This window comes from Vitis riparia, chromosome 18 (assembly GCF_004353265.1).
Source record: "Vitis riparia cultivar Riparia Gloire de Montpellier isolate 1030 chromosome 18, EGFV_Vit.rip_1.0, whole genome shotgun sequence".
Taxonomy (NCBI): Eukaryota; Viridiplantae; Streptophyta; class Magnoliopsida; order Vitales; family Vitaceae; genus Vitis; species Vitis riparia.
In genome coordinates this window covers 31,922,668-31,994,756 of record NC_048448.1, presented here as the reverse complement: position 1 = coordinate 31,994,756, position 72,089 = coordinate 31,922,668, and the positions used below count along the sequence as shown (strand labels likewise).

Sequence of the window (72,089 nt, the reverse complement as noted above, 5' to 3'; positions counted from 1 at the left end):
CACCATGATTTGCATGAAACCAAGAGTTGCTTTGAGCTTGCTTTGCATCTTTTTAGTCTAATATTCCCCATAACTACATAAAAAAAAAATGAAATAGAAGAATTAATGTATTTCTAATTAGATATTGTTGTTTGCAGGAAATTCTCATCCTAATTTTGTTCTTAACTGTGTTTTCTAGGTGGACAAAACTTCAGTACTTCAGCCAAAGAACATTTCAGAGAATTCAAAGAACACCTTCAACTCAAATTTTAATATAAATTGCACTTATTTCATAAATGACCAAAACCTTTGCACATTTGTGGTTGGGCACTGAGCAGGAAATAAATGTTGCATTTCAAGAACTTAGATTCTTATTCTTAAAAATAGAAAGAACTAAGGAAAAGATATCAGATTTAGGACCTGTTGGGGAGTGATGCTAGTAAAAGCGCTTCAATAGCTTGTAGCAATTTTTGCCAATAGTAGTGTTTCTATCACAAATACTTTTATGGAAAGTCAGTCCATGTTTTGTTATAAACCAGAAAAGTTATTTTGATGGTAATGTTTTTTATTATGTATTACATGAAAAAAAAAAATGCTTCGAAGCATTAGGAAGTGCTTCTAACCCTTTCAAAATCATTCATAAATGGGCTCTTAATTATTAGTTATATATGACATAGACTTATTACACATGACTAGAAGCCTTGGACAACGAATTTATGTACTTTTTCAGCTGTCAAAGCATCATAAGTTTACTTTAAAATTTTCTACCAGAGGCTTTTTCTTTTTTTAATTGGATAAATTTCCCATACAATCCCTGTGTTTAAATGTACCACGACTCCCTTTCGAATGTCTTTTAGACCTCATATAACAAACACTAATAACAGAAAAATGGACAAGTATAAAATGCCTCTTTGAATTATCACTTTCACCTCCAAAAAAGACATCCTTTCCCCTCATTCTTCTCATTCCTCAGCAGACAGGGAAGCAGTCATCGCTTGTTCCTTCCCCTTCCATTTTCTCAATTCTTCCCATTTCTCAATAAAAAAAAAATAAGAAATAAAAAATCACAGCCTCTTCCCCTTCCCCATCCCTAAAAAATAAATAAATAAATTACAAAAACTGCAGTTGAACAATTATGGTTGTGGCAGATGTCATGTCTATCCACATTTTCTCTTTCAATTGTGTTTTTCTTGAATATTGTCATGGTAGGGAAATTTTGTGAGGTATTTGATTTATTTTTCATTTTTTTTACTTTTGAGAAAGGGGAAAGAGAAAGGGAAAAGGAAAGCCTATTTTTGGTCATTGAAAAGCTCTTTTGATAGCATCATCAACCTTCACTAATTGTGCTAATGGTCATTTGACAGAGGATATCCAATCGTAATGTGCAAGGGGTGTGAATTCTTAAGGATGTTATTGCTAAAGGGAAGCCATTCTTAAGGATATCCAATTGTACCTTTTTTTAAGGGTGTAAATTCTTTAGGATGTTAAAGGGAAGCAACACAAATATTGGTCGATAACATTGTTATTGCTAGATTTTTAAAATCATGTTAGCTGCCTTGCCCAAGAACATAGCACTATGTCTCTACATTTGGACTTGATAAAACTAACGAAAATTTGGGGGCATATAAATTTTCTTTAGATCTATTCTCAAAGTTGAAATTTTAAAAAGACAGAGAAATTAATAAAATAGATAAAAACAAAAAAAAATTAAAAAAATAAAAACTTAAAACTTCTTTTTATAGTTAGACAACTGAATATAGGATGTCTCATAGTTTAACAGTGTTTTAAAGGGCTATTGAGGCTTCCCCCAAAGCGAGGCTATGCAAATTAGCCTTGAGGTTGTGGCTTTAACAAAGGATAATTGAAGCTTACAACCATGAGGCTATAGCCTTGAGGCAATTGAGGCTTAGGCCTCAAATGTGAAGGGTTTTAACAGGTCTAAGATCTTCACATGCTTTTATATATATTTTATAAAAGGTTTAAGTCCTAATATTCAATAGTCTTATTAATGAATTGTGCTTTTTACAGGTTTTGGTATAGATTTATAAGTTTTGTCTTAGCTTCAAATCTAGGATTAAATCTTTTTACATAGTAGCGGCTTAGACAACTACCAATTAACCCTTTGAATGGAGAGGGGAAAAAAGAGATTGAGAAGAATAAATAAAGTAGTTTTCAGCCACCTTAGTGGATGAGCTTATATGTAGTTAATTTTATATTATTGATAGATAAATGAAAAAAAAACCACTACAATTGATGGATGAAGAAGATTTTTTTTTTTTTTTTGATAAGTAATGGATGAAGAAGAATGGATGAACATTAACACTAATAGGAAGGATAATAGAGTAATTGGATATGATTATGATTTTAAAAAATCCTACTAATAATAGTGATAATAGTGTTGAGGATTATTTGATGAAGCCATAAGAAAGAGTTGGATTTTAGAGGGGAGAAAGAGGAATTAAATTAGAAACCGTAGACAATGGAAAATAATTAATTTGACACTAATAAATTGTATGGTTTTCTTATTATTTAACTGTCACGTGAATATATTAGAATTTATTAGATTTTTTGAGGTTGTTCTTTTTTCATTAATTATTTAGTTTTTTATTAAGTTGAGAATAAAGCTTTGTTCTTGACGCAATGCCTTGTCTCATTTGAGCACAAGGCCATAAGACCACCTTTAGCCTTTTAAATCGCTCAACTCCAAATCCAAATTGACCTTATACCATGCATTTTGATGATTTATTTAAAGCCATTTAAAACTCCATAGTTAAATATGGTTACATATCAAAATCATGTAATATGAAGCCAACTCGTATGTGTATAACAACCCACCAATTATATTTCTATGACTTTCTTTCTAATGCTTAGCTAAAATAAAACCTATATCCGTCTACTAATACCCTTAGCAAATTTCGTGCCCCCTAATATTAATCAGAGGCTACCACTATTACTCAAACTATTCATCTTTGACCAAAAGAGACCTAAAATGATGATTATTCATAGGAATAAAAAAAATGATTTTTCCATTCTTTCCTTTACTTCATCACTCGGGGAGAAAATTTTTTTAGTGAATTTCAGCAACAGACAACAGAAGTCATCTAGATGTTATTTCAGGACCTTATGTTGTGAAAAGTGAAAGGTTCAAAAGTCAATGCCAGTGGAAATCCTATAAAAAATATATATCAAAGATAATGTTCATAGAACAATAAGAAGGTGAGACATGGCCCAATTGTTTGTTATTTCACTATGAAATGTGGCAATTACTAAGAAAGGCTTAGCGAAGAAAAAGATGGTGCATGGTATGAAAATAAACCTATTGCACAGTTCAAAATATAGAATTAAGATGAGGCTCGGTCAACACCATAATAGATGTTTGAAAGATGCTCCCCTCTATCCAAAGTGCTTCGAGGAATTTAACTCCTTAAGAGCATTCATGATGATTTCTATGTAGAGTGCCCAACAGAGTTTCCCAACAAAGAGAGCTTTAAGATGAAAATCAAATCCCTACAATAATACTATATTTTCATGTCACTTCAACTGGATGCATGTTTGCTGGAAATATTTGGTCCTCAGCCAAATGATTTTGGAACCCCATGTTCCTTCTATCCCTCCAAGATTTGGAAAGACACACAATCACCAATGAGCAAATTGGATTCAATGTGCTCACCTTGCCTCACTTTATGCAACCTAACGCTCAACACCTACTCGTAGCCAAGGAGGGATATATATAAACTAAAACTCTAATAAAAGGCATCCAATAAAAAGGGGGTGCACCTTATGTACATAGGGTTATACAAGATGCACTAAAAATCGGAAAACCAAATCTCCTGACCAGACAAATGCAGTGCTATAACTAGCTATGTACGGTTTATCAAAAAATCCAACAAGGTACATTTTCCATCTCCAATGAGACAGTGAACCATTTCAAAAGGGATTTAATGAAAATATCATTTAGGATTTGATGTAAATAGTCTTCCATTTAAAAAATTTGGTCATCACACTCTCTCTAGACATACCAAAACAAACAAAAGGTAGTCAATCACTAAACCTTCCTTCACCATTTATCTCAACCTCAAAACTTCCAGATCAAAGGTCTTTGACTGAGACTGGAAAAGCCTGCTGAAGTCAATAAATGGCTGCAGCAAATCCCACAACTCTCTCATCCTACTACAGTGAATTAGGACTGAATGATTCTTTAGTAGCCTGGTCCTCAGAGGGCACCTCTTTGCCTTAGTCTTCTGAGGGGAGTCAAGAAGGAAATCAGAATATGATTGATTTGTCACCATCCACCATGATATATTTTGACATTCATTGACCAATGAGAAATTTTTAGGGGAATATCTTCTCATAAATGGGTGAGCATCAATTTTTATAGGATGGACAACCCACTCTATAAGTAAGCCCACTCCATAAAAGAGAGAAGCTTTGTAAACATTTGCCAGAAATCTGGAAAATTTAATGGAGGGATAGAACTCTAGAGCTTTTGTGGAGAAAACCCTGAGGAGATCCTAGGCCAAAAACAAAGACTGCTAGATACATCAAAGATCATCCCAATAGCTCTTAGTGACCCTATTTTGCCACGTTGTGATTGGCTATCCCAGCCTCATTTATGTGTCATCTTAAACACAAATAAATGACTATCCCACTCAAACTTGACACAACCTAGTCAATTGACTGAAAAATATTGTAAATTTATCTTGGAAGCAAATATTCTACAGTTTTGGCTTGTTATCCACAAACAGTTTTCTAGAACACAGTTTTGACACAACTTAGCTTTCTTGCATGATATCAGGGTAACAATTCCATATAAATAATCTAAATATCTACTTCGGAAGATGAGAGTACAGGTAGAACATGTGATAATACAGCTTCAAAGAAATATCAGAGGCAATACTGAGAAAGGAGAGAAAATCTGCAGGATAACTCAGATATGATATTAGAAATCACTTTGAACTCTCAGATTAAGCTCAAGGTATATCATTCAACAATAGTAACAGCCTCAAATATAATTCAGCATAAAGAAACACAAACAGAAACACACAAAGATCATCCTATAATGCAGAAGAGAAGTCTGAGAAAGAATATCCACTCAGGCTTGGGCAAGGAAGTTTATCTTCTCCTTTTTCCTTTTTTTTTTTTTTTTTTTGGTTGGGGTGGGGGGGCTAACCAGGGAACATCACTGTGATGGGGTCCTTCAAGCCCATCCATGGATACCAAACCTAGGATGCTGATCACACCCACCACTGGCAGCATCAGGTAATCCAGGTATGAACAGGGAAGTTTATCTTCGGACTCTAAAGAAATAATTAAACAGAAACATCCATAAGCATACTTCTGACCCAAGATCAAGAACTTATTTTACTTATTTTTCAGGATTAAATATTAGAAAAAATTACTCCTATAGATGTGCCATCAACTCCTGCAGATTCCAGAAAGGGAAAACAGAATAATCAACAGGTCATCTTCCAAAAACAGACCGAAATAATATTTCTTCCAAAAACAGACCGAAATAATATTTCCATATACTTTGGTTACCAATAGAACTGGAAGCAAAGGAAAAATATAAGAAAAATCCAAATATTATATCATACTGGTCAGACAAAGAAAATGTGATTAAAATGTATGATCCGATCAGCACTTTTCAATCTTAAGCCTCAGTAGCTTATTTCCATGTCTTTTCCCACCTTCCCTTCACAACCAAATAAAGTAAAACTCGGATTTGACAAAAAGAAAGCAACTTGGAAATGTAATAAAACCCAGATGAAAAGTAATAAAAATATGATTAGAAAAGTTAATGAGACAAAATGAACATTTTCCAAACTTTTAAGTCTCAGTACTTTATTTTTCATTTATTTTCCTACCATTTCTCAGGCAACTAACCAAAATTCAACCCAGATTTATAAATAATGAATATAAATATAAATACAAACCACTAACAAACAAATCAGAAATGGAACAAAACTCAGCTATTTAATAATTTTGTATTGTTTTGCCCCAATAAACGTCTCTCACATCAGGAGGTAAAAAGGAATAATTAAAATAGGTTGTAAGAACCACATTTTCCCATCGTTTCTCGCCAATGCAAAAAGGTAAACCCAGAGTTTAAATAAAAATAAAACAAGAAAAAAACAAAAACAAATGACATTCCAGTCAAGCATTTTGCTAAAACGTGATAAGTTAACATTACCTTTTCCCAGCAATTAAACAGGGTAAACCCAGATTTGACAAAAGAAAAAAATGGAAATGCAATAAAACCAAGATTCCAAAGGAGCATGCCAGTCAATACATTGACGCAACGAAACACCCTCACATCGATGCCGAAAAAAGAAATATGACCAATGTAGGTGATAATAACAGCATTTTCCAAACTTTAACCCTCAACAAATTTCTTTTTCCCTTTTTTCACCTTTTCTCAGGAACCAAACAAGGCAAAAGTCCGATTAATAAGAATACACAGAACCAAGAAAACCCAGGAAACCCAGGTTGAGATCTAACCCAACACCCAAATCCCAATGCAGCACATCAAAGCCTCAATACATTTACAAATGCTATATCGCAAACCAAAAAATTCACAAATTCCTATCAATTTCAACAAGATCTGCACACCAAAAAATATTGAATCACCCAAAAAGAAAACCCATCGACAGGCTGAGCTAATGAGTGAAAGGGAGCAGCATTGGGAATTTACCTTGTGATCGGACTCGGAGGCGAAGGCCAGTAGAGCGAAGAGAGAGACGAGGAGGAGGAGGAAGGAGGATCTGAAGGTGGAGACCATGGCTGCTGGGGGGCAACGGTGGGCGGATCTGCAGAGGATCAGAACCCAGATTGAATCCTTCTGTAGCAAAGAAAAATTGAAGCCTCGAATTTGAGCCTTTCCCACATCACATGCATGAGAGCGCTTGACTTGCTTTATTTTATTTTTATTTTTATTTTTATTAATTTTTATTTTTATTTAATCTTATTGTTGATTTTTTTTTTTTTTTTTTGTTTAAAGTTTAAGTTATGTCAAGTGTCAACATGAGTGATGGAATCAAACCTACCACTATTGTGCCTAATAAGTAGGTTTTTCTTCATATTTAGTTTGAAAATTTTTTAGGAAGATTAAAATTTGTCATGACCCACGAAAATTGGGATGAGGTATAACGGCATCAAAAATTATCTCAAAACCACTTCAATTAACTTTCAATTTTTTAATTATAAAAATATTAATGCATGTTTTATTTATTATAAGGAGATTACCAATAAAAATTATATTTATAGTATTTTATTACATGATAAGTTGAAGAAAATAAAAATGGTTGTCAGGAGATGATTAATAATCTCCCTTCTATACAAATAGAGATAATGATAATGTTTATCATTAATAGCGGGTTTTGACAACCTAATAAATTTTCATAATACTCCAATTGGATTATCATAAATATGTCTAAATAAAAGTCTTATTAGAAAAAACCGAAGAAAAACATAACAATGTTATTAAAACAATTTGATAATTAGGACTATCTTATTAAAAACTTTATCAAGGGATCGAGTAGGACAAATTTGGATAAAAGAAAAAAAATAGTACAATACATTTATATCAATATTCTCCCCTCATGTAAACAGTGTCACCTCGTGTGACTTGGTTAAATTATCTTTTATGGAGGATAGGGCACATGATTCTAGAATATGTTATATCATTGACTTTAATCATACATATTCACAATTTGTCTCATAAATCGTAGGTGTCTTTGAATTATTTGAAGAGATGGCTATACTATTGTATTACCATAATTAAATACATAACCTCATTTGAGATTGAGTTTTGTAAGGATCTAAAAGATAGTCAATATTTGTATATCCAAACAATAGAGATACTAATCTTTTCAAATAAAATAAACTCACGTTAGTTGTTTCACAAAAATATTGTACTACATGTTTAACCTCATTATAATGTTTTCAAGTTGGTGCAAAACTATATATATAACTAAAACCCAACAACCTAACTTTTTATATATAAGCTCATCCAAACCTAACCTATTATTAAATGATATTAATTTTATATAAGCCCATCAAGCCTAATAGTCCAACCATAATTTATATCCTCCTTCCAATATGGTTGAATTTGGTGTCATGTTTCTCTGTAGGAGCAACGAGATAGAGAGGCAAGAAAGGGAAGGGCCATTTAGGTCAACCCTTCTCCAATGGTTAAGTTAACCATGGATCCAATTGAGAATAAATAGACCAAAGATGAAGTGCATAGTGTTTGCCTTGATCCAAGGTCGAATCCCATTTTTATAGTTGATTTTGATTGGATTGGTTATGAAAAAGTAATAAAGATGTCGTTACACAATACTTTAAATGGTTTTGTTATGCTATTTTTTAAGGTTCTAATCATTATGAATCGATTATGATATGACCTTTATGGATCAATTGTTATGTAGTTATTAAGGAGGTCGTATTCGTTACAAAGTTAATTTTTATGACATTACTTAAGCAACATGTCACATTTCCTAAAGGATGATCGTTTCTTGTATGGGGATGACCAATGTTATGACTATGAAGATAATCGTAGTCGAGTCACATTTAATATGATGCAGCATGATGGGTTCCTTAGCAATATTATGACGAATGCCCCATAATTGAAACGCCTTGCTCCTATTGGTTTGACATGTGGCTAAGGATCCATATATCCTTACAAAAACATTTTAGTTATAATCATTTTTGAGTAAGTTCTTAATCTCTCACTACTACCTTTTACTTATCATAAGTATATTGCATGTTGTGTTTTATCACATATAACAATTTTTTCATTGAACGATATTATACTCTAATCCATTGAAGATTAGTCATTTATTATCATATGACAATTACAGGGAGGCAATCATTCGGGTAGCTCAATGTTTTCACCCTTTTACAATTATTTATTCACATTAAAATTTTGTCTTATTTTTATCACACCATTGAAGGTTATCCTCCCCAAATCATTTTCTATCTTCACTATAAACCATTGTGACCACAACTTTAGACAAATTAAGGCTTCTAACAAAGAGACCTAGTCCTATGAAAAACATAGGGCCATACCCATCAACTAGAGACGAAGGGCAAGTGGAAGGTCAATAAAGGGCCTCACCAACTTACTAACATTAGTAAGTTAACCTACTTGGGTGCCTATTAAAACATAAGATCCAAGATGGGGTTGGCTTCCTATTTTGTTCTTTTCCTATACTAGTTGGTTTATTAAATTTATTACACCACATTATTCACCTACCAACCATGATAGAATTAAAGAATGTACAAAAGAAAAGTACTCTTTAGAAAAAAAAAAATACTATTTAAATAGGAATATAGCATAGTAGTTGTAATAAATATATTGCTGAAGTTGTCTTATATATGATTTTTATGTTACTTATTGCTTATTACTTATTACTTACTATTATTAAAAGAAGAGACTAATTTAAACAATCTTTTATTAGTATGATGAACATAAAAGTAAAATAATATTATAATTACCTTTTAGGTTTTCAACTTCAATGTATGTTGTCTTGCATTTTATCAAAATTTTCTCGTTTATACCAAATTCTATTCTTTTATAGATTCTTGTAATGAGAGAAGAATTTTTTTTAATGTACTCTTAAAAAGAAATTCTATTTAAAAAACAAAAAACAGTTTTTGAACCAAAAAAGAAATATAACATTTTTCTAACAAAAAAACACATTTGCCAAATTTTTTACTAAAATAATTTATTTACAATTTGTTTTGAAAACAAATTTGAGCTTATTTGGTTGTGTGATTTAAAAATAATTTTTTGTTTTTTAATTTTTTTTAACATTGTTTGGTCATTGTCCTCTAAAAACAACTTTTAAAAACAAAGTGAAATGGAGAACAATTTTTAAAGAATGAGCATAAGTTGTTTTCACTTATTTTTAAAAAGAAAAGGAAAACATGAGTTTGTTTAACCATTAAACTTGTTTTAAAAATTATTTTTAAGTTACAAAATAAAAAATAGTTTTAAAAAATTATGTTCAATGGGCCCTTAGTTTCTAAAACAATTTCATCTAGTGCTTTGAGAAATAATTAAAAATATGAAGAATATTTTAAGAATTTTTGTATGGTATTAAGTAGGAAACGACTTCACATAGAATAAGTCGAGAAACCATTTTTTATATTTATGCTTCTCAACAAAACTTTGTTTATGAAAACAATTAAGTACTATTTTTAATAATTGTTATAAAAAATAATTTATAAATAACTATTTTCAAAAATATTTCCAAGCATACCTTTAGTTTGTCTTTTTCCATGATAAAATTTGATTGATTAAGACATATTGGATACTATTTAGTTTTACTATTTTCAAAAGTAGAAAATGTAAATAATTATGTTTTATATTTATAAAAATTAAATATTTTTGATAATTTTAATTTTATTTTTGTTTTTAAAAGACAAAAAATTATTTGAAGCAAGTAGAGAAAACCTTTTTTGATGGTTTTTTTTATTAGTTTAGATTTTTTTTTAGCCTTTTAATGTACAACAACTATGTTGTTGGATAGAAATATAAAAATAAACTAATATAAAATTAAATACATAGAGTTATTTATATTAAATAAATTTCATATTATTTTTAATTTTTAAAATAAAATATTTAACTCTGTATCTTAAAATTTTAATCATTTTATTTATTAATTCATAATGAGAAGAATTAAATATAAAAATAAATTAAATTTAATTGAATATAAAAATAAATTAAATTCTTAATTAAAAATTAATTTTTAAGATAAAATTCAAAATAAAGAAAAATAATTTTTTTTTAATGCTTATTTAATTTTTATAAAATAATATTTATCGGTCCGCTAAAATTTAGGTTTTTATATTGCATATTAATTAAATTCTAATTTTTCACTCTACTAGAGTTTGTTTGGAGAATGGCATAGAGAAAGTGAGAGTTTACTTTCAGAGCATTTAGCAGTGTTTTTAATCGAATTATTTTTAATGAATTTTTATTTTATTTTAATGGTTTTAGAATAATCACATATGGAAGTGTTTTATACGGAAACACTATAAATTTCTTTTAATATTATAATCGATTTTTTAAAATTTTAAAAATATTTCTTGATTTCTTTTTAAAAATAATTTTTAAACTAAAAGCACTTTCTACGGGACTCTCTAGTATCCAATTATAAAGGATATTTTAGAAAATATATTGGCAAGTAATACCATAAGGCATTAACTTTAAATATTTTCAAAATTGTAAAAATAAATTTAATTTTGAAAAATTTAGTTCCTATTTTTTATTTTCCTTTCAAATAAATGTAACAAACTACACTTTTACCAAATGTAAAAAAATAGGTTACCAAATATGATTTCCAAAATTGTTTTAAAATTTTTAATTATAAAAACTAAATTTAACCAAGAAAATATACCAAAGAAAATGAAAAACAAAGGGGAGAAGTCAATTCATTTTATGTAATATTAATTGTTAAAAATATTTATTTGATAATAACATTTTATTTTCATAGTGATAAAAATAAATAAATAAACAAATAAAATCATAACAATATAATATTAGAATAACATGGATTAAATGATAATATAACATATGGATGGATATGAAGAGAATTTTGAAAATTTCAACCTACTATTTTAAAAAAGTCATGATTTATATAGAAAATTTATAATTTCCCCATATATTATCAAATATACTTTTATTTAATTAATTTTTGTTTAAAAAATTAATAAAAATAATTAAGAAGAATGCAGAAGATTTCCAAGGTGGGAGCAACTCACCAATTCGTCACATGGACACTCCATTATAAAATAATATGAAGAGAATTTTGAAAATTTCGACCTACTATTTTAAAAAATTCATGATTTATATAGAAAATTTATAATTTCCAAGATATATTAACAAATATACTTTTATTTAATGAATTTTTGTTTAAAAAATTAATAAAAGTAATTAAGGAGAATGCAGAAGATTTCCAAGGTGGGAGCAACTCACCAATTCATAAAGTCACATGACACTTCCTTATAAAATAATATGCCTCTTTTCTCCCCCACTCAGCTTGAGGCAAAAGGCAAATGTAGTCTACCACCACCGTATGCCGCCCACCTCCGCCATGCTGATCGCCTGGCTCCGCCCCCGCCGGAGCCGTTGCCTCGTGCTCCTCCTCTGCTCTCCCATCCTCCTCCCCTTCCTCTGTGCGACTTTTCCCCTCCTCTGCGCTGCGGAGCTTTGTATCCGCCTCTGCCGCCGCCGCGGCGGCAGCCCCAAGCGATCCTCCGAAGGCAGCGGAGGGAGGCTGCGCCGCTGCGAGGAGGGCGGAGCAGGGGCGGAGGAGGAGGGGAGGGGGAGGGGGAGGGGGAGGTGGGGCTGCTGCAGCGGTACCTGGAAGATCAGATTGGGCTGGTTGGATCTGTGTATGAATGCGGCGATGAGGAAGATTTGGCAAATCATGTGGATGTTGTGATTTTTGATAGTAGAACTCCTCTCTTGACTTCTTAGAATTTTCTTTTATTTTTATTTTTATTTATTTTTCTTTTTTTTGTGTAGATGGAGATTGATGATGGAGATTTTGTGCTTTTTGTATTTTGGTATTTGGGATTTGTCTGATAAATGGAAAATTTGAGGTTTACTGCAATTTTTATTTATTCAAATTTTTATTATTTTATTTTATTTTTATTTTTGGGAAATTTCAAATTTGTAGTGAAGACAAAATGTTAGTTGAAGGCAATACGATGGAGAAAAGGTTTGAAGTGGTTTAGATTTAATTTAAATATTAATTTTAATAAAATTAGGTATATTTATCATAATATTTAAAAATAATAATATTTCCAAAACAATATAATTTTGTGTATAAATATTACTTGGCACCCAAATAGCAATATACCGAGAGGGTAAACTTATGGTAATGTAAATGACTAAATGTTGCAAATATAATTTTAGAAGTTATGAGAAATCTCTCTTTCTATATCTCTCTCTCACCCACGCCAAGATGAAATGAAGGAGGTTTACCGTATGCCACTAAGAGGAACTTGTTTATGTGTTAGTGACTTAAACTCATTTTGAACTTGGGCTACTTAATCTAATTTATCGGGTCCTAATTAATTAATTAGTTTTGTTGGACTCTAATTAATTAATTAGTTAATCAAGAAAGACCATTCATAAGCTTTTGTGTAACATTAAATATTTATCTAAATGCCTTTATGTATACATATGGATAAATAACCCCACATACCCCTTAAATGATGTGTTACTAAGGAATGTGAGCTTGAGTAAAAATCATTAGAACCCACATGAAAATACTAGTTTTCTTATAACCCAATTTTGAAGATGACTTAATATCTTACTACAAAGAGTCAAGTACATTCTAGTATCCAATTATGTTAAATTGTGATATAAAGCTTAGGTTATGACCTATTAATCATTGCATGCAAATTCCCTAGGAACTAGCTTTTGTAATTTAATAAGGTATATGATATCACTCGCTTAAAATTATTTCTCCTATTCTTAAGTCTTATATCTTTTTATTATGTGATCAATTGACATAATCTAACTGACTAAGAGCATATGTAAAATTCAACTAAAGGAATTAGTATGACTATAGATTTCATGATCACATATCCTTTAAATCACCCAAAGAGATGGATTATATCAAAACCATGAGATATCATGATGCCTATCTTAAGAATACTTATTGTCACATGCTTTAATAAATAGTGACTTAATTTATAGGAATATATGACTATCTCAAGGTTTCACCTATAGTCAAAGTCACTAAAACCTTAGTATTAATTTAATATTCTCTCAAGATTGAGAACTCATACAACAAAATAGTTCGGTAAATTCATGATTACCCGATAACTAATGTCATAACTTACTATATATAAGTATTATCAAATTTGTAATCACACATATTAATACACTTATCGTGGGAAACTTATCTTGATAACTAAGACAAGTTATCTCTTCAATTAAAAGGAAATGTAGTGTAGCCTCATATGAATTGCCTAAGTCTATAAGTTAGTTATGAACAAGTTATTAACTTGCAAGAACTTCATGTCTTGGATATTTCAAGCAACTCCTAATGCACATAAGTCATGTACAATGCAAGTGATGTAGATCTAAGTACTCAGCATATATAATGTATAAATAGAATAATAAATGGAGAATTAGAATTGTAATATAAATATTAATGAAATTCATTTATTGTTACATTATGTTATACTTTTAATTTACCTTAATACCATGAATACATAAATACAAAAGAAATTGACGGAGACCAAATACATGGAAATATGACCTAATATAAAAAATTGAGTTGTGACCATGTATAAAAACTATAGGGAATGATCTTATAGACATGAAATCAACAATGATCATACCAAATGACATGAAGAAAAATAACCACATGGATGTAGGAAGGATCACTCAAAAAAAATAAAAAATGGAGAAACAAAGTGAAATGGAATAAAATGATGAAGAACTTTAAAAGAATTATAAGGGATGCTTGAGCCTCTAACAAAGGATGTTTGTGTCTCGACTATTGAGAGTGACTTTAGATGCCACTTATAGATGTAGCCCTTGAGAATCTTGCTCTTATATTTGCGTATTCTCAATTGCTTGTTGAGTGCTTCAACACTTCATAAGATATGTCATGCAAGATTTTGACACAAAACACTCATAACCAAATAGACAACTAAAAACCCATTCAAACTAATTTCAAATCAATAAAAAATTAAATAATAATAAATTTAATATTTTCATAATTTTTGAGAATAAATTAAGGTAAAACAAATTTTCAAGTTCTTTCAATCCAAGAAAAATCTTTCATATAACTATACCTTGCATTAACACTAGCACAAGTTTGCATTTTAAGTTCAATAAGAATGTACATATAGGATGAGAAACAACTCATATTCTCTTACGATATCAATTTACCGCCAAACATCTTGTATCAATCAAACACCAAAGATTCAATCTATCATTTCTAGGAGATGACCAATTCATTATCTACAATCAATTTGATTTCCTTCCAACCTGATCTCTATTTAACACAACATTTTCAACACATACTTTTCCTTGAATCCCAATAATTTTATTGAAATTTTATTTTATTCCTTTTTAAAAGATATGGTGGCTTTCATTCATAGAAGTTACCTTTCAAGTAAGTAATTGAGAAACTTATTCTACACAGAAATATTTCTATATCCCATATTTTGCAAGTGATAAGTTTCACTCTTACCCTAATAAATAAGATTTACTATCATGGCCAAGATAACCCTTTTCCATTACATTAATGAAAGGAATCAAATAAGTATAAATCATTAGTCTACTCTTAGGATGATTTTCATGATAGAATGAAAGTTCAATATTAACAAGGTAAATCGAAGTTAAGATTTTCTTATTAACATTCTTAAGGTATGATATGAAATATTCAAATAATTCTTGACTTAATAAACTCTTCCTATTGATAGATTAAAATAATTTAAAAATATTAATTAATAAAAAAATTAATCCGATCATGATTGTCAAGATAATAAAGTTAATCTTAAGTATTTAGGATAATAATATAAGCAGTACAAAATCAACACCTATCAATTCAAAATAGTTACTTTTAGACCCTAGGACATAATCCTAAGAAACTCTCCCTGAAATTTGAGATCCTAAGTCTAAAGAACAAAACCTAAAGATTTCCTAAAAGTTTTAAACCTAAGGGCCTTTATAGGTTTTATAATAAGATAACCAACTAGCTTTTTGTGGAGATATATTATAATAAAATGACTTTTTTTTAATAAGATCCTTAATCTAAAGGACAAAACACTCTAAAGAGCAAAATACTTTCTCTAAGTCTAAGACTTAGATTTAATGAAGACAAACACACTAATAATGAAGTTTGAAAACAAAAACAAATACGAAATTAAAAATAAAAAAAAAATGAAATGACCCTAATTGACATAACACTAAAGACATGAAGTGAAATACAAAGACAAAGATTTTATTAGAACATGAAAGTTCTCAAAGATTTCCTATGAAATAAAATTTTAAAAGAATCTAAAGGAATAAAATTGAAATTCAATAGGCCTTTACCATGAAGTATAACTAGATCATTTTTTCTAATTCAAATTTGTCTAACCTTGTGAGACATGCCTATCTTCTTTTTTTCATTACCATTTTGGATATTCAAAATTTGGTTTCTAAAGAAATTTGACTCACTAACCATCCTATTCATGGGGGTTTTCTATTTGTAAAAAAAATCTTACTATAACAATTATTCTATTCACGTCTAGACCTATGATCTATGATGTAGATAATAAAGCTCTTTGAAGGTGTTTTTTTTTTTACTAGGATATGCCTCCATAGGCTTAACAAAAGTAATCCAACTACTATTAGGACAATGATTAATGTAGCACAAACATTATTTACAGTGAGATGACATCTTTTTAGAAAGAAATTCATTTAACTTTCTATTACCAAGGTGAAAAATCTCATTCTACTTATCAAGTCCTTTCTAAGAATCTTAAGTCTAAAATATAAATTTTGATTCAATCTAATGATATAATATTGAAATTCCAATAATTGTATCTTGCTAAGCAAGCACATTGTTTCAAATATTAGGGTAATATGAAGATCTTTATCTAGTTACTTATTTTTCAAATTGACATTATCATTGTAGCAATCTAAATTTTTATTAAAGGTTAATATAATAATATTTAATCTCTTAATGAAGATTGGTCATTTGGTTAGAGAATTGATTGGTTAATTAATTAAAAAAATTTATTAGTTTGTTAATGAGTTTATTAAGATAAATTAAAAGATGGTTATGAGTAGGTAGTGTTTTTTTGTAATTTTATTAGTTGTTATATAGGTTGGTAACTTAGTCAGTTACTTGTTTGAATTGAGTGGTTAATAATATAGCAAGAGTTGCTATTTTACTTGGTCATGAGGAAAGCCAATAACCACCTTGTGGTTCAATTAAAAATGAGCTAATTCAAGTGTGAGAAACTGATAATAAGAAGGACATTGAAAGTGTTTCAAAGTAAAATGGTAGCAACTTGAAGCTTCAATATTTTCTTTTGGATATAAAAAAAAATAATTGAAATGTGTGTAAGACGAGAACCATAAAAGTTTTCTTTAAGAAAATTAAAGGCTCAACTAAAGGGAAATTAGGAGAAAAGTCGAATGCTAAAACTAAAATTGTAATATTTAGTGATAATATTTTAAAGTGGTGGTTATAACATTTAGTGACAGTACTTATAGTGGCAATGTTATGGCAACCAAAATATTATCACTAAATCTTTTCGTGATAATTTTTAAACTATCCGTTGCAATTTTATTTGCAACTAAAGGCCTAATTTTTTATGGTGTAACTTATTGATGCAGTTGAACAACATAAACATGTGTTGAAAACATTGGTACAACTTCTAAGAAAAAAAAAATACATCAATCAGGGTGGCTTAGAGTGAAAGGTAAAAAGTAAGAGGGTGAATAGTCCCTAAACAAGGTCTTTAAAGAAAAAAGGATAAAGTACCTTCATGAAAGACCCAAAAACATCTTTGAGAAAATCTATATGTGGATTAATGTGGGGAGGGAGGGAAATGGAAGCATATACTTGGGTGACAGCCCCAAGATACTTTTTAATCAATATTAATTGTTATAAGTTTTGAAAATAAGTTGATCAATGGAAGTATATGATGTGAAAATTATTGATTTATATGATTATATATTGTCTTGTTGATATTGTTTGGGTTTAATTACCAATTAAATTTTAAGTTGTTTTATGTTTTGGATAGTAAGAATTTCAATGTACTTTAAGTTTACAATGCAAATAATAGAATAACTTTGTTTCAATATAATAAAAATACTTCTATAACATAATTTCACAAAATTTGATTTTCCAATTTTAATTATAAGTTGACATCTTTTACTTAATTTCTTTGAAAAAAAAGTTTTTTCCAAAAAAATTATCGAATATAAAAATTCATAAAATTTATTTTGAGTATCACCAACATAAAAAGAACAAAATCCACTATTTTTTGTTTTAAATTTTTTTAACTTTTAAAAATGGTATGTTTTACATATATAGTGAAATCTTTGCACAGCTAAAACAACATACAAGGTATATTTAAAAACTCACTATTGGACCATTTTATCTACACTTTTAAAGAAATAGAATTTTAAAATTGGAAATTGTAAAATAAAATGTTATGATATTGTTATTATTTGGAAAATATATTTAATAACAACTAAAAAAATATTGTTACTTGTACATTATATATAATTAAAATTTATAAATGTGAAAGTCAATTATTGACATATTGTATTACAAATATAAGATTATTATCCTTTAATTCACATTTCAAATTATAAAATTATGAGTTAATTCTTTGATTTTATAATTTAGTCATAGTTTTAGAAATTGAGGTATAATATTCACAGTTCAACTCAACTTAACACTTTCCACTTAACTTAAGACTTTTCCATCATGTAAAATAGAATAAATAATATTTATATCATCAATCCACCTCAACATCACAATCCCAAACAAAATCATATTTATTTCATTTGTTTGGGAGTATGGTTACTTTCATAGCAATAGTAAAAACAACGAAGTTTAAGTCATCTTAGCTCTCATTTAAGTCATTTGATTCTCCTTGCTCTAATATGATGTCACTCCCATTGCATTAATGTCTTGTTTCTCTTTTTAGAAGAACATTCAATTTATATAAATAACTTTTTTATTGTAAGTTACCAAGTGACCATAAAAAATATAATAAAAATAATGATGTATAATTTTAATTTAAAAAATATAGTTGACAAACTTTTAATAGAAAATAGTTTTTTGAAAAATTCTTTTAAAAATAGGTTATTCTTTAAAACAAATTTAAAGTGTTTTTTTTTATAGAATGTTTTGAACAACAATTGAAAATATAAAGAATATTTTGAGAACTTTTACATTATACATAAGTGTAAAGTATATTTATAAAGAATAAGTTAAAAATCTTTTATTTATTTATTTATATTTGAGTTCTCAAATTAAAATTTGTTCTTAAAAATAATTGAAAACTATTTTTAAGAATTTAAAAAATTAATTTTTACAAATTACTTTTGAAAATGTTGCAAATGGATATCATTTAGGAAGTATTATTAAAAATTATTTTCTGTTTTTAAAAAAAGAAAACTATTTTCCACATCTAAACTGAAAATATGTCTAATAACTTTTTTTTTTTGACAGAAGATACCTTTTTATGGACTCATTCCAAAAACATATTGCTTTTTGAGATTTAAATTTTATTTAAATTTTTTTTGGTCATTTTTACTTATTTTTTAGAGGTTGTTATAAAAAATAATTATACAAATAAAAAAAAGATTACAAATAAAGTTCTATAGATAAAAAGTTATTTTTAAAAATTATTTGGAGACATAAAATAGAGAACATTCCAAGTTTTTAAATAAACTTTTATTTTAAAAAAAAAATAGTAAAACCGTTTTTAAAAAATGTTTTCAAAAATTATTTTTTAAAAACTATTTTTGAAAATATTCCCTTTTTATAGCTTAGGTTATGTCAGAGAACTATTCTTAAAAACATTTATTTTAAAAATACAAAAGAAAAAAAAAACATAAAAACACGTTCTATTAGCAATTATTTCTACGATAGGTTTTTGAGAATTATTATAAAAATAAGTTTTTCTATGAGAACTTATTTGAATTATTTCTAGATGTTTTCACTTAATTTTTTAGAATCATTTAAAAAAATAATTATATAAATATTGAGAATGATTAAAGATAAAATAAGAAAGATTTATTTTTAAGAAATATTGGAAAACACAAAATCAATGGAGAAGACTTCAAATATCCTAATAAAATTTTATTCTAAAAAATATCATAAAATTATTTTTAAAATCTATCTTTTGAGTTCTATTTTTCTTTTTTATTTTATTTAATTTTTTTGAAAACTCTACCCAACAGGCCTAATATTCTCTAAGGTCATAATTCAAATATTGTGACAGAAGTGGCAGTCCAGGACCATTCATTCCTTTTTTGAGTTCCAAGTTTCAACCCAATTTCAAGTTTTCAACTACCTTGTAGACTTGGGAGTGGGGCAAAACGTCCAATCCAATTTCCACGTACAGTAAGCCGATAGCATCCAATGGCAAAAGGTCCACACAACATGATCCACTAGGCCACAACCAAACATAGTGTTATCTCCATCTCAAGCCTCCCATTCTGCGGTACTGGTTCAGCCATGGCCCACTCTGGCATCCTCCCCCACGCCCATACTCCACTTCTGGACGATACGCTCGACAGCGCCGTCGACTACAAGGGCCGTCCGGCCAGGAGATGCAGCTCTGGTCGTTGGAGATCCGCATGCTTCATCATAGGTAACCACTGCTACCTCCAAAGCAATAATCACGGAGAAATTATTTGCTTGTGTGTATGTCTACAGGTGTTGAAGTCGCTGAGAGATTTGCATACTATGGCATCGAGTCGAATCTTATAAACTACCTCACGGGTCGGCTGGGTCAGTCCATGGCCACAGCAGCCCAGAATGTGAATACGTGGTCCGGGACTGCGAGTATGCTGCCTTTGCTGGGGGCGTTTGTTGCAGATTCTTATGTGGGTCGATATCCCACCATTGTCATCGCTTCCCTTCTCTACATCCTGGTTTGTCATCTCCTTCTTTCTTCCATGACCGCATCTGTTTTGCGGTGTCTTTTTGTTGCTGTGATCATACCTAACCCAGGTCCCATTTCCTTTTACCACTGTAATGATTGATTCAAATGTCTTATGGTCTAGAAAATGAAGGTACACGGACTCTATTGTGCCAAAAGATGACCCAATAAAAGCTAATTTTATTCCTTTGTTTGTTATGAAACAAGTTTTCAATGCCGTTAAGCAGTCCCAGTTGATTCAAACTTGTAAAAGCCAGAATTCACACTTCTTTTCCCCTTGAATCAAGTGTGTCTTTTTTTTTTTTTTTTAAGATGATATATATGCACTAGAGCTAGTTTTGGTTGAATGAATGAAGTAGGTATGCTGGGTACTATTGAGTTTCAAATTTTCTAGTGCTCCAAACACTAGTTTGAGAATTCTTTGCAACCTTTTCATGGAAATATCACCTGTATTATGAGTTTATTGGCCTTCTCTTTGTTGAGATGTTTCTACCATTGGAATGGATAAAATGGATTGGTAGAGAACTTGTCTTAATCATTTGTTTTTGAGTTTCAGTTCTATCATAGAGCTTACTAGAGTTATTGAAAAGCTGGACTTATAGCAAGGAGAACTGTCAGTTCAAACCAGTCCAGCCATGAATTCACTTGGGTGATGCATGTTTAAGTAGAAAACCACTTGAAATTGTTCAACCCTATTCAACAGTAGTTTTTTCTATAGGTAGATATAGATTGTTGCTTCATTACTTAACAAGTTGTTCGGCCTCACTCAACTGGCTAGTCTGCGCTGGTTTTTCAAGGACTGACATTAATGGTAGCATGCTTAAACATGCTAGAGAGAACTTTTCCTTAGAAAGGATGCCCTGAAAATGTTAGTTTTGATGTTTGGAAATGGTTTATATGGGCTTTCTAGCATAGTATGTTAAGCTTCTGCATTGTTGAAATGATAAGTGGATTTCACTTTTGATTTTATGAATCACAGGGACTAGGCTTGTTAACGGTATCTGCTGTGCTTCCTTCTTTCAATCCTTCTCACTGCCAAACTGACAAAGAAATATCATCCTGTTCCCCTCCGATGTTACAAGTAATCCTCTTCTTTTTTGCTCTGTATCTGGTAGCTGTTGGGCAAGGTGGGCACAAGCCGTGTGTCCAAGCTTTTGGAGCTGATCAATTTGATGGAAAAAATCCAGAGGAGAGCAAAGCCAAAAGCTCATTCTTCAACTGGTGGTACTTTTGTATGAGCGGTGGTATTTTAATAAACTCCTCCATCTTGAACTACATCCAAGACAATCTCAATTGGGGTCTTGGATTCGGAATCCCCTGCACTACAATGGTGGCTGCACTGTTTGTTTTCTTGCTCGGTACCAAGACTTATCGTTATAGTGTTAAAGGGGATGAGAAGAACCCATTTCTGAAAATCGGTTGGGTCTTTGTTGCAGCAATCAAGAATTGGCATACAACAGATTCTTCTTTAACTGATGAAGAGGTAGCTCATGGAACCTGGCCTCATCAATGTTCTCACAAGTTCAAGTAAGAAAGCTTCAGTTTCTGCAATGGTATTGAAAAGGATAAAAGAAAATGCATACTTCTCAGCTAAAAGTTTATGAGTTTCAAGATCTTACCTAGGCATTTCAAACCTTTGAACATCCTATAGACCCTATTTTGAAAATGACATGCAATAATTATAAAGTAACCTTGTTCCTTTTAATGCGTACACTTCCATTGAAATTTTACTTGCAGAAACCTCTCTATTGTGACAGGTTTCTCAACAAGGCCTTGCTTGCACCAGATGGTTCAAAGGAAGATGGAAAAGTGTGTAGTGTGAGTGATGTTGAAGAAGCAAAATCAGTTCTGAGGCTGTTTCCCATCTGGGCTTCCTGCTTAGCATTTGCTATTGTGTTTGCTCAGCCACCAACTTTCTTTACCAAGCAAGGAGTTACCATGGATAGATCAATTGGTTCGGGCTTTAAGGTACCGGCTGCCTCACTTCAATGCTTCATCAGCCTCTCCATCCTTCTCTTCGTCCCCATATATGACCGCATTTTGGTTCCTACCGCAAGAGTTCTAACCAGGAAACCCTCAGGCATAACAATGCTTCAGAGGATCGGAACTGGGATGTTTCTGTCTGTCATTGCCATGGTATTTGCAGCACTAGTTGAGGTCCAACGGCTCAAAACCGCCGAACAATATGGGCTGGTCGATATACCATATGCAACCGTTCCAATGGCGGTGTGGTGGTTGATTCCCCAATATGTGATATTTGGAGTTGCTCAAGTATTCACCATGGTTGGTCTTCAAGAGTTCTTCTATGATGAGGTCCCAAATGAACTAAGGAGTGTTGGTCTCTCCCTCTACCTCAGTATCTTTGGTGTAGGGAGCTTTCTGAGCAGCTTTCTCATCTCTGTTATCAACAAAACTACTGGTGGGGATGGCCAAACTAGCTGGTTCAATGATAATCTTAACCAGGCTCATCTTGATTACTTCTATTGGCTACTTGCTGGGCTGAGTACAATAGGATTGTCCACCTACTTGTATTCTGCAAGATCTTACATTTATAATAGTACTAGTACAACATGAATGCCCTTCACCTTTATATTGTGTTTGTTTCAATTCTTGTGAATGTATTTTATATCTCAAAGTACATGCTGTTGACTTAACCACTCATCAGTGTAACTCAGCAGTAGTATTTTTATCCTCAATTGTCATGCCCCAAATCCCATTCCAAGGGCGTCACGGTCATTTCACAAAGGCTCAAAGCGGAAATGATACAAACATTCATCTTGTAATTGAAATTTACCAATTACTAAATTGATGTTCGGAGTAATAGAACAAAAATTCTAAAATCTTCAAATTTAACTTTTAAACCAACATATCAACCATAGTATTTTTGTACAAGCAATTTCAAAACTTAATCAATAACCGACAATAATTAAATTCTAATATTTAACAAATTCCAAAAGGAAAGTTTTAACAAATGTATTAATAAGTCAAATTTATCATCATAATCATCACTTCTCGCCCAAAGGAAGGGTGTCTAAAATTTAACAACAAAGGAAATGAGTTCAAAACCCAATAAAGAACATTAATATAGTTTCATGGACCAAATAGTTTCAATCATGCTTATAAATAGGAGATAATATATATTCATTTTCATAAAAACTTTTGAATTAAACATGTTAATACATTCAAAACTTTTCAACAAAACTTTCTTATATCCATTTTAAATAATTTCACATCAAAACTAAATCAAATACATCCAAAATCAATTTCCAATTTCTTGTAAGGAAACTGATTCGTTCCTAATTGGTGTCTCAGTTGATACATGTCCAGCTAGTGTCCCTTGATTTTGGTCCTCAGGGAGTAATCAACAAAATTTATAACCTATTACACCATTTACTAGGATAGCCTTAGCTAGCATAACATAGTGGCTCTAGGGTCGTTCTCTGGGAAGGGTTTTCAATTCACAACTGATACTAATTCAGAGTTAAATTGGTGCTTTTTCATTTCAAGGTTAGCTTAAGAAATAAAACACAAACTTTGGTTGAAAACGGTTTTGTTTCAAGCTAACTAAAACGAAAGTAATGGAAATTACTTATGAAGAAAAATATTCCTTGGAGGTTTGGGTTCACAGGGGAAGTTCCTTATGCAAAAACAAAACTCTGGTCATTTGGTTCATTTCCTCGCATTAGAGAATTAACATATAGTCAATCCTCTAACCGGTGTTGTACAGATGTATCCTTTAAATGGATTTCAGCTCTAATTCCCTCTCACTGATGCAACTTGCAATGGCTCGTGCCTCTCACCTAGCATTTGCCATTCAAGGTGATCTTTAACTTTGGACTTCCCTTCTCAAGCTCGCAAGAGATAACTAATGGATGTCTCATTGGAGTCCAAAAGCTTACCAAGTGTTGGCAATTCTAGAAAATCGTACCTTCAAGTCACTTCCCAAAGGCTCGTAAGAGGTAAACTAGTGCATCTCCATGGACGAAGATCACTTGTCTTACCAAGTGTTGGCTCAAGTGAATTGAAGGTGTTTTAAGTTAACTAAAAACATAGAAATCATTAAAGGATCACACTTTCTCTTCATTAATGGTTGAAACCACAAAGCTATAAATTCTTGCACTTGGAACCTTTCCCGGCAACCTTAGCTCCAAGGAACTAAAAGTCTAACCACTCATTCTCTAAGGAAACTTCCTCAGAGCTTGTTTGGCTAGTAAGAAAAAGAATGAGAAAACAACAATATATATGAAAAACAGAGCAAGTGCTCTGTAAAATATATTTTTTGCAGAATTGTACAAAGAATGTGTATGAGAACAAACTTCCCAGCCTGTTTCTAAAGAAGATTACAAACTATATATATGAGTTTATTTACCCCTTGTTCTTACTTAAAGACTAAGGAATCCTATGATAGGTGGGTTACAAGGAGAGTTTGGGGATTTAGACATCAAATATCTAAAGCAAAATATCCCAAAATGTCGGTCGCAAATATCAGGAAGTTTCAAGAGAACACTGCAGTTGTGCGTGATGGAGACTTGGTCGTCAGTATTATCAGAGTTTGCTTTTTGATTGTGGGTGGAAATGGATCCGGCAAATCGTGAGTGTCTGACGAGCCAAGTTGTCTGGGAAATCTGAATTGGCGGCTGCAGATGCTCTCCAGGTAAGCGCTATCAGATGATCCGGACATGTCTGACCGGGGAAGTTGAAACGCCTTCCTCTCCCATCCTGCGTCAGGTGCCGGATGTGAAATATCCGGATAAGGGTGGAATGTCGGCCAGACAGAATGACGACTATGAAACATCCGGAGAAGGTGAAACTTCGGCCGGACAGAATTCCTATCCCCTGGTGGAATGAGCTATGCAGCGCATTGCAAGGGGAACCGTCTGCGTGTGCAAGGTGTAGAGACCTCTCCCCCTGATGACACGGAGCGCGCATTGCTATCCGGAGCAACTCCATCCGGATTCCTCAAGAGGACACATGGCGACGCTCCCCTATCCGGACTCCCTCAGGGAGAAGCACACGGCACTCGCGAACATCATACCTCGGATGATAGCATATCCTATCCGGATATGTTGTTCGGATCATTGACTAAAGTGAGCAAACCTTGCTATGTCATTCCGACAACCTGCCACAGCTCACGTTCCGCCGCCCTCCGATGGTGTGTCCGGACGCCCTGTTCGGACATCTTTTGACATGGATTTCAAAGAACTCTTCTCAATCTCGGATTGCTTTGGTGATTAAAAAGCTATCAAAACACCAAAACTTAACACAATTTGATTAGAATTGATTGTAAGGGTCCTTAACATGCCAATTGAGTTAAAAGGCGATAACTACTACTCAAAAGTGTTTAAAAGAGTTAATTACAAACTATCAAATAACACTTAGTGAGTAGTAATCAGAAACAATGAAGACAACCATTATATTTTTATTAATTTATCTTTATGTTTCTTCTTTTTTTTTTTTTTTAAATAAATTTTTTTTTATATAAAAGTAAAGCATTTAAAAAAAAAAAAAAGTAAATTTACTTTATGTCTTTAAAAAATCATTTTTAAAGATTTTAAAATTTGAGATGGTAAAATATTTTTAATTCTTTGATTTTTTAAAATAATTACTTTCATAATGTAAAGTTGGAAGAGGTCGTGTTTGTTATATAAAAGTTATTGCCATTTTATGATCTTAAAAGTAGTGTATTATAAATATGAACAATTATGTTTTAGGGATGAATAAAGTTGATAATGAACTTTAGGTTCGAAAAAGATGCAAAATTCCACTCAAAGGTTGGTAAACATTTATAATTCCGTGAAACGATCTTAATTTTTTAAAATACCAAGTTGAATTGAAAAATAATATTCAAATTGTATAAGAAGAATTTATATTGTGTAACAGTGTTATATCATTTATGGTGCACCATACTCGTTATTTATTTATGGGACAATTGTGTTTTGGACCCAGTTGGGTCCAAAAATTAAGATTTGACACATGAAAATTATATAATTGATGGGAAGGATATAAAATGTGAAGAAACTTCAAAACTATTTTGAGTATTTTCTATCACAATATTTGACAAAATTTTTTATTTTAATTTTTTTTAATAATTATTATATTTTGAAAACTAATTTTTTTTTAAAAAATATATTCTAAAAATATATCATTTAAAAAAATAATTTTGACATATTTTTAGTTATTTTTTACATACATAATTTAAAAAAAAATATATTTTTCAAGATGTTTCATTTTTAAATAATAATAATAATAATTTATTTTTATTTTTTTGGAAAAGGATGTATTTTTTTTTTCCAAATCACTAAATTAAATTAAAATTTATGAAGGTTTACAAAATGAATAAAATTTAAATTAATGTTTTTCTACTCTCTTTTTTTATAGTTAATAAAGGTTATTTTTGGAAAGATAAAAAATCCATATCATTTTTCTCAATTTCCACATTTTGTTTAGGTTTTGAATTTAAATATTAAACTTATATGGACCAAAACTTAATTTTTGAGCCAAACTAGGTCCAAAACATAATTATCCCGATTGTTTTTTTTTTTTTTTGAAAATTTAATTTAAAAATATGTTAATTTTTTAAAAACAAATTTGAAGTGTTTTTTATAGAATGTTTTGAGCAACAGAACTTTTGAACTCTATACATGTGTAGAGAATATTTATAAAGAATAAGTTAAAAATCTAATTTTTTTTTTTAATATTTGAGTTCTCAAATTAAATTTTGTTCTTTAAAACAATAGAAAACTATTTTTAAAAATTTAAAAATTATTTTTTAAAAAATATTTTTGAAAATGTTGCAAATGGATCCTAAGAACCGAGTTGGGAACTATTGCTAAAATTATTTTTTGTTTTTAAAAATAGAAAACTATTTTTCACACTTAAAAATATGTCTGATATTTTTTTGGCAAAAAATAGTTTTTTAAGTACTTATTCAAAAAACATACTGCATTTTGAGATTTAAATTTTATTTAAATTTTTTTGTTGCTTTTACTTATTTTCTAGAGTTTGTTATAAAAAATAACCATATAAATAAAAAAAGAATAAAAATAAAGCTCTAGATAAAAAGTTATTTAAAAAAATATTTAAAGATACATAAAATAAATTGAGAACATTTCGAGTTTTTAAATAGATTTTTATTCTATAAAAAATAGCAAAACAGTTTTTAAAAAATATTTTAAAATATTATTTTTTAAAAACTATTTTCAAAAATATTCCTTTTTAGACCTTATGTTATGTCAAAAAATTATACTCAAAAATAATTTTTTTTTTAAATACAAAAGAAAAAAAGCATAAAAACATGTTTGATTAGAATTATTTGTATAATAGGTTTATGAGAATTATTATAAAAATAAGTTTTTCTATGAGAGCGTATTTTAATTATTTCTAGTTGTTTTCACTTATTTTTTAGAATCATTTAAAAAAATAATTATATAAATATTGAGAGTGAATAAAGATAAAATAAAAAAAAATTATTTTTAAGAAATATTGGAAAACACACTATCAATGGAGAAGACTTCAAATATCCTTATAAAATTTTATTATAAAAAATATCATAAAATTATTTTTGAAATTTATTTTTAAAAGCTATCTTTTGAGTTCTATTTTTCATTTTTATTTTATTTAATTTTTGTGAAAACTCTACCCAACAGACCTAATATTCTGTGAGGTAATAAATCAAATATTGTGACACAAGTCGCAGTCCAGGACCCATTCATTCCTTTTTTGGGTTCCAAGTTTCATCCCAATTTCAAGTTTTCAACTACCTTGGAGGCTTGGGAGTGGGGCAAAACGTCCAATCCAATTTCCACGTACAATAAACCAATAGCATTTATTGACAAAAGGTCAACACAACATCACATATCTCCAGCTCAAGCCTCCCATTCTGCGGTACTGGTTCAGCCATGCCCCATTCTGGCATCCTCCCCCACGCCCATACTCCACTTCTGGACGACACCCTCAACAGCGCCGTCGACTACAAGGACCGTCCGGCCAGGAGATGCAGCTCTGGCCGTTGGAGATCCGCATGCTTCATCATAGGTAACCACTGCTAACTCAAAAGCAATAATCACAGAGAAATTATTTGCTTATGTTCATGTCTACAGGTGTTGAAGTTGCTGAGAGATTTGCATTTTATGGCATAGAGTCGAATCTTATAAACTACCTCACGGGTCGGCTGGGTCAGTCCATGGCCACAGCTGCCCAGAATGTGAATACGTGGTTCGGGACTGCGAATATGCTGCCTTTGCTGGGGGCGTTTGCTGCAGATTCTTATGTGGGTCGATATCCCACCATTGTCATCGCTTCCCTTCTCTACATCCTGGTTTGTCATCCCCTTCTTTCTTCTAGATCACATTTGTTTTGCTGTGTTTTTTTGTTGCAGTGATCATACCTAACCCAGGTTCCATTTCCTTTTACCACTGTAATGATTGATTCAAATGTGCTATGGTCAGAAAATGAGGGTACAATGACTATTTTGTGCCAAAAGATGACCAATAAAAGCTACTTTCATTCCTTCGTTTGAATTGCATTTCTAATTTTTCCCCATTTTCTTTACCAATATATATATTTTGGTTTTTTCTTGCAAAAGTACCCGAATTTTTGTATATATTAGTAAATTGGGTATCTGATTCTTGATGGAGATGGAGCATTAGGTCATTGTTGGAACAATTTACAAATGGCTTTCAATAAAAGTGCAATTTGGCATCGACTTATTTGGCAACTTGGTAGAGAAGTTTGTGGTATTTGATTCTCAATTCTTCTATCATTATTGTGATTTCTGGGAGGAAAGTATCAATCTTCTCATTTTTCAAGTAGGATCAATGTTGGCACCTTCCATGTAGAGAGAACCTCCTTATTTTCAAGATTTTTCTTGGCTTGGGTTGTTATGAAACAAGTTGTCAATGCCATTAGGCAATCAGTCCCAGTTGATTCAAACTTGTAAAAGCCAGAATTCACACTTCTTTTCCCCTTGAATCAAATGTGTCTTCTTTTTTTTTTAAGATGACATATATGGACTGGAGCTAGTTTTGGCTGAATGAATGAAGTTGGTATGGTGGGTTCTATTGAGTTTGAATTTTCTAGTGCTCCAAACACTAGTTTGAGAATTCTTTGCGGCCTTTTCATAACAACATCACCTGTATCACGAGTTTATTGACCTGCCCTTTGTTGAAATGTTTCTAACACTGGAAGGAATAGAATGGATTGGTGCAGAACTTGTCTTAAACATTTCCTTTTAAAGACAAAAACTCTGTTTTTGAGTCTCAGTTCTGTCATACTGCTTACTAGAGTTCTTCAAAGCTAGGCTTATAGCAAGGGGAACTGTCAGTTCAATCCAAACCCACCATAAAATCATCTGGGTGATGCATGTTTAAGTGGAAAACCATTTGAAATTATGAAACACTCAACAGGTTGTTCGACCCTATTCTGTTGTGGAGCATGCATGATATGCATATTGAACCCAAATCTTACAAGTTTAAGCTTTTAGGAAAATTGGTTGTTCAACATGGTATTAGAGTCAGGGTCATGGGTTTGAGTCATGGGAACGTTATGTTGGGAGAGGGATTTTTGGGGTGCAACAATTCCGTTTTTAAGCCCAAGGATGAGTCACCCAAATGATGGTTCTTAGAATAGGCCTGCAGGGTGTAATGTCGAATGCCATAAAAGGTTTAGCCTACCCTTGCTAAGCACCAATAGTCTTTAGATGAGATGGTCAAAGCTTGATCCAAGAATTGGAATCAAAGTTTGGTTTGGTGTGAGGTTGTGGGTTCGACCCACCTATCCCCAATTTGCATGTTTATTTCTCCATCTGCTATCTCCCCCCCCTCCCCCCTCCCTTTGCAGTGCTATGGTATCTCTCCTCCTAAAGGTTGATATAGATTGTTTTTCTGGCTAGTCCGCCCTGGTTTTTCAAGAACTGACATTAATGGTAGCATGCTTAAACATGCTAGAGAGAACTTTTCCTTATTAAGGATGCCCTGAAAATGTTGGTTTTGACATTTGGAAATAGTTTATGTGGGCTTTCTAGCATAGTATTTTAAGCTTCCGCAGTGTTGAAATGATAAGTGGATTTCACTTTTGATTTTATGAATCACAGGGACTAGGCTTGTTAACGGTATCTGCTGTGCTTCCTTCTTTCAATCCTTCTCACTGCCGAACTGACAAAGAAATATCATCCTGTTCCCCTCCGATGTTACAAGTAATCCTCTTCTTTTTTGCTCTGTATCTGGCAGCCGTTGGGCAAGGTGGGCACAAGCCGTGTGTCCAAGCTTTTGGAGCTGATCAATTTGATGGGCAAAATCCAGAGGAGAGCAAAGCCAAAAGCTCATTCTTCAACTGGTGGTACTTTTGTATGAATGGTGGTATTTTAATAAGTTCCTCCATCTTGAGCTACATCCAAGACAGTCTCAATTGGGGTCTTGGATTCGGAATCCCCTGCACTGCAATGGTGGGTGCACTGTTTGTTTTCTTGCTCGGTACCAAGACTTATCGTTATAGTGTTAAGGGGAATGAGAAGAACCCATTTGTGAGAATCAGTCAGGTGTTTGTTGCAGCAATCAAGAATTGGCATACAACAGATTCTTCTTTAACTGATGAAGAGGTAGCTTGTGGAACTCGGCCTCGTCAATGTTCTCACAAGCTCAAGTAAGAAAGCTTCAGTTTCTGCAATGATATTGAGAAAGATAAAAGAAAATGCATACTTCTCAGCTAAAAGTTTGTGAGTTTCAAGATCTTACCTAGGCATTTCAAACCTTTGAACCCTATAGACCCTATTTTGAAAATGACATGAAAGTATTATAAAGTAACCTTTTTCCTTTTTATGCGTACACTTCCATTGAAATTTTACTTGCAGAAACCTCTCTATTGTGATAGGTTTCTCAACAAGGCCTTGCTTGCACCAGATAGTTCAAAGGAAGATGGAAAAGTGTGTAGTGTGAGTGATGTCGAAGAAGCAAAATCAGTTCTGAGGCTGTTTCCCATCTGGGCTTCCTGCTTGGTATTTGCTATTTTGATTGCTCAGCCACCAACTTTCTTTACCAAGCAAGGAGTTACCATGGATAGATCATTTGGTTCAGGCTTTAAGGTACCGGCTGCCTCACTTCAATGCTTCATCAGCTTCTCCATCCTTCTCTTCGTCCCCATATATGACCGCATTTTGGTTCCTATAGCAAGAGTTTTAACCAGAAAACCCTCTGGCATAACAATGCTTCAGAGGATTGGAACAGGGATGTTTTTGTCTATCATTGCCATGGTATTTGCAGCACTAGTTGAGGTCCAGCGGCTCAACACTGCCGAACAATACGGGCTGGTTGATACGCCAAATGCGACCGTTCCAATGGCGGTGTGGTGGTTGATTCCCCAATATGTGATATTTGGAGTTGCTCAAGTATTCACCATGGTTGGTCTTCAAGAGTTCTTCTATGATGAGGTCCCAAATGAACTAAGGAGTGTTGGTCTCTCCCTCTACCTCAGTATCTTTGGTGTAGGGAGCTTTCTGAGCAGCTTTCTCATCTCTGTTATCAACAAAACTACTGGTGGGGATGGCCAAACTAGCTGGTTCAATGATAATCTTAACCAGGCTCATCTTGATTACTTCTATTGGCTACTTGCTGGGCTGAGTACAGTAGGATTTTCCACCTACTTGTATTCTGCAAGATCTTACATTTATAATAGTACTAGTACAGCATGAATGCCCTTCAGCTTAACATTGTGCACCATACTTTTTTTTTCCTGCGAGCTTTTAATTCCCTGGTTATTGATTTTTTTAAAAATATTTAAAAATAAATAAAATAAAAAGATAAATTAAACTTGGAAAATGTTAAATCTTGATTTAAAAAGTTTATTTCAATATATAATTTTTAATTATTTTTCAATACAAAATTTAAAATAAAAATATTTAAAATTATTTTTTAAAATCATTTCAACATGATTTTTTTTTTTATTTCATATAATAACAAAATATATATTTCTATAATATGGAAGTTCTAAAATATATACAAAAATTATAAAAGAAAACTCTACCTTTCAAACATATGAAAATTACATTTTAGAAATGTTATTATTAATATTAAATTTTAATGAAAATTAGGATAATTACTTTCGACAACTTTGTTAAAATGTTATATTATTATTAATAAAACAGAATAGGAAAATAAAACTAAAAATAAATTTAAATTATAGAAAATATTGGTTTTTAATTAATTTATTCAATTATAAAATATAAAAATTAATTTAAATTTTAAAAATTTAAAAAGTAAAAAGAGATAACTCAAAATTCTATTAATATATCCATTTTGCTTTCCTTTTTCAAATTTTTTTTTTTCTAATATATTGTTTATATAAGATTTTTTTTTTATGATACTTTTAAATAAAAGATAATATTAATGAAAGGAGTTATATCTCAAAATTTAATAAAAAAAGTGTTAATTTAATTATTTCTAAATACTATTTTTTTCTTATGATTTTTTAATACAAATATATATTTTTTATTTTCATTATTTTTTTTTAAATTTTTGATACAATCTAGAAAGTTAAAATAGATTATATTGATAGTATTAATATGTTAAAAAAATTTATGCTTATTTTTAAATTATAAAATAGGAAAAGGTTTTTATTACACTATTATTCCAATTTTTGTATTAGTAAAATATAAATATAAGAAAATGATTATAATAATAAAAATAATATGAAAAATAAGAAAATAATTATTATAATAACTATAATAATCTTATGAAAAGAGAAATAAGAAAATATTTAAAAAAATTTAAAAAGGGAATTGAAATGGTGAAATAAAGGTGACACTTGAAGAGTAAAAGGATGAGAATACACTCCATTTTTTTTTTTTATTTCTTCAATCATATGTTTTATCAATTATGCTAAATATATGAATCTTACTAGGGGTGACAATGGGGTGGGTTTGACACAAGCCACCCTATCTCAATCCAATCTCATTTATTTAAAATAATTTTCATCTCTATCTCATTAAAAAAATTAAATGGTATGATTTTTTTTAATTTTTTTAAAATTTTTAATTACATTAAAATAAATATACTTTATAAATAATTAAATTATTATAATTTTTGATAATTTATTTTATTAAAAAAGTATTTTATCATTATCTATATACTAAAAATAGCAAAATGAAAATTAAATTAAATTAATTTTATATATAATTGGGATGGGACAAGACAATATCCAAACCTACCTTGAACCCATCCCCGGTTTAAAAAAAATGTCAAACTCATCCCATATCTATTTATTTAAATTTCAAACATGTCCCATTGGAGGTGGATAGGACAGGTACCTAAAAAACCTGCCTCATTTCCATCCTTAAACTTTACGGTCATTATGTCTTTTAATTATCCCTAAGATATGACATTTATTTGAGATGATTAAATATTAATAGTAGAAAATTCAATTGAGATCAAAGTGGAATGATCTCTGATGACATAATTGATCTAACACTTATTGAGGTTGGATTATTCGTAGTATTGAATCATTGATCAAATAAAATATAAATGGTTCTAATTTAAGATGTGAAATGAGACATCATCTCAGTCATCGTCTTTTATAAAAGGTAACCCATTAAATTAAATTGATAGAAAATTAAAATGCCTTTAAATTTATGCATTAAAATACTTTTTATAAAAGTAACTTAAATTATTACCCAAACATGTATTGATTTTGACATTTGAAAGGCAACGGATATTGATTTTTCTATTCAAGGAGTAATCTCATGCGACTAGCAACATGTACATAAGAGACAGTGATATTGACTGCTTAATTTAAATGTAATAAAAGAAAAGCAAGTAAAGAGAATTGCTTTATTGGAGCCGTGTTTGATTAATCTTGATGGATTATATGATTATTTCACTAAAGAAGTACAAGTTGGTGTTAGTAACACTTGTGATAGAGAGGCTTGTGTATAATGCAAAGGTTGCACACGGTCTTGTAATGATCTGTACCAAATCATATAGATATTATCCGCTTTGAACCCAAAATAGCTCTTACGACTTTAAAACGCATTTATAAGGTTAAGAAGAATCTATACTCATATGATTTTATGAACTTTCCCACTTATTCGATGTAGAATTTTACAAACACCCCCTATGCAAACATAATGCCTTTGTTGTGTCATGTGAGATTATGAGGTCAAATAGACAAACACCCTATATGAGGCCAAACAAATCCCCATATCGAGGTTGGGGATTGACTTTGATATTTTTTTTGTAATGACAATGTTACGTATGCATGAGGGGAGGAGGGGGTGGAGGTGGTGTTTGTGACATTCTACGTCGGATAGGGGTAAAAGTTCTTGATATTATATAAATATGAATTATTTTTAACTTTGTAGATGCGTTTTAAACCCATGAGGTCCTCTTTGGACCTAAAATGAATAATATCTATACGATTGAGAGTAGTAACATATTTCCATTGACTTAATTTCCATCCAAAGCTCATAAAATTTGGTGTAAATACATCTAATTATCATTACTTTCAAATTTCATCGATTAACATTCCTATAAATTTATTTCACTTATAAAATTAATTTTTAAAAAGATTATTTACATGGATTCACCATTTTTGTTTGGATGTTGAAAAGGTGAATTTATGTAAATTTATCCAATCAAACTTTCTTGAAAAGAAATTAGTTTATATTTATTTATTTATTTTTCAAAATGTCCTTTTATTTTGAGTCATTTGTCTAAACAACCCTTAAAGAGGGGAGAGGGAGATCATTGACTAAATAGTCTAACCAATATATATATATATATATATATATATATATATATATATATATATATATATATTATTTAATTTTCATATAAAAAGTTAAATAAGTGACTTTCTTTTCATGCTCTTGATGGTAAAATCAAATATGATGGAAAATTCCATTTTATTTTATTTCTCTTGTATTTTTCATCAAACTTTTAGAAAGTGAAGATACCTTGAATAAAAAGTTGAATAAAACCAAATAGTCATATTAACCCTTGGCTATCATAATTATTGCTGTTTGTTTATTTTATTGTTTTTCTTAAATTCAAATAATGAAAAATCTTCTACTCATTGCTTTCTAAAATATTTTATTAAAATGATGAGATAATATTATTTTTTTACTCATTATTTTTTAAAATATTTTACTAAAGTGATAAGATGATAGTCATTAAAATAACTTCAATATATTAAAAATTACACATTTATCCTTATTTTGACATTTTTACTTTTATTCTTTTTATCTAAGAAGTGTTTAAGCGAGATAATAATTAAAAATACGTTAAAGGGTAATTTTGTTAAAAAAAAGTTATGAGTTTGGTGGTGTGATTTAAAAACAATTTTTAATTTTTAAAAATAGAAATCAGTTTTTAAAAATTCCTAACATTGTTTGATGATGGTTCTTTAGAAATAATTTTAAAAAATAAAGTGAAATAGAGAACAATTTTAAAAACAAAATTGTTTGGTAGAGTAATTTAAATAATTTTTTGTTTTTAAAAATAGAAATTTGATTTTAAAAATTCATAATATTATTTAACTGTTGTTCTCTAGAAATAATGTTTAAAAACAAAATGAAATAGAAAACAAATTTTAAAAAATAAGGAAAAACATAGGATTGTTTGATCATATTTTTTTGAAACTTGTTTTTAAAAATTATTTTTTGTTTTTTTAACTTAAAAGCATTAAGAAGATCGGTAAGCTTCAAAGGTATAAACTTAAGAGAGAAATCCTTTAAAAAATATTTTATAAATTAAATTTTATCTATTTTGATGTGAAAGGAAATAATTAGAGTTAAAGGTAGTGCTTATATTAATAAAATGAAAAATCTCTCAAAAATTAATACTAATTTTTCTTTTATTTTCTGAAAACATATTTGTCGTCTCACATTTTTTTCCCTTTGAGAATGAAAGAAATATTTATATTTTACAAAATTTCGAACTATTTCTTGAGGATGCCAAAAAGAATGGATGAAATGGTAAAAACTAATTATAAAATAATAATAAAGTAATTATACAACCACTAAATATTTTAAAATTTAACATTCCAAAAATTAATAAATAGGAAAGAATTAGATGTAACTGAAAAATAAATTCTCCCATTTATTCTTGTAAAAAATAAAAATTTAAAATCTACTTTCTCAGCCATAAATTTAAAATCCAAAATTAGAACGCGAGAAAAAAAAAGAAAAAAAGGAAAAAAGAAAAGAAAAAAATAAAAATCACATCCACGTACATCTTCAATCGATACACGTAATTGAGTCAACAATTTGGTAACATATTCAATTACCCACGTGTTTTTTTTTTCTTTTTTGACCAATGAAAAGAATGTATATTTTATAAATTATTTATTTAATCATATCTTTAAAATAGTAAAAAAAAGGAAAAAAAAAAAAGAGAGGATAAAATGGTAAAATAATTTATAAAAAGGCGGGTCGAAGCCAGGAGGTCAGAGCCTACGACATCATTCATCGTCCTAGAAAACTACTGCAGAAATCGTGTAATAAAAGGATAATAATCTCCTCTCGGAAGATTCCTAAATTCTGTGGTTGTCGATCGCCGACCCATGGCCTACTCTTCGATCTCCGGCGGCACGGAGACCCCACTACTTGACGACACCGTCGACGGTTTCGCCGACCACAAGGGCCGTCCAGTGAGGAGATCGAGCTCCGGCGGGTGGCGATCCGCGTCCTTCATCATCGGAGTCGAGGTTGCGGAGAGGTTCGCCTACTACGGCATAGGGTCCAACCTCATAAGCTTCCTTATCGGGCCACTGGGCCAGTCTACCGCCGCCGCCGCCGCCAACGTCAACACATGGTCCGGCACCTCCACGTTGCTGCCGCTGTTGGGAGCTTTTGTGGCGGACACGTATCTCGGCCGCTATTACACCATCATTGTTGCTTCCCTTATCTACATACTGGTTCGTTTCTCTTTCCCAATCTTTTTCCTTTTTTTTTGGGTCCATTTTTAGCGCTTAATTTCAAATGATGCAGTTAATTTCTTGATCATAATTTAAGATGGGTGAAATAATTTAGAGAGTGGGTCAAGTTTCAAAATTTTCTAATTTTTTCAATGTTTGGATTTAAGATACGTGTTGTTAGAAAAAAAAATAAAAAAAAATTCTCTGTGTTGCTATATTGTGGTGGACTCTTTTTTGTTTTGTTTCTCTCTTATCATCTTTGTTTTTTCATATGTCCATTTTTGGAAGATGTTAAGATTTTGAATTTTTGTCAAACCATTTTTAAGTGCTCAATTGTAATTATTGCCATTATTTTCCAAAATTTAATTTTTATTCTTGGGAAATTTGAGATTTAGAGTTTTTTTTTTCTTCCTATTTTGTGATACTTAATTGTAATTATCTCACAAAGTTAATTTATTTTATTGTAATTAATGTGGGATTACCAAGTGTAGCATGAAGTGATTTTTGAGAGAACCAACCCAAGAGTTGGAATTCCCTAATGGGATTTAACCAATCATTTTAGCTAGGAATCAATATTTGGGGCACTATTAGCTAAGGGGTCTAAATCATGTTGATTTATGAGTTAATTTTAATGGTCTTTTCCCCCTTTTGTATCACATTTTTGAACATGGTAAATATTTTGAAGGTTGATTATGGTATCGGTATGGTACCAAATCCTCATCCTGTGAAAATGGAAATATTCTGCTAATTGAAATAAATTTCAAAACATTAAATGGGGGCTTTGGTTTGGTTCAATTGAAGTTTCTACTTTTCCATGATCAGAAGCTGGTTTGGTTCAAGGGGAGTCATAGATGCTTGAATTCAGTTTGTTTGATGCTTGAAGGAGTAATGAATTTTTAACACAATTGGATTGGGAAAAGCTGTTTTTCAAAATTGAAAATTGTTGGTTGGCTGATAAGTAAAATCAGGACTAGTTCTTTCAGAAGGATTATGGCCGCTAACTACATGATGAAAGATATTTAAGAAATGATGCCTTTATGGGTGATGCTTTTCTAGTATCTATCGTATCGAGATTTGAGAAAAAAAAGGCTACTCTTTTAGATGGAGATGGTTTTTTATGAAATGTTCTTGATTATGACTTTACAGCTCCCTTTAGTGTAGTAGAGTCATGAGGAAGTCTCAGGGGCTCAGGGGATCATGCAAGGAATTTGGTGGGTTACCATTTTGAGGGTTGGCGATTATTCTACTGTTGATGTTTCAGAGTGTTTGATGAATTGTTTGTGGGAAATATTGACTGTTTTCTGGTTAAGGAAGAGAGACTTTAAATTGTGTGATTGGGTTAACAAGTCGTGCAGACGTCAAGGATGCTTATTAATTATGAAATCAACTCGAACTGTCTGCTTTGACCAAGATCTGGGTGGTGGTTAGTTTGGCTAGGATTAGAGTGGACGATGAGTTATTCATATAGAGGGCTTACATGGAAAATAAAAAATTGCATGCTTAAGAAGGCATTTGTTTGTTTTACTATCGAACTGGTCATTGGGGGTTAGTTATTGGTAAGTCATTATTGTTTCTTTATAAGATTTGATGGATTTTAGCTACTTCTCAAAGGATAATTTTGTGGAATGCACGAAAAATGGTTCTTAGTACCCTAACATATAAGGGGGCAAAGAAGATCGAGCAGAGTGAGAATGATTTGGCCTTGTAGGTTATGGGGGTTCCTTGGCTATACTGCACTTTCTTAACCTCATAGGGAAGACACTGATGCAAAGTGGCAATATATTGCCTTGTCTTTATTTGTTTATTTGTTTGTTTTTTAAACATTTTAAGTTGTGTTAAAATAATGGGTCATGATGCAACAGGGATGGATTTTGGTTGAGTTGTGAGAGTGGTGGATTTTACAGAATTGCTCATGAATTTACATAGCCCCATCACATGTTAGACATATAAATTATCTGGATTATATGATTAGTTTTTTAGTCACTTTTTCTCTGATTTCCATAGTTTATGCTTAAGGAGATCAAGTATTACATTAATGACAGCCAGACCTTGACCATTAGGCTCTTGTTGCAACAAAAGTTGCTTCCAATTTGTGGGTGATTTTCAGAGAATGCGTTTAGAAGACAGCTGGTTTGTTCAGTTACTCAAAAGAGTGAGTCTGGTTTATACACGCCATGCTCTATTATTGGAAGAACCCACCGTGAGACTAATATGCTTAAAGATGCATATAAAACTCTTCCTTGTAAAGAATGTCTGGAAAATGTCAGTTTTGATTTTTGGAAATTGTTTTGAGTGCTTTTTGACATAGTATTCTAAGTTGCTGTCATAATTTAGTGATAATCATCTTCAACTTTGATTCTGTGAACCACAGGGGCTAGGCTTGTTAGCAGTATCTGCTGTGCTTCCTTCTGCGAGCCCTTCTGAATGCCAAAAAAATGATGAAATCGCTTCTTGTTCTCCTCCTCAGCTACAAGTAATCCTCTTCTTTTTCGCTCTATATCTTGTAGCAGTTGGGCAAGGTGGGCACAAGCCCTGTGTCCAGGCTTTTGGAGCTGACCAGTTTGATGGACAAGATCCAGTGGAGGGCAAATCCAAAAGCTCATTCTTCAACTGGTGGTACTTCTCTATGTGCTTTGGTACCCTAATAACTCTCTTCATCTTGAACTACATTCAAGACAACCTGAATTGGGGTCTTGGATTTGGAATCCCCTGTATTGCCATGGTGATTGCACTACTTGTTTTCTTGCTTGGGACCAAGACATACCGGTATAGTGTCAATGGAGATGAGAAAAGCCCATTTGTGAGGATTGGTCAGGTGTTTGTTGCAGCAGCTAGAAATTGGAGGACAACTGATTCGTCTCTAAATTTTGAAGAGGTAGCTTGAGGAACCCTACCTCACCAAGGTTCTCTGCAGTTCAGGTAAGAGATTTGAGTTTCTGCACTGATATTTAAAAAAGGTAGGCAAACACATAGTTCTCAGGGAAAATTATTTCGAATTCAATGCCATCAAGATGTCCACAAAGCATATTGGAACCCATCTAACATAGTATAATGTGACCCTAACTCTTGTTATAGGTTTCTTAACAAGGCCTTGCTTGCACCGGATGGTTCCAAGGACAATGGCAAGGTGTGTAGTGTCAGTGATGTTGAAGAAGCAAAGGCGGTTCTGAGGCTCTTTCCCATATGGGCTACGTGTTTGGCCTACGCTATTGTGTTTGCACAGTCATCGACTTTCTTTACCAAGCAAGGAATTACTATGGATCGGTCACTTGGATCAGGGTTTGTGATACCAGCAGCTTCACTTCAGTCCTTTATCACCCTTGCCATTATCATCTTCATCCCCATATATGATCGCATTTTTGTTCCCATTGCAAGATCATTAACCAGGAAACCATCTGGCATAACAATGCTTCAGAGGATCGGAACTGGGATTTTCTTATCTTGCATCTCCATGGTAATTGCAGCCCTGGTTGAGATGAAACGGCTCAAAACCGCTGAAGAATACGGATTGGTTGATATGCCAAAGGTGACGGTTCCAATGAGCGTGTGCTGGTTGATTCCCCAATACATCTTGTTTGGAGTTTCGGACGTGTTCACCATGGTTGGTCTGCAGGAGTTTTTCTATGATCAGGTCCCAAATGAATTAAGGAGTGTCGGCCTCGCCCTCTACCTCAGTATCTTCGGTGTAGGGAACTTCCTGAGCAGTTTTCTCATCTCTGTCATCGACAAAACAACTAATGGAGATGGCCAAGGTAGCTGGTTCAATGATAATCTTAATCAGGCACATCTTGATTACTTCTACTGGCTGCTGGCTGGGCTCAGTGCAGTTGGGTTGGCTACCTACTTGTATTTTGCAAAATCCTATATTTATAATAGGGGAAATACAACGTAAGCTCCCTTCATTTTTATTATTATTGTTCCACCAATATAGAATATAGTAAATGCAAATTGTTATATTAGATGATCTCTGTTATAAAATTCAAATATTTCATATTATTTGTATGTGTTTTTTCTTTCGTGTGAATGGATATAGTGGGCTTTTTAATGTTTGATTTTAAATATAATATAATTTTTTTCCCTTCTATTTTTTTTTTATTTATATTTTCATTTTTCCTCAAAATTTCCTGGTTACTAAACATAACTTTAACCTATACTAACCACATTTTTAATACAAAAGGAAAATATGATAGAAGTGATGAGAACAATTATTTCGGGGTGCAATTTGGGTTTTTAAAGTGGAATTCTTTTACGAAGATTAAGAGGGTGTTTAGTAAATCAACTTTATACATCAATTTAATGACGTAATATGTCTTAACAATTTAATTCAAGTTATTACATAAATTAAACATGTTTGGCAAAATAACTTAAGACCTGTTTGGTAACTGTTTTCGAAAACAATTTTTTATTTTTAGAACAAATAAAATTGAAAAACACATTTGACAATCACAAAATAGAAAACTATTTTTTTTGTTTTAAACAACAAAAAATATAGTATTTTCAGATAATATATTTTAATTATTTTTAATTATTTTCATTCGTTTTTTGAAAATTGTTTTAAAAAATAATTATATAAATATGAATAATGAATAACGAATAATGATTAAAAAGTGTCGGGCTCCCTCGTATGTGAGGGAGTGGGCCCTATATGCTTGGGACCAAGTCAGTTACATTAAAAAAAAAAAAGGGAGATCGGGAAAAAAGAAAAACAGAGAGAAGAAAAGAAAGAGAAAAAAACACATTTGTCTAGATTTCATCAATAAGCCGATCCTACTTCATCTGTGGTTCGATCGAGTTGAAATTTGGAGGAGAGGTTTGAAACTCGAGTAGTTACAATCTGAACGGTGGAGATCAGATTTTGAGCTCGAGAACTGGTGTTATTGCCCATGAACAGTAACAACATTTTTTTGGTATATTTTCTCCAATTTTTCTGTGTCTTAGTTACATTAAAAAAAAAAAAAGGAGATTAGGAAAAAAGAAAAACAGAGAAAAGAGAAGAAAAAGAAAAAAACACATTTGTCTAGATTTCATCAATAAGCCGATCCTACTTCATCTGTGGTCCGATCGAGTTGAAATTTGGAGGAGAGATTTAAAACTCGAGTAGTTACAATTTGAACGGTGGAGATCAGATTTTGAGCTCGAGAACTGGTGTTATTGCCCATGAACAGTAACAACATTTTTTTGGTATATTTTCTCCATTTTTTTTGTGTCTTTTGCCAAGAGAGATTATATAATCCAAGGCTATATGTGCTCTTGATGTATTTGACAGCATCTAGAGATTATTTTAGAGAAGACAAGTGTAACCTATTATTGTTGATAGTGGAAGTTTGAACTGGACTAGATCCTGTGGTTTTTCCCTTCGCATTGGGGGGTTTTCCATGTAAAAATTCTAGTGTCTAATTTATTTTTTTATTGCATGAGTTTATTTATTTATTACTACTAGTTGCTATTACCTATATAATTTTGCACAAAGAAAGGGTAGAAAAATTCTAGTGTTTGTTGGAATATTGTGAATTCACCTTAACAAGTGGTATGAGAGCCAAGTTGATTAGTAGTGAGATCTCTTATTGAAAGAAAATAAAATATAATTAAAATTAATAAGAAATTTATATATATTTAAATTATTTAATAAGAGTTAAATAAATAAAATAAGTTTAAAGCAAGATATAAAAATAATTTATAAACTTTTAATTTATTTTTTATTTTTTATTTTTTTCTATTTTCTTTCTCTTGCATTTTCTTTCCATAAACCAAACATGGCCTAGTTTCCATAAGCCAAACATGGCCTAATGGAAGGAGATTCTAAGATAGTTTATGATACTATTAGAAGAGTCAAAATTCACAACAGTATTAATATTTAGTACATGATACTTGAAATCATAATTACATAGAAATAAAATAAAATATTAATATTATTTCTACATCTTATTTAAAGGGAGATGGTGCAGCTAGCATCACTATCCAAAATCAAATTCTATCACTTTCCCAAATCAAATTCTCATAGCCATTAATTCTATGCTCAGAACTTGAAAAAATAATAGAAAATAGCAAAAGTTGTGCAAAACTAGTGTTTGGAGCACTAGAAAATTTGAAAAGATTCCTATGTGGTGGTGGTGACTTGTGCGTAGTGAATCATGAAGCACAACTATGAATTGCAGTACACCCAACGAACATTACCCGCAAACAGAGAAGCCTGCATATATACCAAGACATCTCCTTTGTGTGGTGAGCTTTGGCTTGGCGAACACATGGATAGCTGTTTCATCTCGGAGGCTCCAACTTTGGACGACACTGTAGATGGTGCCGTCGACCACAAAGGAGACCCAGCCAAGAGATCCTTCTCAGGTGCCTGGAAATCTGCGTATTTCATCATAGGTACGAAATGAAGTAGTTAAAGAAAAATTTACATGTAAATAGTTTATCATATGGACAAATTATGTCATAAAGATGACCCTAAATGTATTTTACAGGCATGGCAGTTGTGGACAGGTTTGCTTTCAAAGGTATAGAAACCAACCTTATAAACTACCTCACCGGATGGCTAGGGGAGTCCACCGCCGCTGCAGCTGCCAACGTGAATACATGGTCCGGGACTGCGACTTTATTGCCTCTCTTAGGAGCTGCCATTGCAGACTCTTATCTTGGTCAATATCGCACCATTGTTATTGCTTCTCTTACCTACATCCTGGTTAGTCCTTAGAATTTATCCCGCAATTAGTTGCTTCTTGCACTGAGCTTCATGTTTCAAAAATCCTATAGTTCACTCAATTCAAAAAGTTATTAGGCCACGGTTCATTGATTGGATTGGCAATTTGATGATCACACCATGATATCATAAGTATATAAAAAAGGTTAATAAATATATAAGTAATTTAGAACCTTAAACATATACGTTAATAAATTAATTAAATATTGATAAGAATAAAATATAAATTTAATAGATTATTAATATTTATAATTTTATTAAATGATAAAAATAATAATAATTTATAACCGTTTAACATAAAATAAATTTTATTGTTTAAATGTTAACAGTTATATATTCTAACTTTTTGCAATCTTAAAATTTATGATTTTTTTTATTCATATTACTTTTATATTTGTTATCTTCAATCGATAGGGAACAATATTAAAGATTATTTTTAAGTTTTTGAGAAGTGTATGTATGTAATTTACATGATAGTGCAACCTTACTGATAGAGTTTGGTGATTCGAATTTTATTTAATTTGATCCGAAAAGTTCGATGCGAAAAGCTCGCGGTATGAAATATATGGTGAATCTATAATTGTGAGATTTTTTTTTTGAGAATCTATGGTGATAGTGGAGGGATCAAACGGATGTTATGATGATTATATGCAGTAGCCACTCGTAACTTTCCTCTTTTGTACCAATATTTTTGTATAGTGGATTTCATTTTTCTCTATTCGGGGTTTTTCTTAAGATTTTTCATGTAAATTTATGTGTTCTTATTCTATTTTTTTTTTGGTCTATTCTCGTTCTTGCGTAACATATATAATACGAATCTGCGTAACATCCTCTTGAAGTTGGGTTTGGGTGCCCAAGTGGGTTGACTAGACCTGACCCAAATAAATGAGAAAATAGAGGAGCAGTTTTTGGGAGTTTTAAGACTACCCATAAACTACCATTATTAAAAATAAATAAAAAAGATTTTTTATTTTTTATTTTCTCTCTCTCAGAAGTCTCTCTTATCTCTCCGTAAAAAAATTATGTTTTCTCTTCTTTATCAAAAAATGAAAACAAAGAATGCATTTTCTTTTCTCCCTTGAAATAAACAATAAATAATACAATTCAAGGTTAAGGCTTTTGTGCTATGAGAAACGAAAGGTTCTTATATTCGTAGTTTCAAGTTTCGTTTATGACTTGAGGTAATGAATTTGGCTAGTGAAATAACCAATCTAGATCTTGGGCATTTCAGAAGGTGACCGGGAAACCTTATAATTCATCACATCCCATATTCTCGCTCTTGTATAACATATATAATATGAGTCCGCCTTGATAAGGATATACAATCAAGTTGAGAAAGTCAAGGGAGAAAATCAAGGGATTTCCACGTTTGAATATCCGTAGTTATACCATTTATTTGTATTATTAGATAGTTACTCAATTTGTTTTGTTTCCTTTTTCTTTGTAATCAGTTTCCTATTTTCGTGCTCATGCAATCTGTATATATGCTAACCACATCAATGAGAATTACATGCCATAATTCTTCAATTTCTCTCTTCCAAAAATCCTTCACGCCTAGCATCCCATATTCTCTTTTTGCACAAAAGCGACTCGGTTGGATTCCCAGGGAATGGGTCCTCCGTTTTGAGTTCAGTCGCCTGATTCAACTCATGATCCGTCTCAAAATGTGAACCGAATCATTGGCCGGTCTTATTCTGGAGTTGGTACGCACCAAATTCCTGGTTTGTTCCAGGTTTTGGAGGGTGAATCATATGAATAAAAATAAAGAACTAGATTGCATGAATACATTATGAAGTTAATTGCATCATATGTATGAGAAGGGTTCAGGAAATTAATCAACACTATATATCAGGATTGACAATTCTCTTTGATTTCTATTGGAATGGAGTACAGGGACTAGGCTTATTGACTGTGTCTGCTGTGTTTACTTCTGGGAGCTCTTCCAACTGCAAAAACAGCAACAAAACAACGTCCTGCTCTCCTTCTCAGCTCCAAGTAGTCTTCTTCTTTTTCTCATTGTATGTAGTAGCAATTGGGCAAGGTGGGCTCAAGCCTTGCCTCCAAGCATTTGGAGCTGAGCAATTCGACCAACGAGATCAAGAGGAATGCAAAGCCAAAAGCTCATTCTTCAACTGGTGGTTTTTTGGTCTGGCTGGTGGTGTTTCAGTAAGTTACTTGATTATGAGCTACATTGAAGACAACGTTAGTTGGATTCTTGGATTTGGAATCCCTTGCCTTTTCATGGTGTTGGGGCTGCTCCTTTTCTTGATCGGGACTAGGACTTACAGGTATAGTATAAAAAAGAATGAGAGAAGCCCATTTGTGAGAATTGGTCGGGTTTTTGTTGCAGCAGCCAAGAATTGGAAGACAACCCCTCCAGTGGAAGCTACAGAAAACCTTCCCCCTTACCAAGGTTCAAACCAGTTCAAGTAGGCAACAACTTTCTATATATTTCAGTGCATAGGACTCAAATAGGGAAAAAAAATAATAATCATATTTCTCATGAAAGAGATTTGAAAATTCAAGGCCTTTGTCAGATTTCTAACTTCCAGGGCTCTAAAGATTGCCTTTAAATCTTCTCATCAAAATGGTTCTAAATTTATATCAGACTTTGGTCTCTTTTCTATGGCAGGTTTCTCAACAAGGCATTGCTTCTGCCAGGGGGGTCTGGGGAAAAAGGAAAGGCATGTAGCCTCAGTGATGTTGAAGAAGCAAAGGCAGTACTAAGGCTGTTTCCCATATGGGCCACATGTTTGGCGTATGGTATTGTGCTTGCACAGCCACCCACTTTGTTTACCAAGCAAGGAACTACACTAGATAGATCAATAGGTTCAGGCTTTCACATACCAGCAGCTTCACTTCAATTTTTTAGGGCCCTCACGGTTCTCATCTTCATTCCTATATACGACCGCATATTTGTCCCGATTGCTAGATCTTTAACCAGAAAACCATCTGGCATAACAATGCTTCAGAGAATCGGAACTGGGATATTTTTAATTGCCATTACCATGGTAATTGCAGCCCTAGTTGAGTTGAAACGTCTGAAAACTGCTGAAGAATATGAGCTGGTTGATATGCCAAAGACGACTCTTCCTATGAAGGTGTGGTGGTTGATTCCCCAATTTATTTTCTTAGGAATTTCTGACTCATTCACCAGTGTTGGTATTCAGGAGTTTTTTTGTGACCAGATGCCTAATGAATTGAGGAGTGTTGGCGTGTCCCTCCAACTAAGTATCGTTGGCTTAGGGAGCTTGCTGAGCACCTCTCTGATCTCTGTCATTGGGAAAATAACTAGTGGGGATGGACGAGATAGCTGGTTTAGTGACAATCTCAATCGGGCACATCTTGATTACTTTTATTGGCTACTTGCTGGACTCACTGCAATAGGATTGGCTGTCTACTTGTTTTTCGCCAAGTCTTACATTTATAATAGAAGTACAACATGAGTGCACTTAATTTTGTTATTATTGCACCCAATACTAGAAGCACTTTCTTCAACATTTTACCTTAAGTGCGTATCGCTGTAGTGTAATGTTAATGACGTGTATGTTATGTTCGGGTTTATCTCCATAAAGTTCCTCCTATCTAAAAGGAACACGTTGGTTTTTTTTTTTTTTTATTTTGCTTTTTGTGTGACAATTCCCTACGACCAGAAAAAGAGAAGATGATAGGGAGACCAGTCATCTTTCACCAAAGATATCCGTTCTAAATGGTGATCACCTTTCTTGCAATCATCCTTTGGTAGTCTTTTGACGACCATTTTCACATGCCAACAATGACTTTCTGTATTGGTCATCTTCTCTTAATCATAGCTAGTTTCCACTTTCATCTGTCTTTTATAATGACTACTTTTCATAATCATCTTGATGCAATTATGACTAATTTTCAATAAGCATTTTCTTATATATATATATATGGTCACATTCAAAGCATTTAATGTTCCACTAGTAGTCCATCCATCAAATTGGAGTTCAACCGGGTGACGGCGTTTTGTATTTTTTGGGTTCCCAAGTTGAAAACCTATAAATTGAAGAGACCTACTACATTTATTAACATGAGAATAATTGCAATCAATTGAAAAACCTTTCTTTTCTCACATTCAAAGTACATTTATTTCCCACCGTCATATTCTTGAGTGCACCTCAAAATCCATCTAAGCTTTCTCTTGTATTGTGAGCTATGTTTGTTCTAAGATTGGATGCATTAAAAACTTCCTTATCTATTCATTTTGAGTGAATAGACTTCAAGTAGGTGGAGTACTTGAAGGGAATGTAAGTGCCCACTATAAACAGAGTTTGCACTTTTCTTCTGCCTATCCTTTACTTAACTATTATCTTGCTTATTAATTACTTTTCTTTTTGTATTTGGTTGAATATTTTCAAAAAGTTTTTAACACCCAATTCAACAACCCCTCCCCCCACCCCCTTTCTTTGGTGATTCACTTAATTTAATTAGTCATTTTTCACAATTGTAGTTTTAAATGTCATATATATATATATATATATTATCATATGCATTTCCCGAAGATGAAAACATATCAAATATTCAAATTTTAAGGTGGACCCATTGTCAAATGTGATTATATTTTTATATTTTAAATATTAACAAAAAACTAGAATATAATGAAATTAAAATATATCATTCTATAAGAGGAAATTAAAAAAAAAAATAATGAACATAAGCTAAATTTCAATGCATGAAACATTTCATAATTTGTGATTATAACAAAGCATATCCCAAACATGGAAAAATGATCTATCGATAATTTTTTTGTCAATATCCCATGAAGATCTATTGCTCAATATCTTGCTAGATAGACAATATACTTTGTAGAATGTGTGAAATCTATGGCTTTCCATGACTTCAAGAATTTTTTAATTAATCATTGCCCTTGTTGATAAGAGTTCAATGAAGTCTTGATCCTAGAGTTGGATTTGTAACAAATAATACACAAACAAAATAAACACAATTAATTAATGATATAAAAATAAGAAGTTAAAAACTTACCAACTAGTCCTATTTGACAAGGGAAGGAATAAACTCTCATAACAATCTTCAAGATAGATAAAAAGGGTGAGAGAGTGAAAAAAGGAAAATACAAAAAGGCCATATGAATTGTTGTATATGATCCATCAAGTCCTAAAGCATACCAAAGTTTGTTTTACCAAAGTTGTTGCGTTAGCTTTATATGAAGCAAAATTTATGTTAAAATATGAATGTTTCTTAAGATACTACTATTGGAACCCCTGATTCCTTTATTCCTTGTCCCTGAATCTCGTAAGGTGCATGCTATCTATCCTTAGGGCTTTCTAAATCTAATGCAATGGAAAATAATGGCTATCAAAACCATAATAGAATATAAATCTAGAGATTAAAAGTTTCATACTTGTGATCTAGATGTTCCCAAGTTAAATCTCTGAGATAGTCATCGTAGAACTCATCTACGCATGAGTCTTCCACCTAATCTCTCTTTTCATGGTTTCCAACACAAGAGAGTGGTGGGCTTTTCTCTCTACTATGAGGGTGGCTAGTGTTTCTTTATGAAATGTTAAAAAATTGAGCCCAAAGAAGTGAAGCCTAACCCCTAAGGAGGTTTGCATATATAGGATTCCATGTGGCCTTAAGTGACTTGAGCCCAAATTGCCCTTGGGTAACTTAATTCAACTCATTTAGGTCTTAATTAATTAATTAGCCTTGATGAGCTCCGATTAATTAATTAGCCTATTATAAAAAATCAATTTATAAGATCTAATGCAACCTTGCATTTTTACTAAAAACATCCTTATGTACACTTATGAACTGAAAAATGTGCTACCATATATTAGAAGCTCAAGTGGGGACCACTCGAATCCATAGGAAAATACTAACTCCTTCAAAATCCAATTTTGAAATTGATTTAACACTTCACTAAAGAAAGTTAACTACCCTTCAGCATCCTATGAAATCGCAACTAGTTTAAGTTTAAGTTCGTGACCTGCTATCCATTGCATGCAGACTTCTTATGATTAGATGTCTGCAATTTAACTAGGTAGTGCTATCAACCCATTAAGATTACCTCTCCAATCCTTGAGTTATAGATCCCCTTATTATATGATCAACTGGTATATTTTAATTTCAAGTAACATATGTCAAATTCCATTAAAAGAATTATTGCGATTATAGATTTTATGATCACATATCCTTTAGATCACTTAAGGGGACATATAGATTGCATTAAAAGAATATATGACCACTTTAGGGTCTTACCTATAAGTCAAGACCACTTGTTGATTTCATAATATGCTTAATATCCTCTTAAGGTTGAAAGTCCATGCAACATAGTAGCTTGGTGGATCATGACAACTTGATAGCCTTATGTCTTGATTCATTGTAGGTCCTGTCCAATGTGTAATCATACATACTAGTGCACTCACCATGGGAAACCCATCGTAACGGCTAAGACAAATCATCTCTCAAATTAGGAGGCATTGCACAATAGTCTTACCAAATTGCCTAAATTTATGAACTGGCTATGAAAAATTTATCACCTTACAAGGAACCCATGGCTTGTATCTCTTTGTACAACTCCTAATGTAGTCAAGTCATGCATAATGCAAGTGATATGAACTTAAATACTCAAATCAATATCAATACATAAAAAGGATAACAAGGGAAACGTAAAGTCTAACTTTGTTATATTATGTCTTGCTTTTATGGACATGGTAGCTTTATGAACTCATGACTATAATATAACCTTATGTCATAATTCACTATAAGTCTTGTCTAATATGTAATCATACACACTAGTGCACTTACCATAAGACCCCATCTCAATGGCTAAGACCAATCACCCCTCCAATTAGTAGTGCATTATAACCTCAAATGAATTGCTTAAGTCTATGAACTAGCTATGAACGAATCATCTATTTGCACAGAGTTTATGACTTGGATCTTCCATACAAATCCTGATGCACTAAAGTTATATACAATGTAAGAGATGTCAGGCTAAAATGCTCATAAAGTATAATACATGGAAGAAAGATAGATAAAAGTGAAATTGGAATAATATTAAATGAATAATAAATTCCAAATTTGTTACATCATGTTATACTTTTAAGAGTTCTATCCTAACACTTACCATGATCAGTTGAGTTCTATACCACATACTCAGTTGTATCTTTATTCCCTGAGGTGGACATTAAGATAAGGTCTTATACTATAATTATTGATTCCATTTTAATTGGCAAGAGGATCAATCTTAGGTTTATCATACTTCAAAACATGATGCACTATTGTGAGAGTAAGTCAAAACTTCTTTCTTAAGGATATTTTTCTAATGAGGATCTTTAAGGAGTTTATGATTGACCTAAAGATTGAGAAGGATATGTAACTACCTATAATTTATGATACATATAGTGCAAAATCCATGGACTAGATGCACTTTGAGAGGTTATCTAATAAGTCCTAGGCTTGAAAGAGGGGTGGTTAAGAAGCTCATGATGAGAGGATTTAGCAGGATGATGAGATCAAGGGTAAGGAAATTAGACATTTCATTCCAAACTTGTCAACCCAAGACAGATATACCTATTGAGGAGACTTTTACCGGGGTGCCTACACCTCCTATTGTTAAGTTTGCCACTTCCTATGAGTCTCTATGAGTTGAGTAGCATATTGGGTAGATTTTTTTTGTTTGCTAGATTAGTTCTCTTGGTACACAGATGGAGTTGACTATGATTATTGATTCTCAATTCTATTCTATTGAGGATTGCATGGACAACTACTTAGCTTGATTAGTTTAAGAAAGCCTTCACAATAAAGCTAGATCAACACCAAGAAGCCTCCGGCCTTTGCTACTTAGAATGAGGAGATGATGGCACACCTCTACTCCCTCTTTCAACCTCCACCTTCCTAACGTTAAGCTTACCCTATATTGTTTGCCCCATTTTTTTTTATTATTTTTTTATTTTTTATGTTTCCAAAAAGGGAGATATATTTACATACATAGGCATATTTAGGGAGTTAGGAGTGTTTTGAACATGCTTAGTCAATCCTCTATTGGTTGTTTTTTTATGGATATATATGTTTAGATATGCTTCATTTTCAAGTTCACTCATGGATATTTTGGATATTTCTTTGGATTTTATGATTATCTCTAATATACTTCATGCTATTCATATCTAATTTATGTTATTTATATCCATTGGTACTTGATCTCCTTAGTTGGATGAATGTTGAATGGATGATCTTGCACTTATGTAGATTTCTTTTAATTTTCCATTTATTTTGAGTATATCTGAGCTTTATTTACTTGTTCTTCATGCATTTATTGAGAAAGAGTCACCTCCCTAGATAGCCTACTTTTGTCATCATAGAAAAGGGAAAGCTTGTTAGCCTAAAGGTTCTTGTACCCAAGTTTCAATGATTATAAAACAAGGTTAAGTTTACTAATGACTCAAATCGAAGTGGTATTTTCAGGTTCAAATGAAAAAATCTAAAGAAAGCTCAAACATTAACTGTCAAAGAAAGTCAATATCATGAAGACTTAGAACTCTTGAAGACTTAAAGTGACATAGGGCAATCTATAAGATGGTATTTGTTGGTGCACTTAGGTTTAAAATGTTTTTCATGCATTTAGAAGCTTGTTTTCATCCTCATATAAGCTTAAAGCCTTTGTTTTTATCAAGAAAATGGATGAATCTTTGTTTTAATTCAAAACCTTAAGCCAAACTCTTTCTAAACTTACTCTAAAGGTTTTAAGAAGGATTACACTAGTAATTGGGAGTTTGAGACCTCAAATCAAGTCCTTTTAGGCACTTTAAAGTACAACTAATTAAGGGAGCCTAGCACCAGTTGAACTGGTAGGGAAACTAGCTCAATTGGTTAAGCTCAATTGATTGTGGTGCAGTAAGGATCGGTTGCACCTTCAATTAATATTAGAAACCCCAATGATCACTTGCAGACCATTTAATGCCTAATGACTAGGCAATCGGTGATAGATCAATCAATGGTCTTTTATGAATTTTTGGGTTTCCAAGCTAAAAACCTATAAAGTGAAGAGTCTTAAAACATTTATAAATATGAAAACTACTATATTCAATTAGAAAAACCTTCTTTCTCTTACTCAAAGCTCTTCATCTAAGTGCATTGATTTCATCTTTGCAAATCCCAATAGTGCACTTATATTGTGAGCCAAACTTATATCTAGGATTGGAAACATTAAAACATTCCTTATTTACTCATTTTGAGTGAAGAGACATTAAGTAGGTGAAGTACTTGAAGGGATTGTAAGTGCCCATGGGAGCCTGTGTATCCAATTGTAAAGCTTGAAGACTTGGGTTATAAACCTTGATGGTAGAATCTTCACTTAGTTAGGTAGTTGAGAAGAGTAGATGTAGACATATTACCAAACTATTATAAAAGAGTTTGCATATCGCTTCTTTTTATGTTTTACTTAATTGTTGTCTTGCTTTAAACACCTAATTCAAACACCATTTTCCATCTCCCTGATGATCAATTTATGTATAACATATTTGGTACTACTTTTTATAGGTGTTTCTAGTGCTAAAAAATACTTAGAAGTGTTTTTAAGGTGAAAAAGAGGTGTTTGCCAATATTTTAAAAACACTTAGAAGTGATTTTTAGAAAAACGCTTGGAAGGTGTTTCATTTGAAAAAAATATTTTAAAAATGTTCAAATATTCCTAAAATATCCCAAGTATTGCCAGATACCCTCCATTTCTCTTGCACTCTTATCTTCTTTCTTCACTATCCTCTTCCTCCTACTTTCTCCATCTGAGTAGAGATTCTATAGTCCAAAGGCTCTCATCACTCTTATTCAACATGGTTGAACTTTATAATTTCCATTTTTTTCTTCATTTTTCTTTTGTTAATGTTTGATTGACTTGAATTGTTGGTTATAAGAGGCTCAATGGTGATGTCAAATGGAGGGAGAAAGCAAATGAGGAATAGTGATGGAGGTAATTGGTGGTATGTAGGGATATGTGTGGGTTAGTAGTGGAGATGGAGGCATGAGACTGGTATGGTTGATGATGGTTTGCTGCATTGTCATGGTGATTTGACTGCGTAGTGCCATTACTAGTGTATAATGGTGTTCGTGGAGAGGTTGCCTGTGGTGCGATAGATTTGAGATAAATGAAGGTGGTGATGAACATTATGGGGATGACAACGAGGGGAAAATTGATAGCGTGAGCGACCATGAAGATGGTGGGGTGACTAGTAGGAGAAAGGATGCCAATGCGTGGCTGCCATAGTTGTGGTTGAAGTGAGGCTATGATGGTGCAACCTATGGTCAGGCTTGAAGGTTAGCGATAGTGTGGTGATAAGATTTGAAGAAGGAAAAGTAGAATGGAGAAGAAGAAACTACCCACTCTAAAGAAAGCCAAAGTAGTTGCAAGAAAAAGGAAAAGTGAAGCATAAGTAGTGGTTGTACTCGGGTGATGCAACCTGTGCCTAGATTATAGAAAAAAATAAAAGGGGAAAAAAAATACCATTTTCTAATTTCTCAAATTTTCTTAAAAAATTTCATATTTTCATCCTCAAAGTTATGATTCTCTTTTCCAAAAATCTAACTTTTTACTTAAAAATTTGTTGGCAATGCTTTTGTAATGAAGCAATTATAATCATTTTTTAAATTGTATGTTTTTTTGGGTAATTTATCAATATTAAAAACGATTTTGTACTTATACAATATAGTCAAAAATATTATTAGAACCCTTTTTCCAAATTCTCATAAAATTGTTTTTCACAGAAGCACTATAAAAGAAAATACTTCTAGTAAAAACACTTTTACTAGAAGCATTATCAAATGGACTCTTAGAGTACGTTTGAAAGTGATTATAAGAGGTGTTTTTAGTCTTTCTAACATGGTTTTAAAAATTGGACCGGACCGACTGGTTCGACCATCGGTCAGTCACAGTTCCGATTCGATCTGGCTAATTAGACCAGAAAGCGATCCAATCGGAATTAGACTGCTTGAATCGACAGTCTGATCAGTGAACTGGACAAACTGATTGGTTTCATTCGAACTGAGCAACTCATTTTCCTTTTCCTTTCCTCCTTCCCCATGCAGTTGGTACCTCCACTATCGCCTGGAGCATCATCCCTTTGGCAGCACCCCTCGAAGGTGGGAACCCAGACCCAACCCACCCCTCTACCCACAGTGAGCTGAAAAGAGCCCTCCCTCCCCTCCACTGACCCCCAAAACGCTGCAAATCTCGTCATCTCACTGACAACACCCTCCCAGCGTTGGGAACCCCACCTTGCCCCCCTCCCTCCTACCACGAGCTGCAAATCTCGTATCAAGGCAATATGGGAGTTCTGGAGGTTGAAGGAAGTAAGTTCAAGAGGCAAAGGAAGAAATGAAGAGAGATTTTGACATCAACAAATTAATTCTTAGTATTTTCATTTTAATTTTTTTAAGGAATTTTATCATTTTGTATATTTTTAATTAAATTTAAACAAATATATTTGTAACAATAGTTTTTTCATTTTTATTTTATAATGTATGGTATAAAATATAGGTTCCAAAAAAAGAGTTTTGGAGAGGACAAGAAAAAAGAAATATGTAAGGAAATTTTGAAAGAAAATTATTTAAAGACATAATAATCGAAGTAAATTAAAATACTCTAATGCTTGGAAAATTACTTACAAAAGGTTATCTTTAATCTTCTTAAAACTATGCTATCAATGTGGTTCAAATCGCTACAAAAAGATGTACATTAATGTATGTTACGAAATAATGAGAATAGACAATAATAATAATAATAATAAATAGAATAAGAACACACATATTTACGTAAAAAATCTTAAATGGGAAAAACTATTGGTAGAGGAGAAGAAGATCCACTATGTCAAAAAATTGGTATAAGAGGGGAGAGTTATAAGCGGTTACAATAGAAGTATAATCATCATCATAACTCTAAAACTATACATCATCACACACACACACAATTGTATCATGTCAACATAATGATATAATATGGTTACCATTCATTGTTATGTCATTTCACAAAATATGAAAGATTGGTTGTATCATAACATTGCTCAAGAATTGTAGTTCAAGAATAACTTTTTATTTATTTTATTAAACAAATTATTAGGAAATAAATTATGGTAAAATCGTAAAAGTGATTCTAGGAGACCTAAAATCAATTTCAAAAGAGGCCTTAATAAGTGATTATTGATAAATATATTTACAAGAAATATTTGGTAAAAAGGATGAAATAGTCCCTAAATTGTGTAACTAACATTTCCCATGTTTTTTTTTGAAAAGTAACCCATTTTTGACATAAATGCTTTTTTATTATTTCAAGTATTTAGATATATGTTTTAAAATAAAATGTTATTTTTACAAGAAAATAACGAGGGTATTTTTATCAAAATAAAATAATAAAAGAATAGAGGGTTAAATTTAAAAAATTGGGTTTTTATTGATCCATTTAATCAAATAACCTATATATAAAAAGTGTTCCATTATAAGTAAATCAAATCCCCAAATTGTGAAATTAAATCAAATTGTCAAATTCAGAGGCTTATGGTACTTAAGGAATATGGTAACACATGCATGGCAAATCAAAAGAGAAAAAGAATCTAGTTTGGTGGAGTTTGTCAATTAGTGTCTTTTTTTTTTTTTCACTTTTTTGTTCGTTTGTTCCTTTTTTGTTTTTTTTTGTTTTGTTTTGTTTTGTTTTTTTTTTTTTTGAAGTTTTAAGAGAAAACTGGCTTGGCATAGTCGCTAATCGTGTTCTGACCTCATAGGTAGCTATTAAACTAAAATACAAGAAGCATAACCCTCAAACACAGCTGCCCACAGGATTTGAAAAAGAGAAGCAAAAGTAAAGGTAAAGAAAATCTCCCTTTTGTATCTCTGGTTTGCCGAGACATGGCCATCTCGGACATCTCTTTAGACTCCGAGACACCATTCCTTGAGGACGCCGTGGAGGGTGTTGTGGACTACAGAGGTGTTCCAGCCAAGAGATCTAGATCTGGTGGTTGGAGGTCTGCCTCTTTCATCATCGGTAAGCTCTACTGGGAAATCGTTTGCTTCCCAGCAAGCTCGTGGAATTTGCTTTTCTGACAAACCAAACAACTTTTCCTATAGTCTTGTATAGAATTAAGAGCAGTTTTTATATCTATAGGTGTGGAACTGGCGGAGAGGATTGCTTACTATGGCATATCATTCAATCTTATAAGCTATCTTACGGGGCCACTGGGGCAGTCCATGGCCGTGGCTGCCCAGAACGTTAATACATTTAGCGGGGCTGGGTGTCTACTCCCTTTGCTTGGGGCATTCGTTGCAGATTCCTTTCTGGGTCGATATCGCACTATTGTTATTGCATCTCTTCTCTACATCCTGGTTTGTCTCACTCTTTATCTTATTCTTGTGATATCTGGTGGTTGGTCATGGGATACCTTTTATTTTACATAAAGAAATCAAAGGTAGTCTATGTAGTTGTTGAGAGAATTATAGCTAATAAATCTTTTTACATTGTAAGAGTAGGTGTGTTAATATGTACCAATTGTAAAAGTCGATCACAATCCTATCACTTGGAGATTTTTTTGAATTGAATAAGACGTGTAGATTTAGAATCGTTGTCCACTAGCCCATAACTGATGGGACTGGTCGGCTTGGCATTAATCAACTTTAATACATGTTATTCTACTCCATATATTCTTTCAGTTCAGGACAAGTGTCCCACACACATTATGTATCATGCGCTACGGCTATGTATTATCTATTGTCCTTTTTTGATCATGAGATGCTCTCGGCGGGTTTTCCTTTTTCTTTTTGTCCTTATTTTCTTGTCCAATCCTTATTATTGTAGTAAACAGAAAAAAGAAAAAAAAGAAGAGAGAGAGAGAGTATAGTTGAAAGGGAGGTAGGGACTCGGCTATTAGTATTTTGAATAAATAAAATATGATATAGAAGGGACCATTTTGTGGCTGCTTCTTATGGATTAGTTTAGACTCTAGGTTATAGTAATTAGTCATGTAACACCCCAAAATAAACTTTAGGGGCAAAATAGTAAATTAATGAATTAATTAATTAAATTTATTAAAGGTAAAAGAGTCATTTTACAATTAAAAATCTTAAGTATAAATTAGATTTTTCTCTTATCTTCCTTATTCAGAAAACTCTATTAACCAAAAATCAAAGAATTAGAGAACATAGGGCTAAAGGTTTGGAGGTTTAGAGTTTGAAGTTCAGATTTTTTCAGGTAAGATTCTAACCTTAGTTAATATTTTATATTCGTTAATTAGTTTTGAAGACATTAGATATTTTTTTGGAATATCTCAATTTTGATTAGAGTTCGTTTAATTAATTTATAGGTCAAAAAGATTAAAAATTATTAACATAGTTTGATTTATTAATGGAGATCAATAAATTTTGATTATTCAAATGAATAGATCTAGATAAAAAAAAAAATTATATAGTTTCGGATGTGAAAATTACATAAAATTTGTGAGTATGGAGGTTAAAAGTTTTGGCTTTAGAGAAAAAAATAAAAAAATAAATAAAAATGTTGAAAGATGCGTAGGAAGGATTTGGAATGTTGAACAAAAGAAAAGAAAAAAGAATTGCATGGGGTATTTGTTAAGTTTCAGTAGGAGATTTAAATAATAGTAATAATAGTTTAATGCAAATAAATATTCTTAAAAGATTTAATTTAGATAAGTTAGAAAAAAAGAAATAAATTATTATTTAGGAAGTTGAAAATAATATTGAATGATAATAATATTAATATGAGAAATTAATTAGGATCTCTAATACTAAATAAAATATTTTTAAGATTGTCAAATGTATATATTTAGATAAATAATCAATAATCAATATTGTGTATGATATTATGTTAGGTGAGGAGTAAATTCGTCAAGCTAGATACTTTAAGTTTTTGAGCGCTTCTTCAAGATAAGGGAAAATTAATGTAGATTTTTATAAAAGAAAATAGTTTCATTTTTATATTGTATTTTGAAATATGTAATAATATTATTTTTATCTTTTTGCATGGATCAAATATGTGTTTTGTATGGAAAGTATATTTGAGAATTTTCATTGTTTATGAAAATGAAAAATTTTGAAGATATGATATTTTGTTTTGTAAGTTTGAATTAATAAAATAAAGTGTTTTGACTCTGATTTCTATGACCCTAGTCAATGGGTTATAATTATTGACATATTCGGCCCTAATCAACGGGTTATAATAGTTGATATTATAGGTTATAGTAATTAGTGAAGGGGATTATTAATATGCGATTAATTAGGATCAATTCAGGGTTTAATTTGAGGTTAATTAACAAGATTAATTTATAAGTTAATTTAAAGTAACTTGGGCAATTTCATAATTCCAAATTTGGAGTGAAATGAGCATCACATATCAACAAACTAAAGGGGCATTAATTGCATCAAAGGTGGTTCTTGTCACTTTTGTTAATAGAGGAAGGTCCAATGCACACCAAACCCTAGGGCATGTGATAAATTGTAAAAGGTTAAATTTTGTCCTTCTACAAATGCCCCTTTAAAATGTTATTCAAGGGCACAAGTTCCATGTAGAAAGTGAACAATTTTTAGATTTTTTTTTTCATCAATAGAGTTCACGAATAGAACTTAAGTGGTATTAGAACCTTATTTTATTTGAAACATTGACTGAATTTGCAATATTTTCCATATTGCCTATGTACCCAATAAGGATTAAGTCATAACGTATTTCAAAGAAAATTTTCTTTGTTCTTTATTTTAATTTTTATTTTTTTCAACTAACATTTTTCAAAATTTTTAATTTCTTATTTTAATTTTTTATTGTTTTTTAGGTCTTGTGAGCATATCCTAACTTTTGTCTAAATCACCCTAAACCCCTAAAGAGATTTATATAGGCTTCTCTCTTAAGTGAGTTGGGTCCAACTTACGCTTAGGTCACTTAATCTAGTTCACTTGGGTCATAAGTAATTAGTGAACCCTATTTAGCTCCAATTAATTAATTAGCCAAATTTAGAAAGGTCATTCATAAGATTTATTGTAACATGTTATTTTTACTAAAATGCTCTTATACACACTTATGAACTATAAATCCAAAATCCCTCATACAAACATGCCACCATGAATTAGTAGTTCAAGTGAGGATTACTAGGACCCATAAGAAAACACAAACTCCATTATAATCTAATCTTAAGAAAACATAAACTCCCTTATAATCTAATCTTGAAATTGATTCAACACTTCACTAAAAAGAGTCAACTTTAATCTAGTATCATTTGATACTACAATGAGGCAATGTGGGATCTATGACCTACTATCCATTATATGTAGACCACCTATGAACTGATATTTGTAATTTAACCAAATAATGTAATTAACCTCTTAAAATTACCTTTCCAATCCTTAATTTACATATCATTCTATTATGTGATCAACTAACATACTCTAACTCACAAAGAGTATAAGTTAAATTTCTCTAAAAAAATTACTATAGTCATAGTTTTCTTGATCACATGTCTTATAATCATCCAAGATAACACACTATCTCAATCATATAAGATATCATGGTGTCTTCATTGACAATACCTATTGCCACCAACTTCCATCAATAATGACCCAATCCATAGTGAATATATGACCGCCTTAAGGTCTCACTTATAGGTCAAAATATTCTGTTGATTTCAGTACAGACTTAATAGCTAATGTCATGATTCACCATAGGTTTTGTCCAATATGTAACCATACACATTAGTGTACTTATCATGGGAAATCATCTTGTAGTGTAGTACCTCTAATTAAGAGGTACTACACTACAATCTTTGTCGGATTGCCCTAAACTGATTGTAAACCACTTATCACCTTAAATAGAATCCATGACTTGGATCTTCTATATAGCTCCTAATGGATTGAAGTCATATACAATGCAAGTGATATAGACATGAATGCTCAAATAAAGATTAATTAATGCAAAAATTGATAATAAAGATAACTAAAATCATAAATAGATACATTTATTAATGAATCTAAACTATGTTACATCATTTCATGCTTTCTAGGGCTCTATCCTAACACTTTGGCATGTCTTGAGTCTAGGTTTGGACCTTAGCATATCTTAGGCTAGGCTTGTACATAGGCATGTTAAGCTTGGATTCATTGACTTGACTCATGCTCATTGAGAACATCAATGCTTAATTTTGGATTGAAGATGTCTCAAACTTAATCTTCAAATCTTCGAAATTCATCTTTGAATCTTTGCACTTGTTTTTAAATCTTGCAACTTGATCTACAAATTTTCAAACTCAATTTTTAGATCTTCGAGTTTAATCTTAGATTCTTTAAAGTTGTTCTTCATATCTTTGAACTTAATGTTCAAATTCTGAAAGATTTGAAAAACTTCTAAATCCCTGAGTCTAATGATGATGAGTCTATGAGATTTTAGGTTCTACTTATGTCATTGATGAAAACTTTAATAATGATGATGATGATGATATATATATATATATATATATATATATATATATATATATATATATATATATTAATTTTTAACTATGGTTGGTGAAAATTGTGTGATTCTTGGATTTTAGATTATAAATTCTCATGTGCCGATATAAGAATTGTTTTGCCGCCTAGAAGGAATGTCATGTTAGTATTGTTCTAATGGGTAATGTTCTAGCTCTAAAGCCATTAAAATGGGTACTGTGAAGGTGATGATGTTTGATGGTATTGTAAGGACATTGTCTGATGTTAAGCATGTTCCAGAATTGAGGAGTTTGATTTTTTTAGGGTCTCTAAATACTTTGGGTTATGATTTTTCTACAAAGAATAATATTATGAATATTAATAAAGATTCTTTGGTAACTATGAAGGGATAAGATAAAAATTTTATATAACTTAATTGGGAAGATAACTTTAGGTAAAGTTATAATGGTGGAGCCACACCATGAAGAGTCTTATAATAGTGTTGAAGAAGTTGTCAGGATACAAGATCACGACAAGATGTTCATATTAGATGAAAAGAATAAAAATAAGATGATTAAGACTCCTCTTTCAGCTAAGGATGATAACTAGGATAAGGATGAGGCTAGTTGCAAAAGGAATGAAGTTACTAAAAAACAAAAATAATTTAGACAAAAGGATAAATGCAAGATGATCAAGACTCTGTTATCAGCTAAGAGTACTTATTAGGATAAGGATGAAACCAATTTAAGGAATGAAGTTATGGAAAAAACAAAAATCATTTCTTAAATAAAGTTTAATGAGAATTTGAACTTGACACATACTTACTCTCATTGATAGTGCAATGGTGGCAACCTACACATAAAGGGTGCAGAGGTGGGTATTAAGAAGATAGACCAAATATGGAGTAGTAGAATTTGAGTTAAGGTAGAGATTGTTAGAGCAATTTTGATTCAAATGATTTATTTTTATTTTTATTAGGTTCGCTAAATTACTATTTTTTAATTTGATTAAGATTTGGAAACTCACTATTTAATGTTAGCCCATAATGCTTCATAAATATGTAGCGTTATATAAGATTTATAGTGAAAGTAAAAAAAAGTGAGTTGTCGAAGTGTTAGCATAGTGAGAAGAGTGAACAGGAATAGACGTAGTGTATTAGGTTATAGGTAAAGAGTTTGAGAAAGAATTCTTAAGTTTATCAGAGAATTTGACCTTCCATTCTTGTGGATGTAAGTAATTACATTGAACCATGTAAATCTTTTGTCTTCTCTCTTTTTCTCTATTCTTCTACTAGGTTTGGATGTTGTCATTTCCCAGATAATCCGGTTCCCTAGTATTGAGCTAAGCTCAGGCTAGAACTAGGATTAGTTGGGAATTAGTTCCAGATCAACTAAACTAGGGCCACGAAAGAGTTGGCTCCAACCCAAGCCTTGAAAGCCCAAGTCTGGCGTAACCTGGCCCTATTACACCCCTGATTGTAGCTTCTTACATTATTGAAATTAGCAATCAATAAAGTCAGGTTATTTTCTATGAACAACATGATTTGTGTTTTGACATGTTTCAACTTCCAGTTATCTGCCCCAGTATAGCTAGCGCTGTTAAACTTTCTAACGGAAGAATCACCACCATCAGATTCTAAACTCTCTCCTCTAAATATCTATTTATAGTCTTACAAAGAAAATTGGTAATAATAGGAAGAACACCATTTAAAGGACTAATATAAACACTAAAAATCTTAAAGGCTCTCAAGAAAACTCTTCTGCTGTAATTGAATAATTACTATCATTGACTTGAACTACTACATATTGCAGGGACTAGGCTTGTTAACCCTGTCGGCTATGCTTCCTTCTCTGATCCCTTCCTTCTGCCAAAACATTGACAATCCTCCCCAGTTCCAAGTAGTCTTATTCTTTTTCTCTCTATATCTAGTAACAATTGGCCAAAGTGGGCACAAGCCTTGCACTCAGGCTTTTGGAGCTGACCAATTTGATGGACAACATCCAGAGGAGTGCAAAGCTAAGAGCTCGTTCTTCAACTGGTGGTATTTTGCTCTATGCAGTGGTATTTCAGTAGCTTTCTTGATCTTGAGCTACATTCAAGAAAATCTTAACTGGGTTCTTGGATTTGGAATCCCCTGCATTGTCATGGTGGCAGCGCTGCTCCTTTTCTTGCTTGGAACTAAGACTTACCGTTATAGTATCAACACCAATGAGGAAAACCCATTTGTGAGAATTGGCAAGGTGTTTGTTGAAGCAACTAGGAATTGGAGAACCATGCCATCACTGAAAACTGCAGAGGAGGTTGCTGGAGAGACCCTGCCTCACCATGGTTCCCATCAGTTCAAGTATGATTATTAGGTTTGGCGTATTTCAATTTTTTTTCCATTAAAAAAAGGGGAGGGGGGGAAGCGCATATTTTACAGCAATGAATTTTGTAAATGAGGGTCTTGTATGAATTTCTTTCTAATTTTCAAGACTTCAGTGGTGGTGTTTGTTTTTTGGCTGAATAGAAAAAGCCAAAATATTTGGCTTTTTTTATTCAGCTAAAAGTAACCTGTTAATATCATTTAACATAATTAAATTGAACATATTGATAACAAGTTCACTTTAGTTATGTTGGATGATGTTAACAGGTTACTTTTAGCTGAATAGAAAAAGTCAAATATTTTGGCTTTTTCTATTTAGCCAAAAAACAAACACCACCTTTAAGTAAAAATGGTCTGAATTCAGATAATTATTTTAGTATGTGTACTTCGACTGTAACATTTCGATCACTTGGCTCTCTTTCAGTTGTGACAGGTTTCTCAGCAAGGCCTTGCTTACACTAGACTGTTCGAAGGAGGATGGAAAGGCATGTAGCTTCAGTGACGTTGAAGAAGCGAAGGCAGTTCTAAAGCTGTTTCCCATATGGATTACTAGTTTGGTGTTTGGTATCTTGCCAGCACAATTATCCACTTTCTTTACCAAGCAAGGAATTACTATGGATAGATCAACTGGCTTGGGTTTTGACATACCGGCTGCTTCACTTCAATCCTTGAATACCACCACCATTGTCATCTTCATTCCCATATATGACCGCATTTTGGTTCCTATTGCAAGACATTTAACCAGGAAGCCTTCTGGCTTATCAATGCTTCAGAGAATTGGAACGGGGATGTTTTTATACATCATTTCAATGGTAATTGGAGCATTAATAGAGGTGAAACGGCTCAAGAAAGCTGAAGAACACGGCCTGGTTGATACACCAAATGTGACCATTCCAATGAGCGTGTGGTGGTTGGTTCCTCAATATGTATTGTCTGGAGTTGGGGATGCGTTAGCCATGGTAGGTTTTCAAGAATTTTTCTATGATCAGGCCCCAAATGAATTAAGGAGTGTTGGTATTGCCCTCAACCTCAGTATTTTTGGGTTAGGGAGCTTCCTGAGCAGCTTTCTCATCTCTGCCATTGATAAAGTAACCGGTGGAGATGGCCATGATAGCTGGTTCAATGATAACCTCAATAAAGCACATCTTGATTACTTTTATTGGCTTCTTGTTGGGCTCGGTCTATTAGGATTGGCTGGTTATTTGTATTTTGCAAAATCTTACATTTATAATAAGAGAGGTATTGTATGAATGCACTTCATTAATCATAAGACCCTAAATGATCAGTGGCAGAGCCAGCAAATAGCTTGAGTGGGGCAACATGTAACTCTTTATTTAGGGGGGACAAAAGTTGCAAATGGCCCGGGGGAGCAACATGTAACTCTTTATTTAAGGGGGACAAAAGTTGAACAAAAAACATTTATTGTCTAGTGGTAAATAAAGAAATTCTTCTTTGGATCCACCCTGGTCTTATAGTCGTACTTTTTTGCAACAATCTAGCTATTTCATTAATTTGTATGTCTACATGTTTCAATTAATACACACAAATGATCTATTACCATCAAGTATCAAAGGATGCGTGAGATGTGATTTCATCTTCTTGTAATTAGGCCTCTCAATTAAAGCCATTTAATTAGGGGACTTTTGAACCTTTTGGGAAGACTCATTCAAAATCTTCAAGGAGAATCCAATTGAAATTGAAAAGCTTTTATTCCCTCTTCAATTCACTCTTCTATAAATTTAGTAGGTATCCAAATGAAGTACGGAAAGTTGATTAAAAAATATAGATAGTATCATAGAAGACCCATAATTCTTAAGCAAATTCATAATAGTCTTTCTTCCAAATAAAATCATATTCTCCAAATGAATTAAAAAATTATGCAAAAGAAATTAACAGGACAAGACAATCTTCACATGGTCTAAACTAGTGATGTGCGAAAGATGTATTAAAATACAAGAAACATGACCCACAAATACAGTATACACAACTTCACCCGCAGTTTGGAAAATAGAAGTGGTTGAAAGGAGAAAATCTCCCTTCTGGTCATTGTGTTTCACTAAAACATGGCCATGGCTTGATGGGATAAACACAAACAATGCACAACCAGATTTTATCCCCTCTTGTGAGAAACTAATAGGAATCAATCAAATAGAGCAACAAGAATTCACCCAATCAACAAGTATATGAACACCAACAATTTTTAGCATGGAAAAACTTCTCCAATGTGAGAAGTAAAAACCACGGGATCCTTAGGCAACTTAAAAACTCCACTAATATAATCAATGGGTTACACAATTTTCTCTAGATAAAACTAGAGGCATACATAAACCATATCTCAAAACAAATTAATCTTGGCAATTTCAACAACTTTGCATAAAGACAATGGAGGAATCTTACCAATCACAACCACTGTTCTCAGACTTAAATTTAACTGTTTTGAACTCCAAATACAACCTCCACTATTTAGAATGAATATCAATGAGTTCTGAACATGCTCACCAAAACTTAGCTCAATCGAACCACAGATAACCTTGATCGGAGCTCATGATCAAAATTGTCTTGATAGAAAACTCACCAAAATAGAGGCTCTATTCTTGGACTAAAAAATGATTGTTTGGAACTTTAAATTCGATCTCCACCGTTCAGATTGAAGATCAATGAGTCACAAACCTCTCCTCCAAATTTCAGGTTGATCGGACCACAGACGAAGTCGGATCGGACCTTTGATGAAATCTGGACAATGAAGAAAAACTGAGTTTTTCTTTCTAACTTCAAAAAGGGTGGTTCTCCCCTTCTCTTTTTTTTTTTTTTTTTTTCTCCTTTTACTCTCCTTTTCGTCTACTTCTAGTGGCTGCAAAAAAAATTGGAAGAAGAAGAAGTAGAAGAAGAGGGATTCTTCTTCTAACCCTTTTATATAAAGGCCTAAGAGGCCTTAAATTTTGGGCTCTTAATTTGGGCCTTCCACATGAGGAAAAACCCAACAAATCTCCCTATTTCCGATTATGTGGAAGGGCTCGCCATCCCGGCGATTGAACAACAAACTTCAAGCTTTTCCCTTGGTAAGGACTTCGTTAACATATCTGAGCCATTGTGATTGGTATGTATCTTCTCAAGTTCAAACAAGTTGTCATTGAGAGCATCTCTCATCCAATGATACCTCACATCAATGTGCTTCGATCTTGCATGAAAGATAGAATTCTTACTAAGGTGAATGACGCTCTGGCTATCACAATATACCACATAGTGCTGCTGCTAAACCTGAGCTCATGTATGAAACGCTTCATCCATAATAACTCTTTACATGCTTCTGCTGCTGCAATGTACTCTGCCTCTATTGTAGAAAGTGCAACATATTTTTGTAGTCTTGATTGCCAAGACACAACACCTCTTGAGAATGTCATCAAATAGCTTGAAGTAGACCTTCTATTATCTACATCCCCTGCCATGTTTGAATCAGTGTAGCCAACAAGTACTGGTTTCCCACTTCCAAAAGTGAGTTTCAACTTGGAAGTGCATTGTAAATATCTCATAATCCACTTGACTGCCTCCCAATGTAGTCTTCCTGGATTAGATAGAATGTGGCTAACAATATCAACTGCATAAGTTATGTCTGGTCTAGTACATACCATGACATACATCAAACTTCCTACTATTGAGGCATACGTAACTCTTCTCATGTCTTCCTTCTCCTTATTTATAGAAGGGCTATGTCTGCTGCTTAGCTTAAAGTGACTAGCTAGAGGAGAACTAACCACTTTAGTTTTGCTCATGTTAAATCTTTCAAGTACCTTTTCAATATTTTGCTCCTGTGACATATGCAGCTTCTTGGATGCTCTATCTTTCTTAATTCTAATACCAAGAATTTTCTTTGCTGGCCCCAAATCCTTCATGGAAAAGGATTTGCTTAACTGCTTCTTCAGCTTATCCATTCTTGAAACATTTATGTCAACAATCAAGATATCATCAACATAGAGCAACAATATAACAAAATCATCATCAGAGAATTTCTGCACAAATACACAATGGTCAAAGGTAGTTTTTCGGTAGCCTTGCTCCCCCATAACTGATTCAAACTTCTTATACCACTGCCTCGGTGCCTGCTTCAAGCCATAGAGACTTTTTTTCAACTTACACACATAATCTTCTTTTTCTTTTACTGTGAAACCCTTTGGCTGTTCCATATAAATTTCTTTGTCTAAATCACCGTGGAGAAATGCAGTCTTAACATCCATTTGCTCAATCTCCAAATCAAGACTAGTTGCCAAGCCCAAAACTTCACAAATAGATGATATCTTAACAACAGGAGAAAAAATCTCATCAAAATCAACACTTTTCTTTTGACTGAACCCTTTGACAACCAATCTAGCTTTGTAACGTGGCTGTGAAGTGTGTTCTTCTTGCTTCACTCTATAAACCCACCTGTTCTTCAAAGCTCTTTTTCCTTTTGGCAACTTGACAAACTCAAAAGAATGATTCTCATGCAATGAATTCATCTTATCTTGCATAGCATCAACCCACTTCATCTTATTTTCATCTCCTATGGCTTCCTCAAAACTTTCAGGTTCCTTCCCATCAGTTAGTAATACATAATCATCAACAGAAAACCGTGTAGAAGGATGTCAGTCTCTAGTAGACCTCCTAAGTGGAATATTTGGTGGAACCTCTGCTACAGGTGACTGCTCATGAACATCATCATCCATCTCAACCTGTGTGGGAATTTCAACATCACCAATGTCATGTTGGTCATCATGTGCTTCATCTTCAACCTATGTAGGAAGATGTGTCAAAGGAATTGGAACTAAGTCAATCAGATTATCACTATACTGAAACTCTGTTGTAGCAGTCTTCTCAATGTCTCGTATGGTGATCTTCCATGAACATAGCATCTCGACTTCTTATAAGTTTTTTCTGCACCGGATCATAAAACCTGTAACCAAGCTCATCCTAACCATAGCCAATGAATACACAAGGTCTTGTCTTAGCATCAAGCTTAGACTTCTCATTTTTCGGAATGTGCACAAAAGCCTTGCATCCAAAGACACACAAGTGATCATAAGAGATTTCATTATCTAACCAAATTCTATCCAGAACATCAAATTCTAAAGGAACACATGGTGTAAGATTGAGAGCATGTACAATAGTATTGAAAGCCCCACCCCAAAAGGATCTTGGCAACTGTGACTGCGAAAGTAAACATCTCAACCTTTCAACCAGTGTCCTATTCATTCTCTCAACCAACCCATTCAACTGAGGAGTCTTAGGAGGTGTCTTTTGATGTCGAATACCATGTTGTTTACAATACTCATCAAAAGGACCAGAATACTCACCCCCATTATCAGTTTGAATGCATTTCAATTTTTCGCCAGATTGTCTCTCAACAAGAGCATGAAATTGCTTAAACACCTCTAACACTTGACCTTTTGTTTTTAAGGTGTACACCCAAATCTTTCTTGAATGATCATCTATAGAAATCACAAAATATAGAGATCCACCAAGTGTTTTTGTTTTCACAGGACCACACACATCAAAATACACTAAATTAAGCATACTTAGCTTCCTTGTATGATGGTGTGTTTTGAATGCAACTCTGGTCTGCTTTCCTGCTAAGCAATGAGCACACTTCAAAGATCTCTTCTTCAAACTAGAAAGAAGATTTCTCTTAGCCAAAATCATCAAGCCCTTCTCACTCATGTGATCGAGTCTTTTGTGCCAAAGCTCAACCGTGCTATCATCATCCACTGCATTGATACTGGAATCCATTACCCTTGCTTGCATCAAATACAATGAGGAACACTTCTTTCCTTTTGCTATCACCATAGAACCTCTGGTGAGCTTCCACTGACTGTCACGGAAGGTGTTGCAGAACCCTTCATCATCAAGCTTACCTATGGAGATTAAATTCATGCGGATATCTGGAATGTGCTTGACATTCTTCAAAATCAACACAGTACCATTACTAGTCTCCAAACGCACATATCGCATACTAATGGCTTTAGCTGAGCCATCATTACCCATCCTAACACTTCCAAAATCACCAGATGTGTAAGATGTAAAGAAGTCTTTTCGAGGTGTAGCATGGATTGAGGCACCGCTATCAATCACCCAACTAGTCTCCTTGCAAGCAAAATTAACAACATCACTATCATAAACAATAAGGAAATCTGAAATGGGAGTGGCAACTCGGTCATCTTCACCACTATTGTCATTCTTCTTGTCTTTCACTTTCCCTTGTTTCATATCTCTCTTCAATTGGCGACAATACTTCCTTATATGCCCTTTCAAATGGCAATAGTGACACTCAACATTGGCAAACTTGTTAGTCTTACTTTTGCTTCTATCTTTGTTCTTCATACCTCTACTCTTACTCATTTCCCTCTTTTCAATAACTAGGACATCTGACTGTGAGGAAGAACCCTATGAATTTCTTCCCATCTCATCATTCAGAACACAACTCTTAACCAAATCCATATTCATAGTACCATCTAGGGCTGAGTTAGACAAAGAAGTTCTAAATGTCTCCCACGAGTCCGGCAATGTACCAAGAAGCCACAACCCTTGCACCTCTTTCTTAAACTTGATATTCATTCCAGCCAACTGATTAATAATACCTTGGAATGTATTCAAGTGATCTATCATAGGAGTTCCATCTTGATACTTCAAGCTAATCATCTTCTTGATCAGAAACAATTTATTGTTACTAGCCTTTTGAGCATATAACTGTTCGAGCTTGTTCCATAGACTCCATGCATGTTCCTCTTCACTAACATGATTGAGAACATTATCATCTACCCATTGTCTGATATAACCACAAACCTGTCAATGAAGTAAATTCCATTCTGCATCAGTTTTATTTTCTGGCTTTTCAGAAGCAAACATAGGCAAATAATAATCCTTTACATACAATAAGTCTTCCATTTTTCCTTTCCAAACATGATAATTGGAGCCATTCAGAGTAATCATTCTCTACTTGTATTGTTTTCCATTGTTCTACACAAGACACAAATTATCTTGAACTAATGCTCTGATACCACTTTGATGGGATAAACACAAACAATGCACAACCAGATTTTATCCCCTCTTGTGAGAACCTAATAGGAATCAATCGAATAGAGCAACAATAATTCACCCAATCAACAAGTATATGAACACCAAAAATTTTTAGCATGGAAAACCTTCTCCAATGTGAGAAGTAAAAACCACGGAACCCTTAGGCCACTTAAAAAAACCACTAATATAATCAATGGGTTATACAATTCTCTCTAGATAAAACTAGAGGCATACATAAACCATATCTCAAAACAAATTAATATTGGCAATTTCAACAACTTTGCATAAAGACCATGGAGAAATCTTACCAAACACAACCACTATTCTCAGACTGAAATATAACTGTTCTGAACTCCAAATTCAATCTCCACCGTCCAAAATGAAGATCAATGAGTTTTGAACGAACTCACCAAAAATCAGCTCAATTGAACCACATAACCTTGATCGGAGCCCATGATCAAAACTATCCGGATAGAAAAATCACCAAAACAAAGGCTCTGTTCTCGGACTGAAAGACAACCGTCCGGAACTCCAAATTCGATCTCCACCGTTGAGATTGAAGATCAATGAGTCACGAACATCTTCTCCAAATTTCAGGTTGATTGGCCCACAGACGAAGCAAAATCGAACCTTTGATGAAATCTGGATAGTGAAGAAAAATTGAATTTTGCTCTCTAACTTCAAAAATGGTGGTTTTCTCCTTCTCTCTTTTTTCTCCTTCTACTCTTTTTTCTTCTACCTCGGGTGGCTGCAAAAAAATTGGAAGAAAAAGAAGAAGAAGATGGATTCTTCTTCTAACCCTTTTATATAAAGGCCTAAGAGGCCTTAAATATGGGCTCTTAATTTGGGCCTTCCACATGAGGAAAAACCCAACATGGCTAACATGCTCCGAAGCCTGAAATCTCCCTTCCTGGAAGACACGGTCGATGGTGCCATTGATCATCAAGGTTATCCGTCCAAGAGATCCAGCTCCGGTGGTTAGAGATCTGCAATTTTTATCATAGGTAA

At 32.4% G+C, this 72,089-nt stretch overlaps 6 protein-coding genes and 2 pseudogenes across 9 annotated transcripts in view; 7 read left to right on the top strand and 1 right to left on the bottom strand.

Annotated features, from left to right (window-relative positions):
• LOC117907645 (transmembrane 9 superfamily member 1-like) overlaps window positions 1-6,873 on the bottom strand; it is an 11,525-nt gene extending 4,652 nt beyond the window's left edge. Inside the window, exon 1 of the mRNA XM_034821260.1 lies at window positions 6,671-6,873. Within this exon, the coding sequence (XP_034677151.1) occupies window positions 6,671-6,757 (87 nt within the window). The 5' untranslated portion in view covers window positions 6,758-6,873. The remainder of the gene's footprint in view (window positions 1-6,670) is intronic.
• A 5,141-nt stretch (window positions 6,874-12,014) lies between these two features.
• Window positions 12,015-12,609, top strand: LOC117907547 (annotated as a pseudogene).
• A 7,484-nt stretch (window positions 12,610-20,093) lies between these two features.
• Window positions 20,094-23,327, top strand: LOC117907105 (protein NRT1/ PTR FAMILY 5.10-like). Its single transcript, XM_034820483.1, has 4 exons — window positions 20,094-20,340; window positions 20,406-20,623; window positions 21,611-22,158; window positions 22,389-23,327. The coding sequence occupies exons 1-4, from the start codon at window positions 20,205-20,207 to the stop codon at window positions 23,203-23,205; spliced, it is 1,719 nt and encodes a 572-aa protein (XP_034676374.1). The 5' UTR covers window positions 20,094-20,204; the 3' UTR covers window positions 23,206-23,327.
• Window positions 23,328-28,490: 5,163 nt separating this feature from the next.
• Window positions 28,491-32,332, top strand: LOC117907106 (protein NRT1/ PTR FAMILY 5.10-like). Of its 2 annotated transcripts, XM_034820485.1 has the most exons (5): window positions 28,491-28,665; window positions 28,731-28,948; window positions 30,722-31,269; window positions 31,498-31,708; window positions 31,838-32,332. In XM_034820485.1, the coding sequence occupies exons 1-5, from the start codon at window positions 28,530-28,532 to the stop codon at window positions 32,312-32,314; spliced, it is 1,590 nt and encodes a 529-aa protein (XP_034676376.1). In that variant the 5' UTR covers window positions 28,491-28,529; the 3' UTR covers window positions 32,315-32,332. The 2 variants fall into 2 exon arrangements, with proteins under 2 accessions (XP_034676376.1, XP_034676375.1); XM_034820484.1 differs by having other exon boundaries at window positions 31,498-32,332.
• Window positions 32,333-37,063: 4,731 nt separating this feature from the next.
• LOC117907005 (protein NRT1/ PTR FAMILY 5.10-like) lies at window positions 37,064-41,592 on the top strand. Its single transcript, XM_034820316.1, is given in 3 exon segments — window positions 37,064-37,533; window positions 39,905-40,452; window positions 40,609-41,592. Coding segments are annotated over 3 exon segments (1,719 nt in total). The 5' UTR covers window positions 37,064-37,179; the 3' UTR covers window positions 41,426-41,592.
• A 2,180-nt stretch (window positions 41,593-43,772) lies between these two features.
• Window positions 43,773-47,931, top strand: LOC117907006 (protein NRT1/ PTR FAMILY 5.10-like). 3 transcript variants are annotated; one of them, XM_034820319.1, is made up of 5 exons: window positions 43,773-43,905; window positions 44,001-44,218; window positions 46,130-46,665; window positions 46,845-47,337; window positions 47,425-47,931. In XM_034820319.1, exons 1-5 carry the CDS (start codon window positions 43,779-43,781, stop codon window positions 47,680-47,682), a joined length of 1,632 nt encoding a protein of 543 aa, XP_034676210.1. In that variant the 5' UTR covers window positions 43,773-43,778; the 3' UTR covers window positions 47,683-47,931. The 3 variants fall into 3 exon arrangements, with proteins under 3 accessions (XP_034676210.1, XP_034676209.1, XP_034676208.1); XM_034820318.1 differs by having other exon boundaries at window positions 46,869-47,931; XM_034820317.1 differs by having other exon boundaries at window positions 46,845-47,931.
• A 9,064-nt stretch (window positions 47,932-56,995) lies between these two features.
• Window positions 56,996-65,495, top strand: LOC117907332 (protein NRT1/ PTR FAMILY 5.10-like). The gene is made up of 4 exons (XM_034820839.1): window positions 56,996-57,251; window positions 57,372-57,589; window positions 63,481-64,013; window positions 64,459-65,495. The coding sequence occupies exons 1-4, from the start codon at window positions 57,116-57,118 to the stop codon at window positions 65,282-65,284; spliced, it is 1,713 nt and encodes a 570-aa protein (XP_034676730.1). The 5' UTR covers window positions 56,996-57,115; the 3' UTR covers window positions 65,285-65,495.
• A 6,460-nt stretch (window positions 65,496-71,955) lies between these two features.
• LOC117905720 overlaps window positions 71,956-72,089 on the top strand; it is a 5,207-nt pseudogene continuing 5,073 nt past the window's right edge.

Excerpts from the sequence above, each read along its gene's own strand:
- LOC117907106 (XM_034820484.1), top strand. The coding sequence starts at position 28,530 with ATGCCCCATTCTGGCATCCTCCCCCACGCCCATACTCCACTTCTGGAC. Across the intron at positions 28,666-28,730 it reads ATCCGCATGCTTCATCATAG|GTGTTGAAGTTGCTGAGAGA; the intron begins GTAACCACTGCT and ends TCATGTCTACAG. Across the intron at positions 31,270-31,497 it reads CAATGTTCTCACAAGCTCAA|GTTTCTCAACAAGGCCTTGC; the intron begins GTAAGAAAGCTT and ends CTATTGTGATAG.
- LOC117907006 (XM_034820317.1), top strand. The coding sequence starts at position 43,779 with ATGGATAGCTGTTTCATCTCGGAGGCTCCAACTTTGGACGACACTGTA. Across the intron at positions 43,906-44,000 it reads ATCTGCGTATTTCATCATAG|GCATGGCAGTTGTGGACAGG; the intron begins GTACGAAATGAA and ends TGTATTTTACAG. Across the intron at positions 46,666-46,844 it reads CAAGGTTCAAACCAGTTCAA|ACTTTGGTCTCTTTTCTATG; the intron begins GTAGGCAACAAC and ends AATTTATATCAG.
- LOC117907332 (XM_034820839.1), top strand. The coding sequence starts at position 57,116 with ATGGCCATCTCGGACATCTCTTTAGACTCCGAGACACCATTCCTTGAG. Across the intron at positions 57,590-63,480 it reads CATCTCTTCTCTACATCCTG|GGACTAGGCTTGTTAACCCT; the intron begins GTTTGTCTCACT and ends TACATATTGCAG. Across the intron at positions 64,014-64,458 it reads CATGGTTCCCATCAGTTCAA|TTGTGACAGGTTTCTCAGCA; the intron begins GTATGATTATTA and ends GCTCTCTTTCAG.
- LOC117907105 (XM_034820483.1), top strand. The coding sequence starts at position 20,205 with ATGGCCCACTCTGGCATCCTCCCCCACGCCCATACTCCACTTCTGGAC. Across the intron at positions 20,624-21,610 it reads CTTCCCTTCTCTACATCCTG|GGACTAGGCTTGTTAACGGT; the intron begins GTTTGTCATCTC and ends TATGAATCACAG. Across the intron at positions 22,159-22,388 it reads CAATGTTCTCACAAGTTCAA|GTTTCTCAACAAGGCCTTGC; the intron begins GTAAGAAAGCTT and ends CTATTGTGACAG.